At 41.4% G+C, this 72,089-nt stretch overlaps 1 protein-coding gene across 1 annotated transcript; it reads right to left on the reverse strand.

Annotated features, from left to right (window-relative positions):
* Nucleotides 1–11,134: 11,134 nt before the first annotated feature.
* On the reverse strand, nucleotides 11,135–55,875 carry WNT10A (Wnt family member 10A). Its single transcript, XM_032211884.1, has 4 exons — nucleotides 55,700–55,875; nucleotides 50,923–51,233; nucleotides 31,902–32,278; nucleotides 11,135–11,602 (listed from the first exon to the last, which is right to left on the reverse strand). Exons 1-4 carry the CDS (start codon nucleotides 55,873–55,875, stop codon nucleotides 11,135–11,137), a joined length of 1,332 nt encoding a protein of 443 aa, XP_032067775.1.
* Between the last annotated feature and the right edge of the window lie 16,214 nt (nucleotides 55,876–72,089).

A 72,089-nucleotide genomic window follows, 5' to 3' on the forward strand; every position in this document is an offset into this window, starting at 1 on the left:
TGGTTTTTGGAGAGTGGTTTTTCCATGAGGGGAAGGGTGGGATCGTGGCTTCACACACAGGTACGGATGGGGCTTCTGTTCTTTGCATGGCCCGGTGCTGGTCCACATTCTGGGGGTTGGGGGACACCTGAGATAAATGACCCTGAAAGCGGGTGGGGTCAACCAGTCCTTTCAACTACCAGTTCAGCGAACCAGATTAAAATTAACATTCAGTTCACCCGAACCGGTCCAAACCGGCTGAATCCCACCCCTGAATATAAATCCTTCCCCTCTGTTCCATTCAGTTAGAACTGAAGAGGCTTCTTGGATGAAAAGCGAAAAGTTTTTCAAGAAAAAAAGAAAGTCCAGTTGCCTTTTTGGAAAAACACCTTTGGGATGAGTTGAAGTGGTTACCAATAGACGTCTAGATACCATTCAAGGTTGTAGTTATCACCTATAAAGCCCTGCATGAAAAAAGACCCAGTTATCTGAGTGACTTTTCCTTAGTTTCTGCCTATCCTGCATAATCATGTTGAGATATTAAAACCCAATTTTTATGCTCACAATTCAAAAGACAAGTCTAGTTCACAATTCGCATTTCAAGAGGACAGCATGACTTTTCCTGCAGACCCCTTTATCTTACCTGTGTCACTTTATTATTTCATTCTAGGCAGCGGATATTGTCATTTCACCAATTGGTGCAGAATTCCTCAGACTCTCTCCAAAACTAAATTCATACTATCAAAGCCAGGATGAGCTGCACTGAGTTTATTTTATTTCAGATTGTTAAACTGCAATCATCCTGGCTCCTTTTTTTCCACTCCCTCCCTCCTTAGAATGCCACAAGGCAAAATTAAAATATTTTTGCAAAGTGGAAAAAAAAGAAGAAGGAAGGAAATATTTGCCCCAGTAGCAATTGTTCTGTCTAGAACTGTTGGATACATCATTCTCAATTATGAAATTGTTTCTTCCACACTACAAAGGAGAGGAGGAATCACCTGGTGTCCTATGTGCCATCTCTGTTCTTCTTCTGTTATATTTGTTCAATATAACAGTATTTATGCTATTTACCACAGTTTCTAGTGGTTCTGGAAAGTTCTTCCCCTTTTGATAGATACAGATAAGGTATACCCATGTCTGTTACTTATAGCTTTCTCTCTTCTTCACCTTTCCTTTTGCCAGTTAAATGTTTTGATGTCTGTTTAACAAATAAATGTCAAATTATCCCTAGTGCCGTATAACAGAGTAAACTCCTGTTACTTGTCCCAGCTTCTGCCAACCTAGCAGTTTGAAAGCATGTAAAAATACAAGTAGAAAAATAAGAACCAATTTGGTAGGAAGGTAACAGCGTTACATGCGCCTTCGCTGTTTAGTCATGCTGGCCACATGACCACAGAGACGTCTTCAGATAGAGCTGGCTCTTTGGCTTTGAAATGGAGATGAGCACCGCCCCCTAGAGTTGGGAACAACTAGCATATGTGGGGGGAATCTTTACATTTATAGTTTTGATAAGTGGTGTAGTAGGTGGTGTGTATATTTTTGTTCTGGATATAGGGATTGACTGGTAATGTACTGGGTGTAAACTAAACTGAAAATTAGCCTCAGTAATTTTCCAACAAGAACAATTCCAGAATTATACCAAATATGTCTCTGTGTAATCCCTCCCATCTCCTACTCCTGCCCCACTCCTGCAAGCCATGCTTGCAGTGGGACAGAGCACATATAGATGTTCAAAATGCAAAATAGGGCTAATATATTTGTGGGGAAATGCAAAGTTATAGTAAATTTTGATTGTAGAAGGCATCCCTGATAGGAAGAAACCAGAGGTGGGATTGAAAAAAGTTAGCAACCAGTTCTCTGCCAGGTTGCTGGGTGGGCAGGGCCACGTTGGGCATGGCCTACTCAGCTTCCTGCAGCACAATGGGGGAGTGGTTTTGCCCTCCCTAGGCTCTGGAGGCTTTCTTCGAGCCTCCGGGAGGGTGAAAACCGCCTCCCCTGGGCCCTCCGTAGGCTGGAAATAGGCCCATTTCTGGACTCCTGGGAAGCCCATTTTTTGCCCTCCCAGAGCCTCCGTACGGTTCCTGAACTTACCTGGCATGATGAACGGGCCATGTGGAGACTCCTGGGAGGGAAGGGGGAGGGGTTGGGCAAGGCCAGCTGATCCTTGCAACAACCAGTTCGGCGAACCGGCTGAATTTCACTCCTGGAAGAAACAATATTTATAAAGGGGTGTTTTCAAAGGATGCTAACAAAATGTATTAAAGCAGCCGTCTCTTTCTGGAAACTTATCTGGCCATTTAGAAGGCTGTGTGTGCATGCAGACAATTCTTCTGCTGGGATCACATTTTTGAAGTGATGCTCTCATTACTTTTGCAGCTTTCAAATCCTTTGCACAGACTTTCATTTCTTGGAACAATAAGAGAAATGCAGGTAATCTTCAATTTTCCACTACAGCTTGAACTGGAAATTCAGTTGTAAGTTCATGTGGTCTCAAGTTAAGTCATTGTGTGAACCGGACTGGATTTTACAAGTATTTTACTGTGCTTGTAAAATGAATCACCACCATCGTTACACAAATCATGCGGTCATTAAGCAAATCCGATGGATATGTTTCTCTGAAAACCAGCAAGAAAGGTTGCAAATAAATAGTGATCCTGTGACCACAGAATACTATAGCCAGTCATAAGGATGATCCAATCCAAATTGTGATCACATAATTGTGCATGTGTGTGTAGGGTGGGATGGGGTGTAACACATCATAAGCGTGAGGATAGATGGTAAAGAGCTTTTTCCTTGAGGGTGTCGGACCAATTGAACCAATGTTAAACTAACAATTGTAAGTCGAGGGCCACCTGTATTGTAATTGCAGTAAAGCTGAATTGGATTACGTAAGTGAGGAAATAACCAACTAAGTGGAATTGAAGATTGATTTCCAGAAGAATTCCACTCCAGGAAAGAAAGGGCCCTTCCACTGTGGGGTGATATGGTAAGATTAGAATATGCTAAGAAGTTATGGCAATTGGCAACTGTGGAGAGCTCCTGCTCAAACTATCAAAAGCTTGGAGGGATTTTGAAGGCCACTATTCGGTGCTGGAATCCAACATGAAGCACCTCTAGCGGGTGTCTCTGCTGGGCTTATACATATCCAGCACAGGAGTCCCTCACCATACAATTTTTTCTTTTACTGGATTTCCCCCCCCCCCCCAAAAAAAAAACCAGTATCTAACCAGAATCTGCCTGCCTGTAACTTAACTCCACAATCCCATGTTCTGCATTCTGAGAGGAGAGGGAAAGATTCTCAAGGCCTTCTTTTGAAAAACTTGATGAGTTCTCTCATATACAAACCCCTCAGCCTTTGCTCCAGGCTAAATTTACTCCCTTCCTTATGTCTCGCCTGCCTTGTAAGAAGGTTTATCCGCTGTAGGGGAAACAATACTGGGGGAGAAGTATGCTAGCCAATGCAGAAGGGAGAAAAATTATTACTTCTTGCCACTGGGAAACCATACTTTTGTTGTTGTAGGCTAAGAGGAAATCTTTGTCTTTTTAGCACTGATATACTGTAGTTAAATATTTACAAAATGTAAGGGGGTGCATTCCCTTCTGTGATATACTGTAATCAGTGTCTTTTTACATGTGCTCCCAACATTTAAAGACTTCCTGACTCTCTGCCTGAACTTTTGATTGCTTTTTCCTAAAATAATAACTTATAAGCAAGTAATATATTCCCAATGACCTAATCCAGGGGTCGGCAAATTTAAACACTTAAAGAATCATTTGGACCCGTTTCCCACAGAAGAAAAAACACCGGGAGCCACAAAGGTCCTAACCGGAAGCCCCCTGTTCAATTCTGCAGCTGACCAGAAGTTCAGTTCCCCCACCATAGAGTCTCCTCCTAGTGTGACGTACTTTTTCCTCTACCTGTCATAACTGAAAGCCCTATCAATTGTGGAGACAACTGGAAAACCCTCTCCTTGCCATAGAGTCTTCTCCTGGCGGGCTGTGCTTCTCTCCCCCCCCCCCCACACCACCGGAAGCTCCTCTCAAAATTGTAGCACCGACTGGTGACAGAGCGGCAGCAGAGGAAGGAAAGAGCCACATGTGGCTCCAGAGCCGCAGATTGCTGATCCCTGACCTAATCAAAGGCACATCAACTCACAATCACACCAGTGGTGGGATTCAAAATTTTTACTGCTGGTTCTGTGGGTGTAGCTTGTTGGGTGTGGCTTGGTGGGCATGGTGGGGGAAGGTTACTGCAAAATTCCCATTCCCTCCTGATCACCTGGGAATTGGGAGGCAGAGAGGGCAGGGCCAGTTGGAGGTGGCATTTACCGGTTCTCCAAATTACACAAAATTTCCACTATCAGTTCTGATCATCCTTTCCCTCTCAGAAAAACAGTATTTCCCCCAATGGAAGGATTCCGAACAAATGATTTGCTGATCTTTGTGGGGACTTTAGAAAGAAACAAAGATTCCACCAAGTCAAGCTGAGTTTCTAATGAGTACATATGTACACCCATGTAGATTTCTTTGTAAAAATGTGGCTGTGGCTTCTTCTAATATCATTTTCCAATAGGCTAGCCATCTAGAATACAACCTTTGAGATATCCTAGTGGTGTCCCATCCCATTTAATGTTCCTGAGATCAAACCAGTGAACTAGATGCTGCAATTTGCTAGAATATCTAGCTAGTTTTTAAGAAACTGAAAAGAATTGGGAACTAGGGAACTCTGGAACAATGGTGGATTCAAATATTTTTTTCTCCAGAATGCTGCCCAAAGTTTGTTTACTATATAGAATGATAAAATGATTTGAAACAAGCATATTTACTTCTGGCAAAAAAAACCCGATTTGCTATCAACATTTCTGGAAAGAAATTATTCTTGGTGTTGGCCTTGCTTAATTCAATACAGAAATAAGATTGAATATAGAAGGTTCAGAGTATAAAGGTAAAAGTAAAGGTCCCCCTTGCACATATGTGCTAGTCGTTTCCAACTTTAGGGGGTGATGCTCATCTCCGTTACAAAGCTGAAGAGACAGAGCTGTCTGAAGACATCTCCATGGTTTGGAGTATAGAATATATCAAACGTGGTTGAAAAATTGAATTCAATAGGGAACTGGACAAGAGGAAAACAACAAAGGACAGGTAGTCCTCGATTTAAGACCACAATGGAACCCAAAATTTCTGTTGTTAAGTGAGACATTTGTTAAGGGAGTTTTGCCCTATTTTACTATCTTTCTTGCCTCATTTGTTAAGTGAATCACTGCAGTTGATAAGTTAATAACCTGGTTATTCAGTGAATCTGGCTTCCCCATTGACTTTGTTTGTCAGAAGGTCGCAAAAGGGGATCACATGACCTTGGGACACAGCAACGATCATAAGTATGAACCAGTTGCCAAGTAACTGAATTTTGATCAGATGATCATGGGGATGCAGCAAAGGCCGTAACTGTGAAAAACGGTCATAAGTCACTTTTTTCAGTACCATTGTAATTTTGAATGGTCATTAAGTGAACTGCTGTAAGTCGAGGACTACCTGTAATTGGATTCTGCACCATTGTTAAGTTTTTCTAAAACAAGTGGGATAAGGAGCTTTTATTGCATCTCTGCAGGGAGAGTCCTCCTTGACAGATGTGGGTCCTTATGGGGACAAGCACGTTGGACTTTAGGTAGCTTTTGCTGCTCCTTCTTCTCATACATGTCGAGCAGGTGTGTTCGTGGTGAATAGTTGTCACAAAAGGGCACCACAGTGGGATTTTAAAGCTACAGCTTGGAATAGGGCTGTTTTGGCTACTTACGTTATCGTCTTTGGCAGGCTGAGATCACAGAGTCTCAGCCAATCCCCCTTTGCTTTGAGCTTGCTAACGGATGCAGAGTTCAAAAGGCAGAGGCATGATTGATGTGTCTGGATAATCTGCTGCTCCCTGCCCCCCCCCTATGCCTGTTGCTTTCTCCCTCCCCTTCTTATGAAGGAGTGGTTGAGCGTGGCGAATGCAGATGGAACGAAGGTGGTTTTGGGAAGGAAGTTGAAAGAATCCTGACTATTAAGGATGGGACAAGCAGGTGCTGAAATTTGTGAGCATGCCGAGATTAGACCGGACCACCAAGTAACTCTAGAAGGGCATTTGGAACAGTGGGTGATAGCACATTTGCTTCAAGGGGGGGGGGGGCTTACCTCTGAAAATCAGTGGGGGGGGTGGGTTCCCTGATATTCCCTGATATTCCTCGGTTGCAAGAAATGAAGAATGACAGTAGCCTGGTTGAAAGTGGCTGCGTTGAATAACCATGAGGTTTAGCTCTTTGTATAAAGTGCAGTAGGGGAGCAGCCACGGGTTCAGACTGCTGAAAGTAAGAAGGATGTCAGGCTATTAGGAGAGATAATAACTGTTGGCAGAAGATATTTTCCCCCTATCTTCTGCCAACAGTTATTTCTCCTAATAGCCTGGCATTCCCTTCTTTCCGTGCTTTTCAAGAGACTGGAGTGTGTTGCGCCAGAGAAGAATGAAGCTTGTGAGTATCAAACTACACAGGATGGGTGGGAGATGCAAGAACCCCAGAGGATTAGATTCATGGAGGGAAGATCTCATCATAGTGCCTCCCTTTGGGGCATATTATCTCAAAAATTGCAGAAGGCACCCTGCGCTTTGTGAATGCTCCGGTTTTTTTTAATTAAATACCAACGGAAATAAACAAGTAGACAAAGGAAATAGACATGCCACACTCTCCTATTTAAAAAAAGAGAGAGAGAGGATACCAGAATGAAAGGATGCTTTTTTCCCTGTCAATGGCACAATATAGTCCTCATTTAGGAACAATTAGGATCAGCAATTTGGTTGTTCAGCGAAGTGGTCCTTAAGTGCTTATAGTCTTACTTTAGCTTTCTTTTGCTTTGTAGGCCTGCGAAGGGCAGAAATGTGATGATTGATCACTAAGTCCTTATTTTATCACCTTTGTAACTGAATGGGTCACTGTTTGAGACAGATACTAAATGAAGACTACCTGTAGTCTGTAGTACCTGTTACCTTCTTTCGATATTTGAAAATCTATTCCATTGTCTCAGCTATTTTAGACCTTTTCTCTGCTCATCTGCTTAACTGGTCCACTTCTAAGATTAGGCAAACTGATTTATGTACATGCAAATTGCAATTTGATAACTTGAAATGTAATATATATATATATTACATTTCAAGTTATCAAATATATATATATATATACAACCCCTGGTAAGCCCCAATTATGGGAGGAAGCTAACTGCTTCCATCATCTGTCAATCGGCTCGTCACAAGAGTCCATCACGACAGAAACCCAATATTTTTACTGTTGCCTAAGATGCAATACAGCACAGGTTCAAATCCCAGTAAAGGTATGGCTAGCTGATGAGAGCTAAATAGCTTGAAATAGATCTATACTAGTCTCCCTTTATTTATTTATCAGCACAAATAAAACACAAATATAACAAAAGCACAAATAAAACATATATATATGTGTGTGTGTGTGTGTGTGTGTGTGTGTGTGTGTGTGTGTGTGTGTCTAGTTGTTCGGGTTTTCTCCCGCGTAGAATTGGAGATGTCTTGGCGACGTTTCGACGAAGTCACATTCGTCATCTTCAGGCTGCTGCTGACTACTTCAGGTTTGGTGTTTCCAGGAGTAGTGGAACTCCAGGTACTCCTGGAAACACCAAACCTGAAGTAGTCAGCAGCAGCCTGAAGATGACGAATGTGACTTCGTCGAAACGTCGCCAAGACATCTCCAATTCTACCCGGGAGAAAACCCGAACAACTAGAGACCTACATACTAACACCCGCGAAAACCTCAGAAAACATATATATATATATATATATATATATATATATATTATATATATACTTTAAAGTCACAACCCCTGGTATGCCCAAGTATGGGAGGAAGGTCACACTTCCACTCTCTGTCATTAGGCTCGTCACAAGAGACCATCCAGACAGAAACCCAATATTTTTTACTGTTGCCTTTTTTGTTACATTGTTACATTTATCATTTATCATTGTTACATTTATCAGCATAAATATAACATATATATATATATATATATATATATATATATATATATATATATATATATATATATATATATATATATATATATATATATATATATATATATTAAAGGAGTGGGACACAGATTAAATTTAATATTTTGCTTAACAGATCGAATGCTTAATATTGCTCCTGGTTCTCACATCATAGAATAAATGTAATAAATAAAAATAGAATAATGGTGATGGAAGAAAATAAGTCAAATTCTCTTCCAATCAAGCTTTAATTGCAATATAATTCCAACAGTCAACACATTTTTGCAAGGTCCACCCCCTGCCCCACTGTCATCCTGAAACAATGCTGCCCTATTAACTTTGACATGTCTAAAAAGGGACTGAGCATTTGGTAGAGCCTCCTCCTCCACCTCCATAAAACCACCTTTATGGGCCATTTAAAAATGAGATCCAAGTGAGATACTGCTGGAATGAGAGACATCCTGCATATCATTGAGAAACCCTGGGGGCACACTGCAGTCAAAACTACCTTGGCTAGAGGCAAGGAAAATCAAAGATCACCATACCTGGAGGTTATGTGTTCAGTTACATATGTACATACATATAGGTTTCCTCTATCCAATACACTCAGTTCAGAAGGCAATCTCCATTTTCAAGATTCACTTTTCCTGACCTAATGTTTGCCTGGCAAGTCAAAATCCTACTGGTGCAACTTATCTCCACCAGTCTAAAAAAAGTAGTGATAACTAAAGTCTTCGCCAGAATTGCAAGCTATCACAGGTGGTGCTAGAAGCAAACTATACTATATTGCCAAAATATTCACTCACAACTGATTCTGATTATGTGAATGGGTGAGCGTATGTTTTGCTACCTACATATGAAGAAAGAAAGGCCTTCAACAGGACTTGGGCTTGGGCTCTAGCTGTATTATTATATCTTCTTGTTCTTCCAAAGGTACCAAAGCTAAAATGAAGGGCTTGCCCTTACAGAGGCCCCAAAGTAGAATCAGAGTCTGCCTTTCCCAGGGGAAGATGACTGCCCTCTCCTCCAATTCCTTGGCTGCCTGCAAACCCACTGCCAACCTTGAAGCGCCTCCACGCCTTGTGAAATGCAGCTGCAGAAAGTTCCCCGCTGGCTAGGCCAATGCAGCCTTGCCCACTCTTCCCTCTCCTTCCTGTCTCCTATTCCTGCTGCATAGCCTCTGGGCTGACATTACAGGCAGGGTGGGGATTTATCAGACAGTGCACAATACCAATCAGGTGATTCATCACCATCTAGCCCAGGAAGAGCAAAGCAGGCAGCTGGCGTTGCATAGAACAGTTACGTATTTCCCACTCCATGTTCATCATTTATATATCAACCCCAAAGCCCACTCACCCATTCTATAAGAACACTTTCTAAGCAGTTGAGAGAAGCACTCTTTTTAAAACATTGGCAGCCCAATATTTTATTGCTAAGTTCTAGAGAGGAACATGCTCTTTCAACGGCAGTCTTGCAAACCTGTGCTACTGCTTTACTTATCCGTGGAAGGAAGGTCTCTTCCAACATAAATGGCCATCTTGTTGTCCCGACTTCTCACCTCCTGCTTATCTTTAAAAGGAGGTTTTTGTCAGTGTCATCGTAGTCCCTAGTCTCCTTCTGGAGCACAATGCATTCCTGGCCAGAATTAGAGATACCCTGACACGTTAAATCTTCCCGGGTTGCAGTAATAATCTTCAGAATGTGCAACAAAAACAAGAGGCTTCCAGCAGGATAATTGTGTTAGAAAAATCAGTGAGTTCTGTAGCACCTTAAAAACCAAGGATTCTAGCATATATTTTCAGGGTCCAGACCGGTCATCAAATGCATTCGGTCCCAAAATGCACAATCCTATGTATATAGGCACAGTGCCAAGGGCATTATTATAGAAAATACATAAAGAAACAGGAGCTTTTTTGAACCATGCAATTGCCATTGTCTTATTTTAGTCTGCATAGACTTTACAGATGACAATCTTTGCCATGTGGGTCTGTAAGTGAAGATAATATTTCATGAATCTGGCATTGTGGTCTGTTATCTAGAACATTAGTGGCATTTTAAAGTCTCATAGTATTTTTCCTGCAGCAGGTTAAACTAAGGTGTTTACTCCCCTGAAAAACAATTTACAAACATCATGACTAACTCCACACGCCAATCAGATCACAAGTCTCTGCATGTGGGAATCATAAGTGTAACATCCCAGCTGGGAAAGGCTCATTTGAATTCTCATCAAACATTTGTGGCTCTTCCAATGGAGCTCAACCCAGAGAGAGATTACAGGCCTAGATTTCTTTCAAAACAGAATCTTTCGGTCCAGTCCATTCTGCAATGACAACATCTCAAAGGTGCACAAAGGAGAAATGATGACATAAAGATCTGAAGGAAACTCCTCACAAATCACCCCATAGTTCTACTTCAGATATACACATGCACATTACTGTCTTGGATTTGTGTTTATTTGCACAATAATAAAATAAGTTATCAACCACAGTATTTGCACTCAGTGCCTGTGGCTCTTGTTCCAGAGATAGCTGCATACCCCCAACTCGTCAATCTCGTTTTAGAAACATTTCTTTCAACGAACGTTGCATTTTATTTCATTGTTCTCCCCCAAACAACAAAGGTGTGCTCGTGGCACTTCAACTGGAATGGAACAAATTTGGCCTAGGCTAACAGGTATTTGATAGTATTCCCTTACCCCTTAAATGTTCTCAGTGTTGGATTTAAAGGGCATTAAACTGAAAGGGGATGGGGTGGGAATGAGAGCTGCTATTTGAGGAACTGCAGCTCATAGACTTGAGAAGCGTGACTGAAGGTGTCAATCCTTAGAAACAGCCAGAGACAACCTCAGGGTCTCCAGCAAGATTATATTACCTTATATTATAGGTCTTGGTGTTTTGGAAATGTCAGGCCAATGCTCAAGTCTGTACAATAGGAGCTTGTGGAATCAAGGGCTCATGTATCAGGCCAGAAAGGAAATGATGGGAGATGTGAAATATTAGCATGTACCACCAATTCCCTCAAACTCTGCCTTGTGTTAATGCAAGGCTCCATCCTTAAATGTTGCAAAGGCAAACAATGGAACTTTTTGCTGGATCTATAAGGACACAGCTATCATTTACAGACACTGACCCACTCTGTGAGTCGACACTCCTCACAAGCTACAAAACAACACCAATGGAATTTACAGTTGCATCGCTCGCTGCGTGTTTGCCGCAGGATATTATGTCCTCGTCCACAACACAAGCTTTCACAGTTGTCCATGCCTGGGCTGGTTTTGTTGCACAAACGCCCTTGGGTGCCCACAGAGTCCAACTTTGGTTCCCTCTCACAGAAGTCAGGTGATTTCTCAAAGTAGATCAGGTCACTGATGCCACCACGACGCCGGTGGCGGGCCTGCCCCACGTCCATCTGCCCAGTGTTCCTGTTGTGGGGCCGGATTAGCGTTGCCACATGGAAGCGATCCTTGAGCACTGAACCCACCAGCCGGAAATCAGGAGTCACCTGCCAACATGTCTTCAGCTGGCAGCTTCCGGACGTTCCGTGACACTTGCATTTCCGCTTCATGTTCTCCATCACCACCTGTCAGGAGCACAAGAACACAGCAGTCAGAAGAACTCAAGCACCATGCAGAGGGACTCAGCTCCATCCGGTCCAATTCTCTGTCTAGCTGGCTTTGGAACGTGATCCCCATCCCTTGGAGACAACTTGTGCTACTGGCACAAGAGCACCAGTTTGGTGTAGTGGTTAGGGTACCAGGCTAGAAACGGGAAGACTGTGAATTCTAGTTCCACCTTAGGCCCAAAGGTATCTGGGTCACCTTGGGCCAATCTCTCTCTCTCTCTCTCTCCCTCTCTCTCTCTCTTTCTCTCCCTCCCTCTTTCTCTCTCTCCCTCCCTCTCTCTCTCTCTCTCTCTCTCTCTCCCTCCCTCCCTCCCTCCCTCTCTCCCCCCTCCCTCCCTCTCTTTACTTGATAGTAAACCACTTCTGAAATATTGACAGGAAAATTACAAAGACTTGTCCAGGTGTCACCAGGGATCAAGTCTGACTTGAAAGAACAGTCACAACTCCTCTGTGTACGGTTTATGCAACTCAGTCAACCACTTACATAAGAGATGGGTTGTAGTGACTGTGTTCACACGATCAATTTAACTATCTTTCTAGATGTGCCTAACATCTTGAACCAAAGGCTAACCATGGTGGCTATAGGTTCACAGAGCATACTAGATAAAGGCGAGCCCTCCAGATAGCCATGGGGAGCATTAAGAGGTGAAGAGAGTTTATGCAATGCTCCCAACTACATGTAACAACATGTGTTGAGAGATTCCAAGACTGCAGATCGTTTGGGGTTATCGTTTACAGACTTGCAGGATGAGGTGAAGTTATTATTTCAACAAGAATGTGTCATCACCTTATATTTAGAACGAAATTCAAAGAATGGGATTTTAAATGGCTTTAAATAAGCTAAAGACAACATTATTCTCCTCCATCTCCTTATCGTGGAGTCTGGCAACAGTGCAGGTAAAAAGTGCAAACATTGGCTTGCAGGATTTCTCCGGAGGAGAGCCAATTTAACAGACATTAAACTGTCTGAATAACTTTATCCCATGTCCCCCACCCCACCCCTTCCCATCCCATCCCATCTAGAAAAGTACAGGTAGTCCTCAACTTGCAAGAGTTCATTTAGTGGCCATTCCAAGTTACAATGGCACAGAAAAAAGTAACATGATCATTTTTCACACTTATGACCATTGCAGCATTTGGTCACATAATCAAAATTCAGATGCTTGGCAACTGAGTCATATTTAGACAGTTGTAGTGTCTCAGGATGATGTGATAGCAACAGCAATAGCACTTAGACTATTATACCGCTTCACAGTGCTTTCACAGCCCTCTCTAAGTGGTTTACAGAGTCAGCATATTGACCCCAACAATCTGGGTCCTCATTTTACCCACCTCGGAAGGATGGAAGGATGAGTCAACCTTGAGCCTGGTGAGATTCAAACTGCCAAACTGCAGTTAGCAGTCAGTTGAAGTGGCCTGTAAGTGCTGCACTCTAACCACTGTGCCAATTCGGCTCAGGATCATCTTTTGCGACATTCTGACAAGCGATGCCAATGGAGAAGCCAGATTCACTTAATGCTCATGGTTTCCTTTACAACTACAGAGACTGACCAGGTCTAAGCCAGTTTCATGAAGCTAAAGGGAGCAGGACTTTAATGTTAGAGGGAGCGGGACCTCATTTCCCCTGCCCATTGCAGTGCCAGCTTGGTGACTAAAACACTATGCTATAATGCAGGGTTGTCAAGCTCACGGCCCGCGGGCCGGATGCATCACGTGCTGGCCACGTCCACGCCCAGTTTACCGAAGGGGGGGAAAGTCACGATATGTCACATAATTCCGCTGTGATGACGTGAGTTTTATACTCCTGCTATAGTGGTTTCAACCTAGAGAGACACAGCTGCCTCCCATCTTCATAAAAGGTAGGGAAAGGACTTGGTCTCCATTCCCAGCAGCAGCAGCAGCAGCCCAGACACTACCCTGTGAGAGGACACATCTGCAGTCTTGGGCAAACAGGGAGCACAGTGCAGTTTCCTTGAAAAGTCACCATTTCTCAGCATAGTGCAGCAGCCAGACTACATAAACACAGTAAGTATTGTAAATTACTACTTATGCAAGGTACTTGCCATAGGTCTGTACTTATGACAGCCTTTTCTGCTCTCTTCACAAGAGAGTTGCTAGTTTCAGTGTATGGTAGAAAAGCAGGGGTGGGATTCAGCCAGTTCAGACCAGTTTTGGTGAACCGGTAGCTCTGACGATCAGCTGGGGAGAGAACCGGTTTGCTCTGATGATCAGCTGGGCCCACCTGTCTGTCTCTGTACTTTACTTACCTATATCCTCTCAGCTGATTCATGCGGCAGAGCGGATTGCCGTGCCTCAGCTATGTTACTCCCCAGAAGTAATGTGGAAGTTAAGTTTTGTTAAAACTACGCACATGTGCAAAGCACGCCTCAGGCACAAGCACACGATCACCAAACCGGTTGTTAAACTGGAAGGATTCCACCACTGGAGAAAAGATTTAAGGCACTGTGGATTCTGCCACAGGGTCACAGAAAACATGCGATTAGAACATTGATAGAACTTCCTGAACCTAAAACTTTAGGTATCAGGTTAGAACAACTTGGAGCCACTCAGCTGAACTGAACCCATCAGCCAGATACTAATTTATCCACCAGCTGTTGGATAATCTGTTTGTGAAACCTCAGATGGCTAGAAAATAAGGCCTATCAAGCCGATCATAATTCTTTGGTTACAAGCTCTGCAAACTTGTTCTGCTTATCTATAATAGGTTCTTCATGAATGAGGGTTTGCTGCTATGCAAGTAGCCCTTGACTTACAAAGTTCATTCAATGACTGTTCGAAGTTACGATGGTGTTCTGACCACCCCCCCCCCCCGGCCTGTGAATACACCAGAACACAGGCTTGGCTTTTTCCACTGGTCAATTACTGAGATAACAAATCCTTTGGCTGAGGGCCCAGGCAACTCACGTTCAATACAGTAGCTCTGCAGCAACCCAGATAATGCAAATGAAGCAACGCAGATAGTCCAAACGAACAGACACGGCTAGAATACACGGATAGAGTTTATTAACTACTAATTCGAACGGTTGTTTCCTGCAAATGTCCCCTCCCAACGCCTCACCTATAATCTCTCTTGGGGGGGGGCAATCACCAACCACCTGTGCTTAATCACCTTCTGTGAGTCTGCCTACGGAGTTGCTGCTTCCGTTTCTCAGCCCTTCTCAATCTAGCATCAGGGACAAACTGCCTTTGATCCTCCCCACTGCTCCATGAGTCAGGCGCCTCCTGGGCCAACCAGCCTCTCTGGTTCCTGCTCTGAGTCTGAACCCTGCCCAGGGTCCTCCACATCTTCCATGGCAGACTCATATGGTTCCTCGCTATCCGAGTCCATCAGCAGCTCAACCGGATCCTGCTGGGCCACAACACAACGGCATGGATAAAAGTGACTTATGGCTGCTTTTCACAGTTAGAACCATTGCAGCTTCCCCATGGTCACACATGATCAGAATTCAGACACTTGGCAACTGACTCACTTTTATGACCATTGCAATGTCCCGGGATCATGTCATCCCCTTTTGCGACTTTCTGACAAGCAAAGTCAATGGGGAAGCCAGATTCGCTTAACAACCAGGTTATTAACTTAATGACTGCCCTGATTCACTTAACAACTGTGGCAAGAAAGGTCATAAAATGGGGCAAGACTCACTTAACAAATGCCTCACTTAGCGATATAAATTTTGGGCTCAATTGCGGTCGTAAGTTGAAGACTACCTGTACTGTGAGAGAAAAGCATATTTTGAGACAAAAAGTCACATGTTCCTAGGATGGAACTTTCAATGCAGTAGAAACAGCTAACTTGATTTTGTTTGGCAAAGTCCATATTCTTTGCCTCTGAGGCCGGATTTCACCAAAGGGACTTCTCATTGCTTTCCCTGGCTATATAGTAGCGTTAGTGGTTGGATTTAAAAAAAAAATTGCTATCAGTTCTGTGTCCCTTGGCTTTATGGACATGGTGTGACTTTGTGGGTGTGGCTTTGTGGGCGTGGCAGGGGAAGAATACTGCAAAATCCCCATTCTGTCCCCACCCCATTAACTTGCTTTCCAGCTCCGTTCTCCTATTCAGGGCCAGAAAAGAAGATCAGCTGGGAGGCAGCGGGGGCAAGGCCAGCCTATTTGCCGGTTCTTCAAAATCCTCAAAATTTCCGCTACCGGTTCTCCAGAACCGGTCAGAACTGGCTAAATACAATCTCTGCGTAGCATTGAATAGAATGTGTCTGCCAGACAAAGCTAAGCAGGGTCCTGCATCCAAGTTAGTACTTGATGGGAGCCCACACAATGCTGAAGGCTAAAGTGGGAAGCTAGCCAGTAAAACTACTGCTTACATGTACATATGTAGAAGCAGCTTGCAATGCACACCTTTTTAGATTAGGGAAAGGAATAGCACATTCAAACACTCTCTCATGTCAAAGCAAATCGTGACACTCCTCTCCTATACACAAAGTTCAGCAGCAGCAAGTCTGCAGTGAAGATGTCCTCCACTTAGGCAGCAGAACTATGCATATCACACAGCCAAGCTGGTCTTCCTCTGATTGAAATGTGACAGAGGATACTTTGCTGGTACTGGTATAGAAATACAGTCCCTTCTCTCCCACTCATGCACCCTTTGAAACAAGAGACCATAAGAATTTCTTTGTCTAACCTGAGTTTGGCTAAAATTAGGAGCTAAACTGGAGGAGCTGTTGCTTACTATTGGAATGGAGGATCACTTGTGAATTCTAAGGCTGTTGGTTAGACCAGTGTTTCTGAACTTTAACCACTGTAAGATGTATGGGCTCTAACTCCCATAATTCCCCAGCCACCATGCTAATTGGAGTATTATGGGAGTTTAGAAGTCCACACGTCTAAAAAAGGCCAAGTTTGAGAAACACTGAGCTAGAGTGAAAAGTCAAGCATTTTGGAAAAAGGCAAACTATTCTCATGAATAGCAATAGCATTTAGACTTGTACACCGCCTCACAGTGCTTTACAGAACTCTCTAAGCAGTTTACAGAGTCAGCATATTGCCCCCAACAAGCTGGGTCCTCATAAAAAGTGGTATCAATGCCATTACCAGGAATGAAGCTCAACTCAAGGACACATTTACCTTTAAACCATTTCTTCCATTAGCATATATGCCTTCATCACCACAGCACTTTGTGGTTTTTTGTTTTTTTTTCATCAGCAAGCTTTCAGGGCTTTTCCATTAATACCTGGTGTGGGAGTTACTTATGATGAACTTCAGTTGGAGGTGGGTTCAAATCTGAAAGGCATACATGTGGACTGTACCCTTCACCTCTTATGGCTAAGACTTCCAAGGCTTTCAAACCAATAGCAAACAGAAATCCACCAGAACTACTATGGTTAGAAACTACACACCCTTAATGATATATACATGTGCTGTATTGGTAAAAGCAAATTGGATACAAGCTTTAAATAGTGAGTTGGGGAAAAAAAGAGGGGGATGCTTAGATATCTTATTAATTGATTTTTTTTTCAGAATACGTTATAAGGGTGTAATGTTATTGGAGGTTTATTGAAATTGCGAATGAATGCCAGTAGGTGGTTGTGTCTTTAAATACAAATGATTCCAGATAAAAGCATGTTTAAATAATTGTAACTAAATGAGAATTGTGGTACATTGATAGTAAAATACATAAAGATTTTTGATTTAAAATGTACAATTCAATATGAATGAAGTATAAGTAATGATTGTGGAAGAAACGCATGAAATGTATTTGTAACCAATCGACACGCTATCTACAAGATGTAATGAAGGATGATTCTTTTTTTGTGTTTCTGTTCAATTAAAACAATAAAAAACTTTTTTAAAAAAAGAAACCACACATCCCAACTTATTCAATATTTCAAGCAAAGGGTAATAGCCACACAACCATTTATAACTTGCCAGAAAGTTCAAGCAAGTTTAAGAGGGCAGTCCCAGCATGTCAGCTGAGTGCTAGATTAGACTGGAACCAGTGGGATTCAATTTTTTTTACTACTGGTTCTGTGGGCATGGCTTGGTGGGCATGGCAGGGATCAGCCGGGACTTGGGAGCCAGAGAATGGATGGGGGTGGGGCCAGTCGGAGGTGGTATTTACTAGTTCTACAAGCTACTCAAAATTTCCACTACCGGTTCTCCAGAACTGGTCAGAACCTGCTGAATACCACCTCTGACTGGAACACACTCTGATTTAGTCAAGTAAGGGAGGGTGTCATGTGTCGACAGTTGTGGGCATGTCCTATGGCATCACATGAAGGCCACAGTTGCATTCCTTGACTTCATCATGATTTGCATGTCCCTTGGGGGGCAAAAGAGCCAAGAAACCAGCCTGCAAAGCACTCTGATGCCACCTCTCTGCCCATCAGTGGCTGTGATGTCTCTACACTCTGCAACAAGATCCAGCCCTCACTCTCCCTCCCTCCAACCCCCACCCAAGCAGCAAGACAGGACCATCCCCTGCAGTGCGAGAACACTGTAATAAGGGAAATTAGCACCAAATTACAGAGCACTAATAGGCTGGAGCCATTATCCCCTTTGCATCCCACCTAGTGGTTTCTAAACCATTTCCTGTGTGTGTTCCAAGGGGACTGCCTGCCTGCAAAGGGTCCAGTCCTGTGGAGGCAGAACTCTTCAGGAAAAAGCTTCTCCAAGGAGAAAGTAGGCCAATGTCATTCATCCAGGAGGATTTCCTAAATTTTAGGTAAAGGATAGTGTACAAGCCAAAAAAACAACACCCCAACCCTGGATGGTTATAAAAGGAGGGAGAGAACCAAAGTCGCCCACCTCAAGCTCTTCTCCTTCCAAATCTGCCTCCACTCACCGCCCCACCCCATCCCATCATGTGCTCCTCATTATGCCCTCTTTAAAGTTGAGCTGTTCAAAGGGCATCTAATCCCAAAGAACAGCTGTTCGAGTCAAATCCTCCTCTGTGTTTACTTGGATGAAAAGCCTACCAAGTTCAATGGAACTTACTTCCAAGTAAGTGGATATACAGAAGGGCAGCTGTAATGAAAGCAAAGCAAAGCAAAACAAAACAATCTTTCAGCTCCACCATAATTCTATCAGTCAGAGAGAATCACCCATAGGGAAGCCCTTTAAAAACTGGGTCCCTGAAGGGGCCAGAGCTTATAGTCTTTTCCGCTTTAGGTAGCATGGGAGGCATATGTCCTGAGGAAAGGAAACCCACTCTTCTGGGATGGAGGGGTAGGGTGGGAGTGTGAAGCCTAAAAGCCAAGCCTAGAATTAAAGTAGCAAGAAGTGACTGATTTCAAATCTGTTATAAGAAATGTCTTTTTTCATGTTGTTCATTTGTAACACAATTACCGGTTTATTTAGTTTGCCTTTGATATAAATGGGCATCACACTTTCTTTCTCTAATATACAGGAGCCTCTACTCATGTTCAAGAAGGCCATCCACAGAACATCTTCCTTGTGAAACTCCTTCATGCCTAGGGCTACTTGTGAAAGCTGTGACTCTGAAATGCTGCCACTGAACATCTGGATAAGAGCAGGGGTGAAATCCTCTCGGTTGGGCCCGGTTTGACTGAACCGGCCCACAGCTCAGCTGCAAGCCACACGATCATTGGAAGCTTTCCCACCACTTTTTAAAGCATTTTTTCCCCTGCTGGTTCGGAAAATAGGCAGGAAAAAATGCTTTTAAAAGTGGGGGAGGGGGGAAGCTATGCCAAAAACAGGGGGGAGGGGGTGCTGAGAAAGAAAGAAAGAAAGAAAGAAAGAAAGAAAGAAAGAAAGAAAGAAAGAAAAGAGAGAGGGGGATGGAGGGAAAAAGGAGAGGGAGGAAGGACCACAAACCTGGCACTAGACGCAGCTTCAGAGGATACCTTGAAAGAGCACAGCAGTCCAGGACTGGAAGGAACCTGGAAGTCATCTAGTCCAACCCCCTGCTCCAGCAGGACATTGTTAAAGTGAGTTTCTGCCTTTTGACCCCAGTCACATGACTACATAGCCATGCCCACCCAGTCACATGACACCCCCCCCCCCCAAGCCACAGCCACAGAACCGGTAGGAAAGGTTTTTAGATTTCACCATTGGATAGGAGCTGCCATTTTAATTCCCACAATGTTCCACTGACACATTCTCTCAGGGCATTGTGCAATTCAGCAATTCCAACCACTCAATCCAAAATCATAGTGAAGGGGTGTCACGGCCCACAGGCTGGATGTGCCACATGCTGGCCAATGCCCAACCCCGGTTAAGCAAAAGAGGGGGAAAGTCCCGATATGTTATGTGACAACATGAGTTTGACACCCCTGTCATAGTGGGTCATGGCACAATGCCAAGAATGGGGCAGTTGATCAAACAGGCCACATGGTGATCTCTTTGAAAAGAGTTTTTTAGGCAACAGCCTTATACAACCAGGCTCTTTTTCTTCTGATAGCAGGCTAAGCTTACAGGCTTCCTATCATATATATACATACACATACCAATACAGGTACTCATGTGCTTAGACCCACCTTTGCCAAAGTGACCTCTTTGAGAGCTTGAAATCTAAGATCCACTTACACAATGATGCCACCAGTTTTGGAGAAGGCTGGCGTATGCAAAGCTGCAATTCCGTTGCCTTCCTTTTGTAATATGCAGAGATCCAGTGGCCTGTAAAAGCCATCTCTTTTGTCTGAGGTTCTGGCCACTTCAACCCATTTAAGACCCTTCTGTTTCCCGCTTCATGGAGGCAAAATGAGCACGGTCCCTTTATTTTGTAAATCAAAGTGGTGAGAAGAGTCCCTACATCTTTTGACTACAATGCGGTTTACCCACTTATTCCTCTGAGCGGTACCCTTCCATGGTTCCCTATTAGAAAAATAAACTGCCATTATAAATGAGCAAATGTTCACCATCAGCAGGAAAAACCAATTTGTCACTGGTAATTATATTTATAATCCTTTGCATATCTATTGAATCACCACCTACCTCCTCTGAGATAACCATCCTGATCATTCATCTATCCAATTTACATGCTACAGTTTGATTTTACATTTGAATGATTTATAAAACAATCTGCTGACAAGTATTCTGAAGGACTATGCATTCTTCCTTTTATAAAGGCAATCTGCAACCCTTCTAGGGATCTTATGCGGTGCATCCAGGGATGCACCTTCACTACCGGTTTGCAAATGTGAGCGCAAGACCTTCTGCGCATGCACAGAGCATCAAAAACGGGACATGATGACATCTAGACGGGTGGGCAGAGCCTCCCACTGCCACCGCTACCAGTTCACCCGAAGCAGATAGAACCAGTTTTATTGTACCACTGGGTCCATCATTGTCTATTTCAAAAGCACTGATTCTTATACTAACCATGTTGGATTAGGTGGAACAAAGGCTCCTTTTAATAGCTACTACCCAGATGCAAAGCAGTGCCAGAGCTGTCTGATTCCGATGAATCAGGCAGAGAGCAGAAGGCAGCCTTCTTTCTCAGTTAAGGAGGCCAGGAGGTCAGGTTTAGGGCAATCTTGTTTACAAGAGGAAGGCTTAACCTGTACTGCAGTCATTAACCTGGATTATGTCGCCTACATCAATACTCTAAAGGCATTTAAGTGTTAATTTCACCTTTCCAACTCAAATGAATGACATAGAGGCAAAAAAGGGGGGGATACATGCATCGTCTGTAATTGCTAGTTAATAAATTAATGAAGTGGGAATTGAGTGAATTTGGGCTTCTGCTGTCAAAAGCCATAGACTCTAGATTTAGCCACCTCTTCAATTCAAAATAAAAAAGGCCCCAGAATCTAGTTGTCTAAAAGAAGAATCCAAAACACAACCTGCTACCAGCTAAACTTCTTTCTCTTAAGAGGTTCATGTGCAAATGCTTTATTGTTGCTTCCACCAGAAGTTCTTTGTTGTGCAGCTAATGGAGGGTTCTGGTGCCCTTTCATCTTTCTATCTCTCTGATCTGGCAAAGACCAGGGCCACCATTCCAACCTCCACAGTCGGCAGACTGGTGAAACAGACCGTCTATTAAGGGTTTGGCCATGATGTGCTTTGAAGGTACACTTAATCTGAAAGCTACGATGAGCTTTTCCTACTGTTCCTTTAACATGTTTGAAGAGCAGACAGAATCTGTTCTTCAAATGTGGTAAATAATCCTTTTGTGTGTCTCACTGGTAAGGCTAGTAAGGAAACAACCCAGCAAAGAAATTAATGTTGGCTGGGGATGCTGGGAGCTGTAGTTCAGTTATACTGGATGGCTTTAGCTTCCCTACTCCTCTTTTAAGATTAAAGAGAAAATATGTTACTATACACGATATTTAATTGTTTGTTTGTTTTTCACATTTCTGAGCTGCCCATCTCCCTCAAAGAACCTTTGACAGAAAGGTTGCATAAATTTACAGCTATAGGAGATATCTTGTAATCAGGACAATCCTAATTCCTTTAATTTGTTTATTCTTTTAACAACATATGATTCTATCATATTCTGCATTAGGTAATCCAGGATGGTTATTATTCATGAGCTTCTCTCTGTGGAACTCCCTCTAACGCAACGCAGTGCACAGCAAGAGTCAAAACAGACTGGAGCCAGCTTTATATTAAGCAGTAATAACAATTAATCCAAAATAAAATTCCATTTACCACACAAATATTTCCATCACTTTCAAGCACCTTTAATAAAATAAACTAATCGGCTAAAGGTTGTTTTGCTTCCCAAGAATCCAATATCTGTGCCAAGTATCTTTTGAGTTTAGCAAAGTTGTGAATTTTAATGTTTAGGCGCACCCTTTGAAGGATTTTCTTTGGGCATCTTATTTGAATTGTTGATGGATTTTTAAAAAATATGTTTGGCAAGAAGATCAACAGGATGAAAACTTCATAATGTAACAAGCTGTTTTGCTTTACTTATTTCTTTGCATCATTTAATTTGTTCAGGTTAAATATTAAATACTATCCCGAGAATATCCTGGGAATATTGTGGACAGCTCAGAAAACACAACCGGTAAATCATCAAACAAATCAACTCAATCAAAGCTCAAATGGCCAAGCGCAAGTTATCCTACTTTCAACAAATTACGTGAAGACCTAACTCTTTGGAAAAGGCTCTAATTCTTGGAAAGGTAAAAGGAAGAGGACATCCAGCAGGAAAGTGGATGGAGTCACTCACAATGGCAATGAGTACCCCACTTGGAAACACAAAAGAATAGTTAGGGATAGATCCCTGTTGTGGCCCAGCAGGTGCCGTTGGAGCTGCCACCAGACTCCGACAGCGAGGGACCCTCTGAGTCGGCTCTGGAGGATGTGGAGGACCCTGGACAGGGTTCTGACTCTGAGCAGGGCGCAGAGAGGCTGGTTGGCCACCAGGAGGCACCTGAGCCTTGGACCAGTGGGGAGGAGACAAGGGAGAGTGAGCCGGAGGCCAGTAGTGAGTTGTTCCTGGATGCACGCCATCGAAGAGCTACTAGGCGTCAGGAACAATTACGCAATTACAGGAGGTGATTGCACTCAGCTGATGGTCATTAGGTTCCTCTCCAGACTATAAAAAGTTACTTGTGCAAACGGCCCTCTTTGCAGAAGTCAATGCAGGATTGAATGTCGGAGAACATTACTGTGAACTTGGCAGGCTGGATTGCTGCCAAGCCTTATCTGTGTTTATTGCTGCCTGAGTTTGTCTGAGTTGCTGCCAAGGTCCTTATCTGTTTGTTGTCAGGCCTGCATTTATATTCCTTTTAGAATTTTGGCCTGCCACACTTTCTCTTATTTAATTATGCTGTTTCTTTAAGTATAGTCAGTGGGAGGGGGGATTAGAAGGAATAGGATTTTGGAATATGCTGTTTTTCATTCTTTGCTAGAAGTCAAGGTCATCCTTTGTCTCTGCACTTTCACACCTGACCGGAAGAAGCTGGGCATGGACGCCAGCGTGAAAGGAGAAGATTGGCCCATGTGATGGACTATGGGTGTGGGGACAAGATCATGAACTTTTAGCTGGGTGGGATTCTGATGTAGCTTCCAGAGTTGGGATCCCCACAGCTATGTGCCAACATGCCTGCTTTATTAAATTGGAACTTTAAGCATAGTTTTGCCTTCAATTCTGATTTGATTCTACATGGTATTTGGAACGCTAACATTTGTTCTGCTTGGCTTTCAGCCACCGAGGTTTTGGTGTCTTGCTATTAAAGTACATTCCAGTTAAGCTTGTCTCGGCATTCGTTACTGGACGGAGGAGGGGGTCAGAATAGATCCCCGTGGAGAAAATCTATTCATGGGGTAAATAGGAATTGAAAATGTCTTTATGACACACAACAATCTTTATCAAAGACAGTGCAGGTAGTTCTTGACTTATAACTATAATTGACCCTGTAAGTATGGTCATAAATTGTTGCAGTCATATAAGTTGAGGCATCACATGATTGGAATTGATTTTTAAATGTTTTTTGTGGTGATCATTAAGTGAATGCCAAGTTTATTAAATGAATTTTCCCCAAAGGACACTTTTGGCCAAGAACTGTAAGCAAATGCCAGTAATAAGCAAAAAAGAAAAAGAAAGAAAGAAAAAAGAAAGGCAAATCACAGTTACATGATCATGGGATGCTACAAATGGCTGTGAAGGTGAGCCAGTTGCCAATGAAATCATGTGACCACACAAGGTGGTGGCTATCCTAAATTTGAGAATGAGTTATAAGTAGCCTTTGGGAGGTATGTTGTAACTTTGAACAACTAATGTTGTCATTAAGCAACTAGTCATAAGTTGAGGACTACCTGTACCATCAATTTTCAAAATCATAATGATCAAAATGAATGTCTTTTTATGTCTCTCTGTAACTAGAATACGAGTAGTCCTCGAATTACGACTACAATTGAGTCCAAACATTCTGCTGTTAAGTGAGACATTTGTTCAGTGAATTTTACCCCATTGTATGATCTTTCTTGCCTCAGTTGTTTAGTGAATCACTACAGTTGATAAGTTAAGTTGTTAAGTGAATCTAGCATCCCCATTGACTTTGCTTGTCAGAAAGTCACAGAAGGGGATCGTACAACCCTGGGATGCAGCAACAGTCATAAATATGAACCAGTTTCCAAGCAGCTGAATTTTGATTACATGATCATGGGAACGCTGGAAAAGTTGTAAGAGAGGTGGGTTCCGGCCAGTACGCACCACTATGGGGCGTTGTAACTGTGAAAAAACGGTCATAAGTCACTTTTTTCAGTGCTGTTGTAATTTTGAATGGTCACTAAATGAACTCTTGTAAATTGAGGACTATCTGTACAATTTCCTTAAATTATTAAAAATATTTTGCATTATTAAGTAATCCTGCTCCATGCAGTTAATTAAGTAAAGGAACTGCAAAATTCCAGATACCATTCAAATGCTAACTATCCCCTAAAAATGAAATCAAAGATGATTGGAAAGAAAAAGCTTTTTTTGCCTTTGCATGAAGGAGACAAAAAACATCCACAACACTTGTGTTTTTTCCTTTGCCAAACTCAGCAGCTCTACTCACACCCATTTTTGCTGCAGGATATCTTTATCCACTTATTTACTGAAGAGTTATCTTTGACTAGAAGGCTGGCAGTAGCCTTAAAAAGCTCTTGATGTAATCCATCTACTCAGGGTAAATCCATATAAATAAATGCAGCCAAACACTTGGTTTAGCTTCTTCTCAGCTGTTCACTGATGGAGATGCCATCTTTCTCATATGCTAGTCCTTAACTCTACACCACCAATTTAGGGATTATGAAAATGCTTTCTAATGCCCAACAGAAATGGTTGAGGCTGTTGCTTAAATGTGTTATTCTTTGTCCCTGTTAAACAGAAAGAGCAACTGATTCTTACTTATTTCACAATGGCCATTTAAGAGTTGGATTTAGCAAAGTTGGCTGAATGGGGAAGTGAGTTCTGAACCATTGGCTGTGATTTGCCTCCAAAACAGTTTGGAAATGCTTCAGGTCTATGAAGTGGAATAGGGATACTCCTGTCTTTGCAACAAAGCTCCCAATGGAAGCCTGCATATTTGAAGGCCATTATCAAACCTTTTTCCACTTTCATACATACAAGATAGGTAGGTCCAGAGAGAAAGCTTTTAGAACAAGTGGCCTCCTTGGGTGGGTGGCAATCAAAATCAGCAATATGGAGGATGGAGGATTGAAATGCAAGCTCCATCCCTTTTAAAGATGCGTGCAACAATGCACTTACAAAAGACTGGGGCTCGTATTGCAATACTCCATCAGCCATCTTGCCGAACATTGCTGTTTAGAACTGTGTAAGTGGTTCTAGTTTTTCTTCTTCAGTGGATTATTTCTGGAAAGAAAGAAAGAATGGATTATTTCTGGAAAGAAAAAAAGAAAGAAAGAAAGGCAGAAGAAATGATGAACAAAGAACAGTTTACAAATGGTGAAATTCTGCAAATGCAGCCCTGATGGTTCACACAAATGGCTCCCATTTGGCTCTTTTATCTACACATCAGTATTATTGTGGAAGATTTAGGGCTTTTTGTAGATGCTCATGTTATTTTGAACTGCATACAAGTGGTATGAAAACTAAGAAGGAAACAAAGGAAATAGATAATGTATATTTTTTAATTGCAGGAGAAGACTCCTGCGAGTCCCTTGGACTGCAAGGCGATCAAACCGGTCAGCCCTAGAGGAGATCAACCCAGACTGCTCTTTAGAAGGCCAAATCCTGAAGGTGAAACTCAAATGCTTTGATTAGGCCACCTAATGAGAAGGAAGGACTCACTGGAGAAGAGCCTAATGCTGGGAAATATTGAGGGCAAAAGGAGAAGAGGACGATAGGTGGCTGGATGGAGTCACCAAAGAGTAGGCATGAGTTTAATGGACTCCAGAGAATGGTAGAGAATAGGAGGGCCTGGAGAAATGTTGTCCATGGGGTCGCAATGGATCGGACATGACTTCACAACTAACAACAACAAATATTTTTAAGATTGTAAAAAGTATTTCACAGTGATCACAGGATACGATGCTACACTTCTAAAGGTTGTTCTCAATTTGCAACCATTTATTCAGTCACCCCAGGCCTCTTCCATCCCCTGAGGCATCCCATGCTCCAGAATGGGGAGAGCAGTGGGGAGAGCTGGGATTGCAAGGGTGCTTTGCTTAACAAGAACAACTTAATGACTGTAATTCTGGGTTCAATTGTGGTTGTAAGTCAAGAACTATCTGTATACTCAAATCTGACTGGTTGACCAGAGGTGGTCTACGGAGCCGTGAACAACTTTAAGCAGCTAAATAAACCAATAAACAAAATGGATATTCATCAACTACCTCAAACTCTTCTGTACAAGGATTATGTTGTGATCTTTCTTCTAGATCCATTAACACAACTGACATTCCTCTTCCAATGTTAAATCCACATTAAAGGAATTTATACCAACAAATGTCTATTTTGTGGTTTCACAGCTGTAAAAGTACTTAAATTCAGCTGTTATAATTAAGTAAGTTAGATATTATGTCCTAATTTTATCTGATTGCTGGGATTTGCACTCTGCAAGACTTTGCATATGTGCCTGGACCTCGCCCTGTTTAACTGCCATGGAGGACAGGTACCTATAAGTATCAAGCAACTATTGTGGATGGAGTAAACATTAATGTCTCTGAGACCAATTCATCTCACAGATGTTCTCTTGCTCGCAATTCTACTGAAAGCATCGTTATGTCTGAGAAGGCTGCCCTTCATTTCTTCCATGCTTTAAGTAATATAGCTTAAACAAAATACACTGCATTAATCTAGTTTTTCTATTTATCTTCTGTACAGTGATGGGCCTATAATCTTCTGCGGTGTAATAAATGGCTTGCAAAATGTTAACATAATATGATGAGAAATCCAAGAGTGTAAGTTGTCTTATTCAATCACAGAATTACTACAGAAGCAATATTAAAGGGGTAGAGCATGTTTTTCACATCCTGCACTGTCCAGGCTGACAACTTCTCATATTTTATCTAAAATAAGAAAGTTGATGGCTATATAATCGCTTGAGATGTTCCTTCCTTTGTTTCGTCCCACTATACTTAATGCAACACATTCCAATTTGGACTTAGTGTCACGGAATACTCTGAAGGATAATACAACATAATTTCAAATGATAAGGCAAAGGCAAGCAACCTAATCCAGTGACACTTTAGAGATACTTTATTTTCATGCATTTTCTCTGGCTTAGGGGAATTCCCCATTCTTTTTAAGACAGTGACAAGTCTGTGCACCCACACCCACTTTCAGGCTGCAAGTTGCTAAAAATAAGTGTATCAGATATGCATCAAGTAGACACTGAGCAATTTTTTGCCAGTCTTTCACTGAAAATCTTCAATGGCATATTTCCCCTAAGCAAATAACTTCTTATCCATCTTTTGCTATTATAAAACCACATTCCTGTTACAGATGATGAGTGAAGAATTGTAACTCTCCCTAAATTTTCCTGTGTCATTAATTGTGCAGGATTAACAAGGTTTAAATTTCCCTCAGATATCAGCAGTCATACCCTCAACATTTTCAACAACGCTAAACAATAAAAAACAATTGAATGATGCATTTGATTGAATTATACTCCCCCCCCCCAAATGATAACTTTCTTTAGCTAAAAAATCATTGCATGAACGGAGACATTCATTAACAGTTATGTGCAATGCAACTGAGGGTGGCACTTTAGAGTCTTGTGGTAATTTTGAAATGAATTACATAGTGTGGCACGAAGTTTTGTGTGCAGAATTCACAAGGTACACTTGCATTTGCAGAATATCTGCAATTTGATTGTACGTACTGGTATATCCCAAACATTGCAAAATCTCAAAGATGTTGATTATGAACAATTCTTGTATAGTCACAAGCTGTTTTGGTGTTCATAACGCTACCATAAAGGACAGAGTCTATGGCAGTGGGCAGCTTTGATAAATTTAAATTGATTACTAGATAATCTTTGACACATTGGTCTTAGCAGATTCCTCAATGCCTTCAACCATGACAGATCTTATAATATACTGCCTTCACTGGAAAAGTTGGTATACGTTCACAATGCTGTGAAAATAGCCCATATTGAACTGTACAGTGCATTCAAACATCTGCGCAGATAAAGTTTTTATGTGATTTTATGTCACAGTTTCATGATAATTTCTATATCATAAAATATTTTATGCCAACTTTCAATTCCACATGAGTCAAGAGTCTCCAATTTTGATCACACTCTGTAAGCTAGCTCATTTGAAGGTATCTTGATTCAAAAACTGTTGCCTTATGAGGCACAGTTTTTCCCAATTAAACATGAGATCTAGGAGTATATAGATTGTTATATTATTACATATAACAATGCGGAATCAGAGCTACCAGTTCTAGCTGTATATAATGTGAATGTATAGTCACTTCGATTTCGTGGTACTGCATTGTTTTAAATGTAAAAATAATAAAAATATATTTTAAAAAAAGAGCTACCGGTTCTTTAGTTGATGTTAGCCTTCATGTGCACTGAGTTCTTTCCAAGAATCGAAGATGTTGTACTGCAATGGCACCCATCCTTTTGGGCACCAGGGACCGGTTCCACGGAGAGGGGTTTTCCTGTGGACCGGAGGGGATGTGGTTTTGCATGCTGCCTGCATCCCATGGGTGGGGCTTCACTTATTTAAGCAGCCTGGTTTCTGGCATGCTGCAGACTGGTACTGATCCATAGTCAGGGGATTGGGGATGCCTATTGCACCCCTTATGGCATCATATTATGTGCTGATCCAAGCAATGCAACCTTTTGTAATGGATAGATGGAAATTTTTGTCCATGCACAGATTTTTTAAGTACTGTCTAAGATTTTTCAATATTTCATTAGCAATTTTACATTATAGCCTATTATCAGTAGGTACTCTGGGGAGTGGAATAGTACATCACAGTAAATATATGTTGTAAAGTGCTTATTCTTAACACCTTGAGAAACATGCCATAGCATTGTCTATAGTTACAGTTGCTATTTTTAATAAATATTTTTATCTATTATCTATTTTTAGATAATGCATTTTGGAATATTAGTCAGCTGTGCTGGGGAAAAAATTGTTTGTAGGCAAGATATTTATTTTCAAATAAACAAGTGTGGGCATTACCAGCTCCATATCACAATGTTGAGCAGCCTCTTATCAAGGGCTTCTTCAACTCAAGTAAACCTGTCATCAGGCTTAAAATTACAAAATGATTTGTTTTGTCTGTGAGTAAAGTTGTTAGATACTAAAACAATTACCCTACCTGCTCTTTTAGGCCGGTGGGCACATTTGTACAGCAATCATGAGATCATCTCATAGTCACTCACCCAAAATGGTGCCAGTGCAAAATCTCTTTTGTCGGGAGGCAAACAAGTAGGGCTGTTCCCCATCAACACGTCTAGGCTCCCAAGCTATCTTCTACCACTTTTTCCTTCTATCCCTTTTCCAGGTGCTGAGTCACGTTTCCAAACAGAGCTCTGAGTTATAGCCTCCTGTTAAACCCTCTGGAATACATGCAGGACTCTATAGCTCTTGGATATGAAGATTACAGTAACGACTGTCACTTTACTTTAAACTGGCTAGATTTTCCATTTTTTTCTTTCAAATTGAAAAAAAGTCCAGGGGGAAAAAACCTAAGATGTAGCATGAAGGCTGTCAGGGAACATGAGAAGTCTCTGCAGCAGTAGTGGGTTCCTACTGGTTCGGACTGGTTTGGCTGAATCGGTAGTGGTTTGGCTGCCTGGGTCACTGGAACTGGCAGAACGCAGGCCTGCCATGCCCCCGAACCTGTTCTTTGGGTGGTGCCAGAAGCACTGCCATCTTGTTTTTCACTTCTGCACATGCACAGAACAATTTTTATTGCACTGGGCATGCGCACACAGCATGTATCAAGCATGTGAGTGCACCATGCGTCCACATGCAAACTGGCAGTAGTGCCTCCTGGAACCCACTCATGCTGTACAGGGCAGGTTCACTGGCTCTCACAAGCTCCCAGTTGATGCTGCAGGTTCCCAGCAATTTTTTTTCTTAGATGAGATCATTTCCCAAAATATTTCTGCGGAATAGATCTGATTATTTACTCCTTTTCACTTGGTAGCAAAGAAGAACATCCAGAACTGGAGATTAGGTTAGGACTGGAGCCACTGCTGGTGAAAAATCAGCACAATGCATCTTCTTGTATGCCTTAAAACAGCATCCGCTTGCGCTTGCGTATCTACAATATCGTGGCCACTGCATTTCTTTGGAAATCAACTCAGTACAAACTGGATGAGCAGGAACGTCTCTTTTGCCTCCAGAGCACCATGATCTGCTGCTTTTCTTTCCCTCTTTCAGAAACCTTTAAGCAGCCTTTTCATTGATATGGTGTCCAGATGTTTTAGACCAGGGTGTTTTTCAAACTTGCCAAGTATAAAATGTTGGACTTCAACTTCCAGAATTCCACGGCAAGCCATGTTCCAGGTGTTTCATTCCAGATCATTTGTCCCCAAAACACCTTATACTGTATTATGATCGTCATAACTGAGCTGGGAATTCTAGGAAATACAGCCCAATGTACCGTCTGTAGGGGGATTCAGGAGGATTTTGTGCAAAAGTTGGCTTGAAACTCAACATTAACAAAACTGAGAACATGGCATCCAGCCCTCTCAGTTCCTGGCAAATAGATGGGGGAGAAATTGAGGTAGTGACAGATTTTATTTTCTTGGGCTCCAAGATCCCCACAGATGGGGACTGCAACCAAAAAATTAAAAGACATTTGCTCCTGGGGAGGAAAGCTATGGCAAATCTAGACAGCATACTAAAAAGCAGAAACATCACTGCCAACAAAAGTGTATATAGTCAAGGCTATGGTTTTTCCAGTTACAATGTATGGCTGTGAAAGTTGGATCATAAGAAAGGATGGGTGCCAAAGAAATGAGGCCTTTGAACTATGGTGCTGGAGAAGACTCCTACGAGTCCCTTGGTCTGCAAGACGATCAAACTGGTCAGTCCTAGAGGAGATCAACCCTGACTGCTCTTTAGAAGGCCAGATCCTGAAGATGAAACTCAAGTACTTTGGCCACCTAATGAGAAGGAAGGACTCACCGGAGAAGAGCCTAATGCTGGGAAAGATTGAGGGCAAAAGAAGGGAATGACAGAGATTGAGGTGGCTGGGTGGAAACACTGAAGCAGTAGGTGTGAGCTTAAATGGACTCCAGAGGATGGTAGAGGACAGAGAGGCCTGGAAGAATGTTGTCCATGTGGTCGCAATGGTTCGGATACAACTTTGCAACTAACAATGACAGGAGGATTTTGACAAACTGAAAGCCTTGTCTCCTTATTATATCAATATGCTTTTTTTACTCACCTGCCGGCCAACACGGTTGTTGTGAAGCCTCATGCGGGATGGGAGGTCACGATGGCTTTCCCGGGAATCTAGGAATTCCTTTGAAAATTTCTCCCCAAAGTCTACGTCAGGGCTGCAACCCCCCCACTCCCAGGAGTCTTGTAGGCCAGGGGGCTCAGCTGGCAGGTGCTCCAAGTGGACTCCATGCATCATTCCCTTGCCACGGTTCATGGCGTCCAGTTGGAGGCGGTTAAGTTTGAGACGGAAAGCCTCTTCATCCCCTCGACGCTTCTGGTCACAGCCACAGGCTTGCAGTTTGCCCAAGGAGCAGGCGTTGGAGACCGCATGTACCACTCCTGCAGCCGCAATTGCATAGACAAAAGCACTTTCGCGGAAACCTGAAAGCAAGCAACATAAACCATGTTATTCAATCTCCACCCCAAAGCTCAAAAGTTCCAGCCTCACTGCCGTTTTACCACATGGGTATTTTAAAAACAGCATAATCCATGCATAAACACCTCCTCTCTTACCCATGGGCTCACTTCACTTATCTCAACACCACAAGAGAGCCAGGCTGGCCTGGTGATGAAGATGTTGGTGCAGCACTGGGGAGACTAGATTCTACTCCACTATCGGTCACAGAAAGTCACTGGGGAATTTATAGCTAACTGCTTTATCTCAGCCAAACTGAGATTATGAGGGAAGAGCATTGCACATTTTTCCTTCAGCTCCTCTACAAAGGCAAGATACAAAATTTTGGAATAAAATGAACATCTGAGGATCTAGTGAGTCTTCCTGCTATCAGTCATTGAAGAACCAAATACGTTTTCCAGATTATAGGATTTTGCAACATTGCTCATTCTTCAGTACTTCATAAGACAGGCATGGTGCTGCTGTGCCTCTTCCTCTTTCTCCTCCTGTCCCATCATGTTAATTTCTGCTTTTCATTGTGAACTGGCTAATAGTTAGAAGAATGAAATGCAGGAAAGAAAGCATTTTCAATGTACAGAGAAACACACATTCTCTCTCTCTCTCTCATATATATATAGCTAGCTGATGAGAGCTAAATAGCTTGAAATAGATCTATACTAGTCTCCCTTTATTTATTTATCAGCACAAATACAACACAAAATGTAACAAAGGCAACAGTAAAAATATTGGGTTTCTGTCTGGATGGTCACTTGTGACGAGCCGATGGACAGAGAATGGAAGTAGTGAACTTCCTCCCATATTTGGGCATACCGGGGGTTGTAACTATATATATATATGTATGTATGTATGTATGTATGTATGTATGTATGTATGTATGTATTCATGTATAATATTAGATATTATATAATATAATATCTAATAGCACTAGCACTTAGACTTATATACAGCTTCACAGTGCTTTACAGCTCCCTCTAAGCGGTTTATAGAGTCCACCTATTGCCCCCAACAATCTGGGTCCTCATTTTACCCACCTTGGAAGGATGGAGTGAACCTTGAGCCTGGTGAGAATCAAACTAATATATCAGGTTTGTTAGCATCTTGGGGGAAACCAAATAATACTATGGGATTTTAATGTAAGTGGGCTGCAAAAATATGGAACTGTAGTTTGGGCCCAGAGTCCACTCATCTAATTCCTGGGTCTTCATCTCTCACCTCCCTCAAAGGCACACTCAGATAGGAAGGTCAAAACAGTGACAAGAATATCTAGGGTAGAGTATGCTTGGCTTTCCCCACATACTTCCCAGAGTGGAATCCCATTATTTCCTGCTTTCTGTTCTAATTCCGATTCACAACAGTCACTGTTCCAATTGTGGAACAATTTTCATTAGCCTGCTTGTCCAAACACATTCATTTTCAAAGAAAAAAAAGAAACAAGTCTCTTCAAATTTCTGAAAAGAAAAGGAGCACTAAGCTTGTTCCCATTTATAATTTCATTATTGCTTAATTATTTTTGGAGACAATTTCTCTCTATATCCTGATAGATTGAATTGGAAAGCTTACCCTGTCTTGCATTCAGCATTATTTTACATAGGGATCAACTGAGTACTTTATCCCTCCTATTATTTATATTACAAAACCATAGCTTTTTTTATTCCAACATGCATAGAAAGATACATGAGCCTGCCCAAGCCTGCAGCTGATCTCAAACTGCCCCCCCCCCCCAAAAGAGCTTCTGTGATCACACCTAAGGGCTAAGGGGGACTGAGGGTTTTAAGCAACAAAGACTTGGCTTCCTCCAATACTATACTATTTTTCCAGTCCATTTTCCCCTATGGTCATCCTTCATTTAACTGGGGAGGAGATTCCAGGGGTGAAATACTACCCGTTCGCCCAAACTGGTAGTAAAAAAAATGCTACCGGTTCAGGCGAACTGGTTTTTCTGACGATCAACTGTGAGGCACAATTTATATTAAATCTAAATCACATGGCACAGTGGATCCCCCCCCCCCCTCGCTGTTTGCTTACCTTTCAACGCGTGCTCCTGTTGCTACAAAACTGGTAGCAAAGGTAAGCGGATTTCACCCATGGTTAATGCAATCACAATTTTGCTCGAAGATGATCATTTAGAACCGGAGAAAATTCTTATTTAAAAAAGGATATTCAACTGATCTTCATTTCATCCTGTCACTTTAGTAACCAGCATGTTATATTACGTTTTAGATTCTCTGTATTAGCTGACTTTCATCCAGCCTGCAAAGATACACCAGCAGATTCTGACCCAGCTAGTATGTTCCTGCAGTGTCTGTGGGCTACGACTTTCAAAACCACCAGGCGGTATTCTTAGCCTAGATCTATCATTCCCTTTACAACTGTCTATTGAGGGGAGCTTACATGCTGTTTATCAAGAAAGCATACCTGCCCTTAATACCCCCACTGAAAAACCGCACACAGTTCTACAGAAATCAGAAAATCCCTTTGCCACAGAGCAAAGTATGTATAAGCAGTAAAAGTTTAAAAAAAAAACTGCACAGAGACCTCAAAATTAATTCTTTCTTTGGTCTTGAGCTCTAGTAATGTCCCAGTGATCAGGATTCTTCTTCATTAAGAAAGTGAGTCATAGATAAAACACTGCCAAGGGCTTCAAAAACCTCTAAAATGCAATGGTGACAGGCAGGAAAATTCTTTGAGCAAGATTGCAGCTTGGAAGAAGAATCTGATGCTCCAAGTAATGTCATGTATGAAGCTCCAAAGTACCATGAAAATAATGTGTGGACTTGCTACGTCTCCTGGGGAAAAGGTAAATTATGCATTCGTGTTGATTCATTTCACAGAAGAATATGCAATATCTTTGAAATAGTGGTGAAATGCAAAGTTTTTTGCTGGCGGTTCTGTGGGCGTGGCTTGGTGGGCGTGGCAGGGGAAGTATATTGCAAAATCCGCATTCCCTCCCCACTCCTGGGGGAAGGATATTTCCAAATCTCCATTCCCACCCCACTCTGGGGCCAGCCAGAGGTGGCATTTGCCGGTTCTCTGAACTACTCAAAATTTCCGCTACTGGTTGTCCAGAACCTGCTGAATTTCACCCCTGCTTTGAAAGCAATTTTTAGTTGGAAGACTAAAGCTCCTTCAGCCCAGTTTCTGGGATTTGTATCATCAGTGAGGAGACCAGGATGCTGGAGAACACAGCTCCTTGAAACCAAGTTGTGGAGACAAGTTAATGGCGATGTCTGCATTGGTACAAGCAGCAATGACAGCCTGAAAGGACAGTTAAGGACAAGGAATCTTGGGCACCTTGGAGTCTCATACTGCAAAGCTCGCCAACCTTAATTAGAGCACATTTCAAGTTTTGGCTTTGTTTATGCCCTATAAGATACATTGGAGTCACACAAGAAGAAGCTACAGGCTGCAGTCTCCAAAGCCAAGCATTATTTCAATGTACAAAGAGGGGATTTCCAATGGAGCAGTGATCAATAGAAGAGAACAATCCCTGCTCCAAATTCTTCCGCTGGGGGATGTTTCAAGTTTCAGGCTCAAACACACACACGCACACACACACCTCATGACAGTCTATCTTACACATACAGTATGAACTAGTTCATGAAATACACAGCATGGATAGATAAGACTTAATGAAAGAGAGGCTGTCTGCATATTTACAGGAAGGTTTTGTGGCTCCCATTTATAATATGAACTTTTCAACTAATTGTTGATTTTTAATGACCAAGAAAAGTAGAACTGTTCCTCTTTGCCCAAGACTTCATTTTGGTTGAATTAAGCATTCATGCAAGGCTGGACATTATAACTCATACACCTTTAATTTAAGTCATATACTGCATGAGCAATGGCCAACTTCACATCATCTGTCAGAAGGGACAAGCTATAAAATACCAATCCTGAGCAACACTGGAACAAATAGATCAGGGGCATCCAACCTTTGGCTACTTTAAGACTTGTGGACTTTGACTCTCAGAATTTCTCTCATTTTATTTACTTGCCTTTTACTAGGGGATCATAGAATGCTCTCATTCATTTGCAATCCGTGGTCTTTTCCTAGAACTGCTTCAATCTTTACGGCAGAAAACCCAACCTTCTTCAGAAGAAGGGAAGACAAACAGCAGCTCAGCAGATGTAGCTTTCAGGTGGGCAACAATGCAAGGCAGCATTCAGACTTGAGCACAGAGTCACTAGGATATTTGCAGTGAACTCCATTTATCAGCTGTGTTGATGTTGTTTGCAACTGTTTTAATTTGTGCCAAAATGTGTTTCTGGATGTAGTTTTAAACATTTCACAGGCACCAATGTGCAAGCATGGAGTTATAGCAAAGGAAACGATCTGTGTTGTATCTCATTTGTAATTTGTAGTCAAAATGGATATTGAGGAAACTGGGGAGGGAGTTTCACTTTGCTTTTCTTTCTCTCTTTCATCATTATCCACCTTAAAAAAATAATGTCTCTAAATTATTACAAGGAGATTATATTACCTAATGCCATTTTCTCTATGCAGAAGTGGGGGAATGCTGCACTCAGCCGTTTTTCTGCCAAACTCTACAATAAAGTCACCCATGCTTTCTTGAGCGTGAGTGTTTCAGAAAGCAGCAGGAGGGGGATCCCAAAACGCAAGCCTTCTGGCAGTTGTTGTGCCCTCTGCCAATTGCAAATTCAATGCTATCCAAACATTCCTGGCTCTGCACTACCACCTTAATTCAAGATGAAAGATAAATCCTTGTTGGGTTTTTCAATTGCTGTTTCTGGCTACAGCTCCCTCAGTGTCTGAGGTCTACACTTATTGAAGCATTCACAAAGTGAGATTTCAACATCTATTGTTCCATCTGTTTCACAGCCTTTAAAATCTCAACTTTTTTTTTTTTGGTTGCTTTTCTTTATTGTTAACTGAGTGATTTCAAGGCACATGACACAGTTGTTCCCTGCTAAAGCTAAGCAGGTCTGGTCCTGCAGGCTGCTTAGATGGAGACTCAACCTGCCTGAACCACCGTAAGCTTCTTTAAGAATTCGGGCTGGATGGAAAGCAGAATGAAGAAAAGATATTAATGTTATTATTATTTTTTATTATATTATTATTATGGATGCCCATTCCAGAAGACTCTGGGCAACTTATGGTATCCAAATATTCAGTTTAAAAACAGTTTAAAAAAACCACCAGGCAAGACGTTGCAACCCAGATTGAAAACAATCACACCAATAAAATATTTAAAGTGGCCCGACATGTAGCAATAGCACTTAGACTTATATACCACTTCATAGTGCTTTTACTGCCCTCTCTAAGCAGTTTACAGCCTAGTGCCCCAACAATCAAGGTCCGCATTTAACCCACCTCAGAAGGATGAAAGGCTGAACCAACCTTGAGCTAGTGAGATTTGAACTACTGAACTGCAGCTAGCAGTCAGCTGAAGTAGCCTGCAGTACTGCACTCTAACCACTGTGCCACTTCGACTTATTACATTGCCCCCAGGCTGGGAGCAGAGCCAAATCTTAGGGGCCTTCCAGAATTCTAGGAGAATCTATGCTTTCTCAGACCCATAAGCTGGCAATGAATGGGACCTGAACAGTGGTGGGATTCAGCCAGTTCGCACCTATTCGGGAGAACCGGTTCTTAACTTTCTAAGCAGTTTGGAGAACCCGTTGTTGGAAGAAATCTCATTTTGTTTTTTGTTTTTTTGTTTTCTTCCACTTTGCAGGGCTAATCCTGTAAGGAAGGCAGGAAGGAAACATTCTAGTGTTGTTTCTAGCCTAATCTTTATTACCCTGCCTCTCCAGTTAACTCTTGTTACATTGTAACAGCTAAGGCGAAGCGCCCATCAACCTGAGTGACGTTGAGTTGACCACGCCCACCCAATCACATGACCACTGATCCCCGCCTACCTAGCTGGTCATCAGGGCAGAGAACCGGTTGTTAAATTATTTGAATCCTACCACTGGACTTGAAGTGCACCCAGTCTCCAGCAACATCTGGAGAGAGGTTGCCACTAAGATAACCAGGCCCTATGCCACGTAGGGCTTTGTAGGTAACAACCAGCACTTGAATTGCACACAGAAGCCAATTAGCAGCCAACGCAGCATGCAAAGCAGCAGTGATACACGGGCATGATAAATATCTGTTATTGCTGCTTGAGCTGCTGGGTTTTCAACCGGCTACAGCTACCATGTAGAGCATATTGTAATAGTCCAGTTGTGAGATAAAGGCTCAGTATTTGCCTGAAGCCCACCCCATATTGAATGATAACCATTTAGAAGAACCTACTAAATTCCAGAAGTCCAAAATAATGATATTTATTTAACCAGATTTCGTCCTGTCAAGAGCAAAGAGTGAGAGGTGTCATTGGGTGACTGATGTTTCAACTATCACAAACTGCTTGAATGATGGGACTAAGTCAAATAGGACTTAGGGGTGGGAGATTCAATACAAAACTTAACAAAAAAAGGCTGTGGGGTTTGCATTCTCTTAGTGGAGAGGAGGTGAAAACCACTTAAGCTGAAAGCTTAGGTAAGTTAATGGGACGGTGATGAACTTTATTAGCTCTTGAAGAAATATCATATTTGCAAGGTATTCAAGATTCAGAATCCTTCTTCAAAAGTATAGCAAGCATTCTGCTATTGCTGTTCAATCAATACTGGCAAAGCAACATGATACAAGCAGGATTTTCTACCACTAAACTGTATTAAACAACTTCAACTTGAGAACAAAGTAAAATAACATAGTAAGATCAGGAAAAGTTTAAGATTTTATCCTGTCCAATTTAATCTGTTCTATACCTTATCCCTGTGTTGCCTAAAGTAACTACAGTCCAGGACTAGAAAGGAAACATATTACCAATAGTTGAACTTTGACTAAAAAAAAAATCCTCTAGGTATTCAATGGTAGTTCTTGTTTATTTTGTCCCTCAACCACTAAGCCAACAAAGGAAGATGAATTAACCAATCTCTCCATCTCATTATCTTCTTGCTAGGCATTTTAATAATATTGTTATTCATTAGCCTCCAAATGGTGAGACTAAACATGTTTTCCTACAATATGCACAAGTAATCAAGTAATATGCTCTGAATCATATCTAATGTACAGACTGTTTTTTAATAATATCCCACAGGGAGTCAAAGGTTGCTCAAGCAAGGGGAATCCTTTTTAGATTGAAATGGCATAACAGCCTTGGAAACAAACAAACATACAAACTATCAGAACCACAGATGAAAATCAGATTAGAATATCAAGGACAAATACACTACAGAGTATAAATTTGAGTTTGCTTTTCATGAATTAGAAACGTCCAAAGATTGATTTCAGTCTAAAGAACGTGTCTTCTGGTATGGCTTCAAAGTATTGTTAAGTTGGCCGTAAATGCCCAGAGTTAATCAGAATAATGTTAATTTGCTACACAAAATGCTTTGGCAATTTTGAAAGCGTGGCACTGTTGCAGCACTGTTGTGACTTGACAGAACATAGTTAAATTCTCCCCCTCAACCCAATGCGTGTTCAAACTGTCAAGAAGAACTCGTGGTAACTTTTGTGTCAGAATCCATAAGAAATCCAATAATAAAGGAAAGCAACTGACATTATTATCTAAAAGTTCCAATGCCTCTTTAACAACCAGGTGTGAACCTTTTGGAAGCCTACAAAAAGGTCTTCTGACAAGAAAACAGCGAGGATCACAGGAAGAAAACATTCTAGCCACAAAAACAGCCTTAATGTATAGCCCAGTGGGTTGAAAACCAATAATCTATCTCTGTCTCTTTCCCCCTCTCTCCCTCCTTCTCACTCCCTCTCTCCCTCCCCCCTCTCTTTCACACACAAAACGCACACACACGCGCGCACACACCCACACACACCCACACATATACCACTGTAGGGTAATCCTTGGGACAGGGCTCCCAAGTCCACTGTTGTGCTAAAAATCTACACCGTGCACTTACCCATTCACAGTACACTTAACTTTCAATGTGACAGAAGCAAATCTTCTATCAGAAAGAGAAATAGACAGGAATACAGGGAAGAAAACCACTTTACAGTAGCAAGCCTACAAGAGGTTATATGGAAACTGGCATCCAACTCAAGAAGAAAAAACAATGCAGCAGGAAAATAGAAGAGGGCAAAGTGGGTCCATGTCACAGAAGATGTATATGCAGCCCCATTGCATGGCAACATTATGCTCAGATGGAAAGGAGGACAGGCTAGAATATGCTGATGGTGGAGTATGTACAGTAGGACATACTTCATCTTCCTATTCAGTTGTCCCATCATGAAGACATTTAAGATACATTACAGTTGAGGTAACAGTTTCCCTATCTGCTTAACATCAGGAAAAGAAGGGAGCTAATTGAGATAGTGGCCACTTATATTGAACAATATCACAGTAGACTTTTGATAGCATGTCATAAACATCATTTGTTTTTGCTTTTTGTAAAGATCTATGCTTCCAAACGGCATGGGACAACTTGCAGAGTAAGAGGGATAGCTTCTCCTTTGCTGTGCTCAATTTCTGAGAGGTGCATATGGCAACCTCCAATAAAACAGATTCTTCGGCTTGTGGCCTATATAACAATGGAAAGTGACACGAGTGGGATGGGGGGCCTTACATCTTTGAATGTGAATCCACTGGCGATTTGCCTGTGGAGAAGATCGGAAACTAAAGCAAAATACAGCAGCAGCAATAAAATAAATGATTGCGTGGTGAAAAAGGTTTGCTTGATACAAGTTGCAGAAAATCTAGAGGAGGAACTTTCTGACAGTGAGACCAATCAACCAATGGAACAGCTTGCCTTCAGAAATCGTGGGGGCTTCACTTGAGGCTTTCAAGAAGAGATTGGACTGTCATTTGTCAGAAATGGTATAGGGCTGCTGCTTCAGCGGGGTGTGGGGCAGGTTTTTTTTGGAGTAGATGACCTATAAGGTCCCTTCCAACTCTGTTAATCTGTCATCTATAAAATGTGCCACTAACAGTGTCTCCTCTAACTTTATCTTCCTTCCATATACCATGCTTGCCTGATATCAGTATTTGGATATTCGCCTACAAAGTTAGAATACTTATCTAATCTATGTCAAAACTATAGTAAATCTCTTACTCCACTTCTCAAACCCCCATTTACGACTCTGCAGAAAACAAATCATTAAACTCCGTATGTGTGTGTGATGTTCATCAACCAAAAAGGCTGTGTGCTTGTGTTGGTTTCTTTTTTTTATTTTTTTATTTCCATTTCATTCTATACAATCACATGTTTACTGTGCAACCGAGGCATATAACATTGAGTAATAAACACAGCCCTCACTTTTACAGAAAATGCCCCCTACAATACAAACCCAATATACCGCCTTAGCCCACCATACACCCTCTTTCATCCCCCTCCAACTTTCATTCTTCCTTCTCTCATACCCCTCTACACCTACTCCCCCTCCCCCTCTATCTAACCCTAACCCTATCACTCCCTCTCTTAATCCATTCCCTCCCTTCCTTCTCCTCCTCCTCTCTCTCACTCTCTCTACTCTCCTTCTTCTTTCATTCAGCTCCTCCCTTCGGTATCTATTACTTTCCAATATATTCAGTTTGTTCTGTTTTGACACTAACATTAAAAAAACCACAGTATACATTTTTTTAAAAAAAATTTTTTAAAGCATGAGTGTTGGTTTCTTTTGTGTGTGGTGAGAATTCACATGCTGTGGGGAAGGATGATAACTTCCCATTCCACCCATGCTCTGTGCCCCCTCTGCGAGAAAGGGCATCATAGGAAGTTTAAGCCACAACAGTTTTGCCAAACAAAAACAAAAGGGGAGGAAGTAAGGTGGTCAGAAATCGTAGCTCTTCTGGAAGTCTTGGGATGTTTAAGGAGACAGAATGTTTGAAATCTGACAAGGTTGCTTACTCTGCTTTGCTCCTGAAAAGACCCAGCTACTGCAGCAGAGTAGAGTTTCTAGAACTTCACAAGTTCTACAAAAAACTTGTGAAGAGTTCTGAGCAAAGACATTATTATTATTATTATTCATTTTTAATATGTATTTGTTGTCAGCTCTTCGCTGGTTTCAAAAAGCGTCTTCTTTCACCAAACGTCCCATCACCAGAGTTCTTTCTGTGAACTCAAGGCTTGAGCCCGAATAAAAGAGATCCATTGCATTTTCTTGCAGGATCTTGCATGCTCTCTAGGAGTTTAGTTCCCAAGCTAATCATCATCTAGTCTTCCATACTGGGGACAGAGAAGGACAACAGGCAAGGTACCATTGTGACCAGTCATTTGGCCATTTTCTTTTCCTGCAATAATATTGTACAATTACCACATTGGGGAAACATATTTTTTTTGAGTGAGCAGATAACTTTTTCCATCCAAGTTTCAACCCCTTTCCCACCATGCCTGCTTTACCAATGTTTGCACTTCCAACTGTGTTTTGTATTGAAAATGTAAAAATAAAGGAACACTACCGTAGGTGGGATTTGCAAGGCATTCTATCAATGGTGAAGTTTAATCCAGTCCAGTAGCCATTTCTCAAATACAGATAGTTCTCAACTTATGGCCACAACTGAGCTGAAAATTTCTGATGCTAAGTGTGACATTAGTTTAGTGTGTTTTGCCTCATTTTACGACCTTTCTTGATTCACTATAGCTATGTTAGTTAACATAGTTGTTAAGTGAATCTGACTTTGCCATTGACTTTGCTTATCGCAAAAGTTGATCACATGACCCCTGGATACTGCAACCATCATAAACAAGAGTCAGTTGCCAAGCGTATGAATTTTGATCATGTGACCAGGAGGAATGCTGCAACAGTCATTAGTGTGAAAAGCAGTTGTGAGTTACTTTTTTCAGTGCTGCTGCAACTTCAAATGGTCACTAAACAAAGGTGTTGTAAATCATGGATTAACTGTATGGAATCAAACAGTAGCATTGATGTAATCCCAGGTAGCACAAATAATTGGTAATCCAAACTGTTCCTAGTCTCAATTCTCATAGGTGTTTACATCATGATAAATTTGATAAAGAGCAGCATAAACTAGAATCATCTGCAAGCAGATAGGCTACAGGAGGCTCTGCAAATCTGTTTTATCCAGCCACTATCTAAGCTAGAAAAATGTACACCACGAATCCTTGTTTGGTTAATCAACGAACTTATTTTCATTGTTAACAAAAGGGAATCCATGACATGGCAGTAGGGTCTCCAAAATCCCCTTTTATGAACTGTCTTCTCCTGAACAGAGTTGTCCATGCGGTGGTGTAACTCCCCAAATTCCCAATCAGCATCATTCTGGTTTCTGGGAGCTGGAATGCTAACATATCTGACATATCAGTCTTTCCCAATAAACATAGCAGTCTATCGGGAAAGACTTTGCTATGTATCCAAGCTGCAGAAATCCTGGAAGCCCTCCAGCTTTGACTGTACCAACAACATAACTTTGTTTGGCACGCTAAGATGAAATTCTTAAACAACCAATTAAGATCCATTGGGTGACACCTGTCCAACATGAACATTTGCTGGATGTGCCCTAGCAGTCTATTCCCCAGTTAGTTCAAGGCTGCTATTAATAATGTCAAAAAGGAGGTGACTTCACTCCGAGGGTGCTGGAAAGCTTGCTATACCTTGAATGCCGTTGCCTACTCCTTCTCCTTCCCTACTCCTCCAAAGGCTATGCATCCAGCCAGTTGAAACATGCCTCCTGCTCCTCTCCTCTGTCCCTCCTCCCTCTTTCCCTAATTAAACTGCAGGTGAACCCGCCAGGGACTGGCAAGTTGCCAGACCTTCAGCTTTCCGTGGCAGATAGTAACTTGCTTCCCTCCATCTTCCCAAAGGAGCCCCTGAGACCTTCATCACCCGAGGTGCATTTTGGAGTGTGTCATCTTTGTGCACTCCAGATCCCCGTTATTAGCTATGTAAATGCCAGTTCATCTTTACTAGCATTCGGCTTGGGGCTTTTTTGTGTGCGTTTCTCAGTCACAACAGCCTTGGAATATAGGGCATCACTGCCCCCGTTTTGCAGAAGAAGAGTTGAGGCTAAGGCCCAGCGCGAAACAGCATTTCAAGTCACGTCTGGTAGTGGGATCCGTGGCTAGGCGGAGGTGTAAACATTCCAGACTGAAAGGAGCTGAAACCAAAGTCAGATTAAAGGAGGAGCCTTAGGCCAAATTGGATTCAAGGTATCTCTCCTCTTGCTATGTCAGCACCGCCCTCTGCTCTGATACCTCTACACAACGTAGCCCTGGGGAAATCACAACAGAAGATGTATGTGCCTAACAGGGTCACGGGGTCAGTGTCTGGGGCTAAAATAACAGGCAAAGTCACAACGATGGCTCAGTGGTTCTGCCCTTCCAGCCAGGCAGCTCTACCAATGGGAGAGCCTTCCAAAAAGTCTATACTACAAATGAGGAAAATTCTCAGATCCAGGTAGTCCTTGATTTGCAACCATTTGGTTAGTGACTGTTGGAAGTTATAAGAGCACTGAAGAGAGTTATGACTGGTTTCACACTTTTGACCATTGCAGCATCCCCGTAGCCATGTGATCAGAATTCAGGCGCTTGGCAACAGGCATGTATTTATGACACTTGCACTGTCCCAAGGTCACGTGATCACCTTTTGTAACCTTTCCAGCAGCTTCCGACAAGCAAAGTGAAAATGATTCACTCATCTTTCTGATTTCCATACATACTGTATGTATTTAGGAATCCATACCATTTATAGCTTGTGTTGCAGAATATATCAAGAGACTGCATTTTTAAAAGGCATAACATAAAAACACAATACATTGCCAGAGTCATCTAATTGTGCTTCTTTTGGCAGGGAAATTCTGATTAGATTTCTTTGAGATCCCCTTGCTGGGGGATCTCAGCATCTGAGGTCAAAGTGACCATAAATTAGATCTCAAGAGAACTAATCATATGTTACATTAAAATATATGACTCTTTCAAACCATTGAAGGACACTTTGTTATTGTTATGGTTGGTCACACAATAAGCCAGATGTTTAGCTTGGATTTGGCATTTTTGTTTACCTATGGAATTCTTCCTAAGAACCTGAGACAAGCAGATGTTGCTATAAAATAATATTAAAGGTATCATCACAGGATGTCACCTGTTCCAAATAATAATAATTATTTACTATTATTACTAGGGATGCAATGGCTCAGTGGCTAAGGTGCTGAGCTTGTCGATCAGAAAGGTCAGCAGTTTGGTGGTTCGAATCCCTAGCACCGCATAACCGAGTGAGCTGCCGTTACTTGTCCCAGCTTCTGCCAACCTAGCAGTTTGAAAGCATGTAAAAATGCAAGTAGAAAAATAAGAACCATCTTTGGTAAGAAGGTAACAGCGTTCCATGCACCTTCAGCTTTAGTCATGCTGGCTACATGACCACAGAGACGTCTTCGGACAGTGCTGACTCTTTGGCTTTGAAACAGAGATGAGCACTGCCTGCTAGAGTCAGGAACGACTAGCACATGTGTGTGAGGGGAACCTTTACCTTTACCTTACTATTATTGCAATTACTACTATTGTTATTTCATCATCATCAGGTTCAATAATATGTTTAAGCTAGCATTTTTATTCTCCAATCCCTGCAAAGTAGTTCTGAAGCAAGGCTGCTAAATCTAAAACTCTGAGAGCAAGTGTGGAATCCCATCATGAGCCAATCAGTGCTTCCATCAATCCATGGAAAAAATGTAGCCTTGTGTTACAGCAGCACCTGGAGTAACAAAAGTCCTTTCAGTTCTCTACTCCCCCAAGTTTAACCAAAAGAGGCAAAATAAATTGCGGGGTTCCCATTCTGTAGAGATTCTCGGTCATCCCGGTCATGGTTGTCCTAAAGGTGCTTTTTCAGGAGGCAAATGGTCTTTCTGAGAATCTCCAGAGACTTTTACGTATACAATTTGGAATGAACACCCTTTGAATGGTATGGGAGTAAGAATGGATTTCCACAGGAAACAAATTGCAGACTACAGGAACCAGGAGCACTACTCAGGTAGACTAGGGATGGGTTTCACATTTTGCTACCACTGGTTTGCCCCGCATGTGCCCGCTCACTTCATATGCACCCAGCCTTCCGTGCATGTGCTTTCTCATGCACACGCCTTCCATGCATGCGCCAGGTCTCAAAAACATGCCTAAATGGGACGGCATGGAGCCCGGGCGGGTGGGTGCACCCACCCACGATTTCTGCTAGTGAACCGGCCTGAACCAGTTGAATACCACCTCTGCAGGTGACCCTGAGGACACAGATAAACCTTCAAGTGCTTCAAGGACCCTCTAAAAGGATATCTGCAAGGAGTATAAATCCTTCCATTCCACACTAACCTGTCAGAGCTGAAGAAGCTTCTTGGATGAGAGGCGAAACATCTTCAAAAGAAAAAAATAAGAAAGTCCAGTTGCCTTCTGAAAAAGCACCTTTGGGATAGTTTCCCACTCTCATCTTTTGCTAGATATGGTGCCATGAGCAAAATGCTGATAAAGAGTCTCAAGATGACCTTCTTCCTAATATAAATTCCAGCTGAATGCTGCAGTGATGCATGGCATTTTCACATGTCATTCTTCCTAAAAAGTGACAATCATGGTTGTAAGTTCAGGATATGTATGGGTGGTAAAGCAGAGTGGTTTGCTTGCGCCAAAGACTGGGAGGCAGGTTGAGGCAAGAATTGGAGGTAGACTGCTTATATAAACAGGGAAAATTAAACTGTGTGTGTGTGTGTGTGTGTGTGTGTGTGTGTGTGTGTGTGTGTATGTGTGTATCTGTGTGTGTATATTTATATATATATATACACATACACACATACATACATACATATACATACATACACACACACACACACACCCGTGTGCGCACACACACACACACACACATACACACACACACACACACATAGTAAAACTTTGCAGAAGGATTAAAAACAGGTTTGCTGGTAAGGCTACCTGTGAAATCTACTAGAGAGCTTCAAGGGAGGCTTCCCTCAAATGGGAAAACAGCCTGTTCCAAGATTTGTGGGGGTCTGAGCACTGAAAATAATAGAAATGTGCCACAACTGGGCACCAAAAAAATCAAGTTAGCTGCCCTAGGGAATGATATCTTGGATGAGAGTGTGATGGTGCAGGAATGGCATACAAGCCAACACAGTTCCAGGCTGCATAAACAGAGGGATAGAATAAAGACCACATGAAGTGTTAATATCACTTTACAATGCCTTGGTAAGGCCACACTTGGAATACTGTATCTAGTTTTGGTTGCCATGATGTAAAAAGGATGTGGAGACTCTAGTAAGAGTGCAGAGAAGAGAAACAAAGATGATTAGAGGACTGGAGACTAAAACATATGAAGAACGGTTGCAGGAACTGAGTATGTCTAGTTTAATGAAAAGAAGGATTAGGGGAGACATGTTAGCAGTGTTCCAATATCTCAGGGGTTGCCACAAAGAAGAGGGAGCTATTCTCCAAAGCACCCGAGGGCAGGACAAGAAGCAATGGGTGGAAACTAATCAAGGAGAGAAGCATCCTAGAACTAAGGAGAAATTTCCTGACAGTTAGAATAATTAGTGGAATACTTTGCCTCCAGAAGTTGTGAATGCTCCAACCCTGAAAGTGTTTAAGAAGATGTTGGATATCCATTTCTCTGAAGTGATATATGGTTTCCTGCCTAAGCAGGGGGTTTGACTAGAAGACCTCCAAGGTCCCTTCCAATTCTGTTATTCTAAGCCGTGCACAGAAGTGCAATTTTAAAAAAAGCAGTGGGACAGCACCACTTTTTGTCTAAGCATGCAAAATAAGGGATTATGTGGACATCTTGCGTTTTGTCAAAAAGGCAATTATGCAGAAACCTAGTCCAGAAATCCTCCAATGCATCCATGTTGAAACTGCAGAGTGTGCACACACAACTCTTGTCATGATTCTCTATAATATTGCAAATTATCAGCAAAATAGTATTAGTCAGTGTGTACCTTTCTTCTGAGGAATCCAGCACGAAAGAAAATCCATTGCTGCTTTGTTTGAAAGCCAAACGGTCGTTTCACATCTACCTGCAGTTTCCCCATTACATTAGCCAGAAGCAGATTTCTGGAGTCCAACCAATTCAAGCCATCCAGATAAACCAAGATTGGAAGGAGAAGAACAACAGGCTCCTGAACTTTGAGTGTTGGATAGGGTAATGGATGAGACAGGACTCAGGCTTCAGTGACAACAAACAGCTCTTTATTAGATAACTATGTATAAATCCAGCACTAGTCTGTGTGACAGCTAGCCCTTTTATAGGGAGTGTCAGATGGTTCAGCCAATCGGCTTTGAGTATTTTCCCGCCGGAATGGAGGACCTTGGTGGAACCTATTGCTCCAGTCTCAATATGTAACATTGAGAGATGGTGGTTTCTTTCCTCATGTGATTGGAAGGGGAAATGTTGGTGTGTAAAAGATCAGAAACAAATAAATAGAAATGCAAACTGTATATTATACAACATGAATGGAAAAATGATGGAGCTAATGTCAGTAGTAAAGGCATGAATAATTCAAAGGATCTTCCCACTTTAGATTACTAAGAACAAGACTTATAAGCAACCCAAATCTTGAGACACCGTGAGATGCAAATCATCTCTACATTAAAAAATAAGTACATGTCTTTTTTCTGTTGGTGCCAATAAGAGTTGTCGATGAAGCTGTCAGTCTCTAATGTGCACATATATTCCAAAATAGATGGCCTCAGCCAACCTTGGCAAAGTTTTCATATTCAATCAAGTGGGGAGCTAGTTTGCTCCCCAAGAATCACACAATGTGTCTGCAAAGAAGCAACAACTGGCACTAAGCACCACAAAGCTAAGCGTACAAGAAGCTATGTAGAAGACTTGCTATTCTATCACCCGCAGACATCCGATTCCTTTTCATCTTAAGTTCTCAGGCTATGAAATATATCCTGTGGCAATGAGTTCCAGCAATTAACAAAGCCCTGTGGAAGGGCATTGTTTCTTCCAATTAGCAGTCAAACATCTTCCTTAGGAATTTTTCATGATAAGCATCTGAAGTTCCTGCCTTGTTTACTATCTCAACATGTTATTACCTAAACATATCTGACATGGCTTTCCAACTGGGAAGGAATTTGATACATCCTGATTCCTGAAGAAGAGCTACTGTACTACATTAGCTGTTGCAATACATCTCACCCACCCACCCTTCAAGTATCTCTGATCAACCTCAGGAAGAGATTATCACATGCAAATACATAACAAAATCCCAAAGCAGCCAGAACTCCCCAAAACTGGCACCAACAGATTTCCGCCTAGTGAGACAATAGGGTTTTAAATTACAGACAGACTGCTAGTGGATCCCAGAGCCAGGAATCCTGAAAAGCACATTGGACTATCTAGCAGGCTCTTGTGCAATGTTCCAATCAATTCATACTGTCTTTATTTTAAATGTTGACAGATCTTCCCTGAGTTTATATTTCTCTTTTTGTCACAGCAGTAACAGGACCTGGCTCATCTCGGCTGGGTGGTATTGACAGATTGAGCCTGCGTAATATATGGAGGGGAAGCCTCCAGGGAGTTCCATGCCAGAGGAAAAACTGGGAAACTGGAAAAATATCCCAGAAGAAGAAAATAGCACATCTTTTCTATATTGTTGCCAGGAAAACTAAATAGAAAAAAATCATGAAGCACCAGGAACTGAGGTGAGTGTGAAGGAGCCTTTACTTTTTTATATAAATTTAAAACACAATGATTGGACATTGGATTTTCCCTTAAAAAGCAAACCAGAGTTTGGTATAAGACAGCCAGCTATATACAAATGTGTTCAAAACCCAAATAAAATTATAATAACCAACACCAGCAAGACAAAAAATATTAGTCTACCAGCAGATCCAAGTTACATTGGCTGAAACTTTCATTTCTTCTTAACTGCATTTTTAAAAAACTAAATAAGTTGATCTTTAGAATCTGCTCTTATTTTGGTACCGCCTTATGGTAAATTGTTTATTCTGATGTGGATATTTTCATTATTTCTGGGAGGGGGGGTTGAGACATTTTTAATATGGCTTTTTGGATCTTCCTATTCCTTTGGGTATTTTTTCTGGAAGGGCAGAAATAAATGCACCAAATACAGGCAGTCCTCAACTTGCGCCCACAATTGAGCCCAACATTTCTGTTGTTAAGTGAGATATTTGTTAAGGGAATTTTGACCCATTTCATGACCTTTCTTGCCACGGTTGTTAAGTGAATCTGGCTTCCCTATTGACTTTGCTTGTCAGAAGGTCACAAAAGCGGATTACACGACCCCAGGACATTGCAACCGTCATAAATATGAACCAATTGCCAAGCATCTGAATTTTGATCATGTGATCATGGGGATGCTACAAAGGTCATAACTGTGAAAAACAGTCATAAGTCACTTTTTTTCAGTGCCAATGTAACTTTGAACGGTCACTAAACGAACTGTTGTAAGTTGAGGACTACCTTTATACAATAGGTGATCTGGGAGAGGGGAACTCTTAAGACAATTACATCGCCTGATAATTCTGAGAAGCTGCTGAATTCTAGAACAAATCCTAATATCACAACTTCTTAAGTGAATTGACTGCTTGATCTGTAAAGCAACTTAACATCTTCCCAAACATTACCAACTTTCGCATTGCTGGAAATTTTATAGGTAGGGAGGCAAATCCTCACCTTTGCTGAAGATGATGCTTTCATAGGGGATTTTGTTTTTTGTCTCCAGACTAGAGCAGTTCCAACGCTGATCACGGAACTGGTGCTGGCACTCGTGGATGGCAATCTGGATGCCCTGAATGGCAGACGCCGTCACATCAGGGTTCCGGATGCAAACCTCCAATTGCCGCCGTGTCAGACCAGGCAGGTTCATGCAGACGGTATTGGCATTAAGCACAGGCTCCAGAGGCAGTTTCAGTCCCAGGATTTCGTTAGAAAAGGAGCTGGAAAAGAAACAGACCATGAGCAATTGCATTCTAAGAGCACTTTTCCTGTAAACACCTCATCTGTCCGTCCATCCATATCTATCTATCTGTCTGTCTGTCTGTCTGTCTGTCTGTCTATCCACCCACACCTTTATCTATCTATCCACCCACACCTCTATCTATCTATCTATCTATCTATCTATCTATCTATCTATCTATCTATCTATCTATCTATCTATCTATCCATCCATCCATCCACCCACCCACCCACCCACCCACCCACCCACCCACCCCTTTATCTATCCTATCTGTCTGTCCATCTGTCCGTCCATCCATCCATCCATCCATCCATCCATCCATCCACTCATTTATTTAAGATTTTAAAAAGTGATATTTGCTGGAGCTAACTTTATAAGAGATGAGGGTCACTCACACACTTTTGACATCCTGTCATCATCAAGAGTAGATCGTCCCTTTTCTTTTCCTAATACAAGAGGACTTTATGAAAATTCTGGATTCTGATCTACATATAAATGTGTGTAACCATTACAGTTTTCCCAGGCAACGGAGAAATTAAATTGCCTTCTGCCTCATGATCCTTCCAGCAGTTTTCACCTTGCTTACTTCAAGAATATTTCTATTTTGGCCTCCTGAGGCCAAACTTGCTGCAGCTTCAATGGCATCAAAAGCAGCAAAGTGGCTAAAGAAGGTGGTTCTTGTGAAACACTACATCTGGCTGTTCTCTTAGTGACTGGAATCTCTAACCTGTAAAATTAGATCTTCTAGATTTAGAAACAGAGAGACAACTGGAACATCTGAAGATTAAGCAAACTTTATAAATCTTTTTGCTCTCTAACTCTCTAACTCTCTAACTCTCTAACTTCACTGGGAGCTGAAAGGCACGGAACAGCTGGGAAACAACCCTTTCTCTCTAAGGTACGAACATCTGGCTGTTGTGGCAGGCATTATTTCTTTTCTTCCATGGCCAAGAGATTCAGAAACAGAGTGCAGCTGAAGTATCAGGAGGTATTTCCTAACCCTAATTCAAAACATGCTCTTGCACAGCAGAAGATTGCTATAGTCTACTCAGTCTGGTCTCTGTCCAGACACAATGCTGATGTAATCAGAGTTGACAACACAGCTTACTAGTTCGTAAATACCCACAGAGAGAAAGTATGTCATGCCTCTCAGCAGCACTGTGTTTTTCTGTTCGGATAGAAATCAGGGGGGGAGGATCTATTATGCAAATAGGTCTACTGGCACACAAATCTTCTATAATTGAATATAACACCTGAACTATTTATTTATGTATTTATTTTATTCAATTTCTCCAGCTGCCCAACTCAATTGATGTTGGGCAGCTTACAATCCTAAAATTATAGAACAATTAAGCAATTTCAAATAGTAAAAAGAACCACAAAATAAATTACTGTTGTTGTTTTTTCAGTTCTAAAGGTCCATTGATAGGCTTCTATTAGGAGCTAGAGGAAAGCTCACGGATTCAATACTCTAGTAAGTACAACATTTATTTGTCTAATACTTAAATGACAATATGCCACGTGTAGTAAAATAAAGTTTACTATAAAGAAAGTTATCTTGTATGAAGAATCTATTGCCTTAAATTCTCAATTACTGGACTTTAATTTGGATACAATGAACACATTCTTCAGTAATTTATACATTCAATTTCTACACTGTTTAAGAGATTTCTATCAGCTAAAAGAGGAATATGTGCATTAAATTGATTCATTCAAAAATGATTCCTTTTTGTCTTTTACATAATTACACAAATCATGTAAACTTACACAAATGGTGTAAATTTGGATTTAATGGGCATCCCTCCTCCAAAATGGTCTGCTAAATCAAGATTTGTAGCACAATGGCTTAATAAGAGCCAGTCATCACAATTCACAAAACTCCACATCGCACAGAAACAATGAAAAGCTATTTTGGAACACGTTAAATTCAGAACCCAAAAGAAACTTTCCTCAGTCTGACATTTCTCAACTGCGAACTGTTTTGTTCAGCAATATTTTGCAGAGATAAAAAAAAGTGGGGGGGGGGACATCATTTGGGACTAGAACCTGCTTGGCAAATGATGCACTCCCAGGTACTTTCGCCTAAAGCAGCACGGTCAGTTTTGAAACCTCATTTGAAAAAAAGGGAAGGAGAAGAAAAAGGCATGGAAAGGAGATGATCAGAAACTAACGTCATATGAAGAAGCATTCAAGAAAACGTGAACGTTCAGCCTCGATAAACTATGGGAGAATACCACACCGTTCTTCAAATACTTGAAAGCATCTCACACCAGAAAGTACTCAAGATGTTTTCCATTGTTCCAGAGAGCAGAACATAGAACAATAGAGTTAAATTGCAGGAAGGCAAATTCCAATTGTAGGAGGGTCAAATCTTTCTAATGGTGAATGTAATATGACAGTAGATCTAAGTCTTCAGAGAAGTGATGGACTCCCCCCCCCCCACTGGAATTGACCAGAGGCTAGATAACAATCTGATGGGAATGCTTTCATTTGCCTTCCTGCATAAATTTAAATTTGTACCCAGTTGCTTAAATGACCTTTTCAATTTATAATATACGGTAGGAGAAAATATATTCTGCCGTAGCCCTCTTCTCATGTTAGAACTGATATACCCGTGGAAGCCACCAAAAACATGAAAAATTTCCACCACCTTTAAAAAACATCATCACACAACAATCAGTGTTGTAGTTCCTGTCTGTGTTTGCTGAATAGAAAGGCCAATCCATCCTTTTTTGTCTAAATATCACCAGATTTCTCACAATCACGCCATCTGTAAATTGACTAGACCAGGTGAACAGAGAGAGAAAAATCAGAGAGACACAGGTTGATAGTCAAGAAGGCTCTAATTATACAGTACAGTGTTTCCTTTGGCAGTTTTAAAAATCAGAGTTCCAAGCCTCTAATAGCTCAATTTTAAGAGACATAAAGATGGTTGTAACTCCTTAATACCAGTGCTCCATCAAAGGCAGAGGCGCGAAACAGTGTCTCCTCTCCCACAGGATCATAGTTTGCCACCTTTTGATATGAACTGCTCTGTCCATCCAACCACTTCTTTGAAAATGCCCGTCATTCTATATTTGATTATTACAAGCTTTGTATTTTAGCAGTGTGACCAGCTATGGATTGCTGCCCAAATGGGATTTATTAAGGGGAGGAGGGATTTTTATTATTATTTTGCATGAAGCCAAGTTGCAAACAGAGGCTGCAAAAGAGAGATAAAATGCAGAAGACTCAACACATAACTACTGTCTGTCTGTCTATCTCTATCATCTATCTAGCAGTCTATCACATATCTATTATGTGTCTAGCAGTCTGTCTGATTCTCTCTCTCTCTCTCTCTCTCTCTCTCTCTCTCATCTCTCATCTATCTATCTATCTATCTATCTATCTATCTATCTATCTATCTATCTATCTATCTATCTACTTACCTATTAAATTTCTATAGCACTTACCCACCTGCATGACTCTGAGCACTTTACAAATAAAACCATAAGATCATATAAAAACCATAGTTAACTCAAGATTTAAAAATGGAATTAAAACAAAATTAAAAAGAACAATTGATAAAGTTAAAAGACAAAGGAAGCACCACCACCTACCAACCACTCTAGACATTTCATTACCTAGTTTGGTAATGAAACATCTGCAAGAAATAACCAAGCTCAGACAGAAACAAGGATCTCACAGTTCAACCTGAGCTGCAAATGTTCTCTTCTTTTGGTCTTATCACTCTTAAACTCCCATGTGAGTTGGCAAAGCCAACTTAAGGAAACTAAGCCTACATTAAGTAGGAATTGCATTGCGATATTCCCACTTGGTAAATAAAGACGGTTACATTATTATTTCTATCAACATACCACAAAAATGAGCTAGTAAATATTAGCATGAGATGGTGATATTTGTGTCTGCAAGACAGCATTGACTCTCAGTCTGAAGATTAAAATATGAACATGCTATATAAATATGCTGGTTTAATTCTGATGGCTTTTTCTCCAAGCAGGACTTTTTGTTTCACAGGGAAATTAGGGAATTCTCCAATAGAATTCTCAAACTATTCAGAAGGCTACATAGAATCCATTGTTAGAATTGAAACTATCTGAAAACCAGTTTTCATCTGAAAGTAGCACCTTCTAGCAAGCCTGTGCTAATAGCTAATTTGAAATAGATAGGTAATGTTGTATATTCCTAGGAAGAGGCTAACCAAACGAGCTACTGTATATACCAATTATACTGTCCAAAGAGAAGAGATGATGCAGGTAAATGGCAGCAAAGATATTCACAAAACTATTATCATTTGTGGTTGTCTAGAGTTTTGTACCTCAGATCTAGTATTCTATCCTAGGCCTGGTCAATCCAGTGAGGTAGATAAAAATACACAATGCAAAAATTAGTAGTGTACCACTGGGGTACCTGCATTGGTTCATCGACAAACTTTTATATTTCCACTGTAGTCAGTTTGCACATGTCAAAGGTGGCTCATATACACCTTCAGACCAGTCAATCAGCTCCAGCAGAGTGGATGCTCTGGCATTGATTAAAGGTGTTTTTCTTGCATGTATATAAAAATCTCCCAGCATGTCATCATCGGCATCCCACAAGTCAATGGTCTTCTGCACACCAGCTCTCCTCTCTTGAATGTCATCTGAACACAAGAGTGTCTGGATTATCATGTCACTGAAACTGTATTTTAACTTATTTTAAGAAATAACAGATGGAAAACTATCAAAGAGAGATCCAACCTAGAATTAAGGAGAAATTTCCTGACCGTGAGAACAATTAATCACTGCAACAGTTTGCCATTGTAAGTTTTGGATGCTCCAATACTGGATGTTTTTAAGAAGAGATTGGACAGGCATTTGTCTGGAATGTTGTAGGCTCTCCTGCTTGGGCGGGAGGTTGGACTACTCTGTTATTCTGTTACTCAACTTTTAACATCCCCACACTGAACAATTTTCTTCTCCTCACACCTCAACTGATTTCCAAACAAAGTAAAAGAAAATGTGACCTTTCCCAACTGTCCATATTATGTATAATGTGAACAGGAGAAAATGACAGATGCAAGATGGTCATATGGAAGCTTATTGCTACAAGACCAAAAGTGAGTGTATAATTCCGTGATGGCTAACCTTTTTTCTAAATGTGTGCCAAAATTGTGTGTGTGTGCTATTGCGCATGCACACATGCACACACAACTCACCTGTGCATGCATGATAACCTCCCCCCATGCATGCGCGCATGATTCCCCGCATTGGGGGGGAGTTTTCACCTTCCCCAGATTCTGGAGGTTTTCCTTAAGCCTGGGGAGAATGAAAAACGGCCCAACAATCCAACCAGAAGTTCAGAGATGAACTTCCAGTTTGCCCATTGGACCATTTTTTGCCCTCCCCAGGCTTCAGGAAAGCCTATGGAGCCTGGGAAGGGTGAAAAACAGCCAAAGGACCCAACTGGAAGTTTGGGAACAAACTTCCAGTTGACCAATTGGCTCTGTTTTTCACCCTCCCCAGGCTCCGGAGGCTTTCCTGACACTGGGGAGGGTGAAAACAGCCTCCCCTGGCCCTCTGGAAGGCCGAAAATCAGCTGGCCAGCGTGCACATGCACATTGGAGGTGAGGGCTGCTGTGCCAGCAAATATGGCTCCACGTGCCATAGGTTCGCCATCACGGGTATAATTCATATGTTGTAAGCTGCCCAGAATCACCTTGCAGCAAGATGATCCAGCAAACAAATTGAATAAGAAATAAATAATATGCAGCTCCTGGGCCATGGTTTCTGCTGTACATCATTACTTTAGGCTATCAGAAATTAATTTCAGTTTGCCACACCCTTAGAATCAACATGCATAACAAACCATACTTTTATTAACACGGAGAAGATTATGAAAGTAAGGAGAAAACAAACGTGGAAAAGCTTGTAATGGGCGAGCAGCCCGTTTAGAGCAAATGTATTGGCAATCTACCAGGAGATCAATTGAAAGCATCCTATTCCTTACTGGGATTCATGAGGCACACTTCCATCTGGAACCTGTCTGATCTTAGGCTGTAAGAGAGAATTCTGTGAAAGTAAAGGAAGAGTTGGATAGAGTCAATCTTCTAGATACTGGAAAAGAAAAAAAAAGGGGGTTATCACCTGAATGTTCTTCCAATACTTGTGCTGTAGCTTTAGTCTCCAATTGCACACAGTGTGGCAGTGGGGAGGCTGCCAGGTCTATACCAAGACAGACCCTTTTTCCTAGGTAGACAGTGGAATTATATGTGTGTGTAATGATAATTTGCTCTGCTCCATAAAATGAGTGTGGGATTCTTTGAACAGAAAGTTTGCACAAGTACTGTATTTTTCGAAGTATAAGACACACTGGAGTATAAGACTCACCAAGGTTTTGAAGAGGCAAGTTAAAAAAATTTTTTTTGCACTTTGCAAACCTCCCAAAAACAGCCCGTTTTTCGCAAAAACGGCCCTGTTTTTTTTCCAAAAAAGGGGGGGCATTAATAGCCCTTAGGAGGCTTGTAGAGTGCTCCTGGGCAGTTGGGAGGCCAAAAACAAGCAAAACACAGCCCGTTTTTCATGAAAATGGCCCCATTTATGCCCCCCAAAAGGGCATGGATAGCCTTTAGGAAGCTTAGAGTGCTCCTGGGGGCTGGGGGGGGGGCAAAATTGAGCAAAAAATGGCCCGTTTTTCACTCATTTCTGTCCTCCCCAGTCCCTAGGAGCTCTCTGAAAGCCTCCTACAAGCTATGACGACCATTTTTGTGACGGGGTGGGATGGCAAAAAATGTATTCAGTGTATAAGATGCACCCAGATTTTCAGTCTCTTTTTTGAGGGAAAAAGGTGTGTCTTATACTCTGAAAAATACTTCTTCAGCAATGACTATGGTTGAGATAAAACAAGGTGGCCAGACACGCTTTTCAGATGTGTATTAAAAATGTTTGTACTTTAAATAGCTATAGGGAAAAAACCCAATTTTTGCGGGACGGACAAGTAAAGATGCTGAAGTACTCTCATCCGCGCTGGTGCATCCATCCAAACCTTGTGTGCAGCGGCTGATCTTTCACCTAAGAGGGATCTATCTTACCTGGGAGAACTTTCCCGTATTAGATCAAATCCTTTCATTTAATGTAGCACTTATTGTTCCTGGGCTGTAAAGGAGCATATGAGCTGATTCATTCATGAGGAAGTCAGAGCATCATCATTTGCCTTTGTACGTTTATATCAATCAAGTCACTGTGGTTTCTAAAACATGGTTAATACATGAACCCAGCCAAATGGGATCTACTCAACAAATCATGTTTAAACAAGGTATGCCACAATGCAGAATACGAATCAAACAAAGGGGAACTGTTTTACTTAAATATTCCTATTTCAGCAATGCATTCCTGTGCTTTGGTTTTGTCCTCTGGCATGACTTCTAACTTATACAATATTCTGACTCTGTCTCTTGGTTAGTCCTTCAATGTCCTGCTACTGGAGTTCCACTGTATAGCCCACTCAGATTGCACCCCATAACTCAGCTCTGATCAGGAAGCACTGGAGACAAAAAAACAACAACAGAGTTGGCAACAAGCGAGGTCTCTCTTGCTTGCCTACTGATGTGGTATGCTCTGTCCTGACATTTCCAGTTTAAGAATAAATTAGACATTTGTGTCTAGAGTTCCAAAGTGAAATACACAAAAGATTCTGGGTAGAGAAACCCTTTCGTGAATTCTGGAGATACTTTGCTACCTGCAAAGACGCCTCTCATTAAAGTTATTTTCAATCTTCTCTTGCCACTAGTTTCAGGCATTCTGTTTCTGTATCTTTCATGCTAATGACTTCCTTGTATAACAGGGCTTCTGCCAAGCTTTATGAGCCATCAGCCCCATAACCAATATATAGGATTGCTCTAGAATCTGCCCCTACATGTAGAGTGGTATGAAATAACATGCCACGGGGTATTTTTGCCCCTCTGTTCCATTTCTTGACTGATTTTTCAATGCTCTCTTGGTTATGTGGATAGAGATAGAGAGATATTCCCTATGCTGTTGGATTTGTCAATTGATCATAGCAGTAATTATTCCACTGTTTAGGAAACATCAAAGCTGAAAGGTTCTCTCCCCTAATCTCACCCTCCTCCGACTCAAGAGTCCTGATCTTCCTGAGACTGTATCTCAGGAAGGAGAAGGGTCATCCATAGGGACCTCAGCCACCACTGGAGCTGGAGGTGGCAGTGCCTGAGGCGGCTGAACCTGCTTTTGCTGCAGCCCAGCAGTGATGCCCTGTTGAATTGCATTGGCAATAATGTCTTGAAAGTGGGGCAATAGCACGAGGACCATCTGTTCAGGTTGGAACCCAATTGAAGTGGAGGGCAGAGCAGGATTGGCCAACTGAAAAGCTGGGCATGGAGCAGCCAAGCCCTGGTGTGGAGGAGATTATCATCCCTGACTGGAACCCCAGAGCCCTGAAATATCCGTGGGGATACTAAGGTTCAGGAAGATATCCCCATCCTCCCTGTCCCCAGGCAATGAAGCTGAAGCTTGCCTCCCCCTCTGAGTGTCTCTTATCAGTAGTGGGGACAGAAGCTGCCTTTTTGCCACTGGCTTTCTTGTAACCATTTGAGATTGGTGAATTCAAATGAATTAAAAGTTTCATCAAGTTTTGTTTTCTTTTACATGGAGATAAAATAAGTCTGCTGCCATCCTGTAGACCAGGGCTATCAAACTCCTGGCCTACAGGCTAGATGACTCATGCACTGGTTACGCCCACGTCCAGTTAAGCAAAGGGAAAAAAGTTCCGATACATCACACAATGCTGCTAGTTTGACACCCCTGGAGTAGACTCGCCATATACTTAGTTGCTACAGGATAACTTAAGAAGAACATGGACTGACCACCCAAAACTGAAATGAACATTGAAATGGATGCATTCATGCATCTCCTGGCATACCTTACCTGTATGCCCACTTTATGGCATACATCAATAGAATGCGATCGCAAATCTGCAAAATGCTACCCAATGCACCCAAATAAAACTGCTAAATTCTCATCATCAAGCATCAGACACCATGTACAGAAGTCTGCATCCTTGTTAACTAACAAGCAAATACACATATGCAATCAGGCAGGCATTAATGCAGATTGGAACTTTCCTGCATCCATTAGAAAAAGCAACTTCTTCACATAGAAATTGTGAAAAGGGTAGCCTAACTGGCAAACCCAAACTCCAGCATATTTAAATCATTCTTTTATTTCAATAGCCTTCATTTGGACCTAAATAAGCTTAAAAAAATAAGGTTTCCGTATGACATGTGCACCTCAAAACACCTCTGCCTGGGTTCCATTAACCTCAAACTATCCAGCCACATTGCAGCCCAGCATATTGTATGAATTCTGTCCTTGGTTAATTAATGGGTCAGAATATTATGAAAAAAAACCCAAAAATGGGATTACTTGAATAATCCACAATTCAGTTATCTAAAGATGAGAGGGTTATGAAGGCAGATACAGGAACCTATCCCAGCTCCACAAGCTACAACTCCCAGTTGGTTGTGATTATCTAGCTTTTAAGAAATTATCTCCATGTTAATGACTCAGGGCGGACAATGTAAACATTGTAATGACATCCTGGTGTCTACAATCCCCAAATCAGAAAAGAGCTTTTCCAATTCTGCTAGATCTTCAAAATAAGGAGTGGTCCAAACTTTGAAAATCAGCAACATCACCGTCAGTAGCTGCAGCCATGTCCAAGAACAGAGCATCACTCTGAAAGGGTGAGCAATTACTTGATAAAATTATAGCAATAACACTTAGACTTATATACCGCTTCACAGTGCTCTACAGCCCACTCTAAGCAGTTTACAGAGTCAGCATATTGCCTCCAACAATCTGGGTCCTCCTTTTACCCACCTCGGAAGGATGGAAGGCTGAGTCAACCTTGAGCCTGGTGAGATTTGAACTACCAAATTGCAGGCAGCCAGCAGGCAGCAGAAATAGCCTGCAGTACTGCACTCTAACCACTGCGCCACCATGGCTCAGTATGAAGCATTTTTTTTCTATAGTAAATGATAGAATTCAGTTATAGATCCATAATGTTGGTAGTTTATCCCATATCTGTAAAGCAATATTTTTCAACCTCAGAAACTTTGAGATAAGTAGAACTTCATTTCCCAGAATTCAATTGAAGTACATGCTTCTTCAAATTACTGTGGTTGAGAATACTGTCCAGTATGTAGTGCAAGTAACACTGGTGCTAACATTTACTTACTGTTACAAACATAATAAAAATCAGAAAGTAATGTTACCTGCAAAATTATACCAGGGTGGTAAAGTGACAGCTAATCATTCATATTGGATTAACACATTGTGACGTGCCACTATCAGGCTGGTTTGTTTTAGCTAATCATGGTGTACTAAGCCACTGTGGCATATTGTACAAGCCATAATTAAAACAAATCATGGCTCAGCATGAAAGTCCAATTTATTACTTACTCCACATAGTCAAATGAGTCTGCAGTTAATTGTCTACATACATATGCAGATTTTCATATGCTCCAATAATAAACCTACACTAAATTCTTATTCAGTTCTACCACAATGTCTCTCCATGCTATCCATACAACTATGCAATCTGCTATGAATTAGAACACACATTGTTATGTATCTAAAGCCAAACACCTGTACAATCCTGTATAATCCTAAAATAAGCAATGTGGGTCTCTGTCAGGCTCAGATTTAAGGGGAGAGGAGTTGAAGAAATATGAACTTAAGGCTTATTGGAACCAACATTTTAACAGACATTTTAGCCCAGCTGAGTAGATTCACCTTTTAGTCGCTTTCATTATTGTATCTAGTTGCCATTTTATACATCATATGTTGGGTATCTTTTAAAGTCACATGATTATCCTGGTTATTGCTTGTTTGTTGCATGCTATACAGTTTGAGTTGAGTAACCCACAAACTGTCTAGAATGAACAGATATTTCTCCTTCTTTCCTCTCCTTTGGATTTTCAGTGCTGCCCAGGACAAGATTTTAAAAAGTTTCATCTTCTCCTTAATTAGGGAATGGGTCCCATATAAAATACACACACCCAGTAGGGCAAAAATAAAACTAAATCTTTGTGTCTGCAGCCTGTACCAGCAAAATTAAAAGCATCTTATACATTTAGTTTTTTTTAACACTGCCTGACATCTAACTGTAATTGGGGCCAAAGCAGCTCTCAAAAAGGTCAATGCATTTGATAAAATTATTTTCATAAATCATTTACAGACTACCTATTTGTCTTCAACTAAGAAGCTGAATCATGAGCAGCTAACTGTCTTTTAACATAGCATGTTAAGCAAGCCCTAGAATATTGACATGATTTTATGTGTTAGACAAGCTAATAAAATTGGATTTAATTAAATTGCTTACATCAGCTATGGATGCAACATGAGCATAGTTATGGTAGACTTCCCAGAAATGGTCATACTTGTTGGGGCATTCTCAAAATTAGTCCACGCATCTGGAAAATGTCGCAGTTGGTGAAACTTAATGCTATTCCATATATTTCTCAACTATGTTTTCTTAGGCCTTCAAGAAGGACAGTGATAATACACATATCAGAGTGGCACCCAGAAAGAGCCTAGGTGAGACACAGGGTAATGCACTGAAATGATAATTAAGGGAAACACAATACGTTGTGCACAATCTAGTGCCTTCTGTACAGTAGCAGAAAACCTGCATAAGTGCGACAGTAAAAGTTACATAGGTTCTTTAACAGAGGCGGCTACAGGGACTGCACAGTGTGAATGCTTGCGAATCACTCAGACTTTCACCCCTTGTTTATGCAGCATGACCCTTTCCCAGGAAAAAAAAATAGGATGAAATTTGTCAAAAGAGGCAGTGTTTATTATCCATTAAAGAAAACCTATTATAGTTACCTAGGATGCAGTAATGATGGCCAAGTGAGGCTGAGTTAAATTCCGACAGCTGGTCTAACCAAATAGACAGTGTTTAAGGACAAAGAGCAAGTTTTAAGAAATAAGCCTAGATTCCTTTTTTCACTTACCCTATTTTGCAGACAAACCTCATTGGTCACCCAGTTTGACCAAAATGGCTGTTTTCTTTACCATTGAAGGAACCCACAAAAGTTGTAAAGTTGCACCCCAACTTTACAACTCTCTAGGGAAGTCGGGGTCTGCACCATAAAAAAAGATTTCATCACCACCCAGCCACAGGACCATCAAGTTCCATGTACAAATGGTTTTTTTTTCTGACCTGAGAAGACTAAGCAAGAAAGGTCCGAACCCCAAAGCACTGGGGAAGAAAACCAAAGGGCTCCAAGAATGGGCATATTCTCTCTGCAGGACCTGCCTTCCTGCTCCTCCCCACTCCATAGCTCTACATGAGTTGAAACACGATTTCACCAGGAATGGCCGCAGGTCACGAGCAGTGGTGGTTGCTGCTGCTTTAATTAATGCAAGTTCCAACGATAATATATTAAGGAGGGGAGAGAGAAAAGCGACTCAGAAACAGAACTGTTAAAACTCCCGGCAACTTAGGAAAGAGAGAAAGATCCCTTATTAACCCTTCCCCTTCCTTGGTTTCAGTGCTGACTTTTTTTTTTTTAGGAAGGAAACTACAGCCAAGAAACAAAGTGCTGGCCATGATGACAAGTCAAAACAAGGTGCATCTCATCCCTTCTGATGATTGCTATTCCAACAATTATCTCCCTCCAATTCCCACACCATCAAATTAATTCGATTAATTAAACTTCTTATAGTAGCAGACATGCAAGTAGCTTCCTCTATACCCTCTTAGCAAACCATTCTTGCTTTATTTAGCACCTACATTTTACATGGAATGAGTGCTGAACTGACTTTTCAGCCTCCATAGGCTTTAGTGGAAAGTTTATGTATCTCTGTTAAAATCTTGGCAATTTCTCCAGTCAACGGACGCTCCCAAAAAAGTGTTTCATTTCCTAACCAGCTAGGCAGATTTGGGTCTTACTGGAGCATAAACTGAGTTTTGAATATCATGATTTGTTAGCCCCATGCAAAAACTCTACTATAAAGATAGATGGTAAAAAGTTTTATTGGAAAGTATATGGCACAGTATGGAATAGCTTCTTTGAATCTGTAATGATTATTTTAAAGATGTTCACCAATTACAGACAGAATTAACTTTGCCTAATATGCAACAGTGGCAATATAATGAGTGAGCATGTTTTGATTTTTCCACAGATGCTGTCCTCTGTAATGTGGTTCCTACCAGAATGGCCTACTCTGCTAATATTTTGGAGCATCCTGAAGATCTGGCTGTGTAACTAGGTCTTTGACAAGAATGAGTGAAGCTCCATTTTGGACAATGCAGCTTTGCTTCACTTTTATTTATTTTATCCCAACTTTATTATTTTTTATAAATAACTCAAGGTAGGGAATATACCCTATGCTCTTCCCTCCTCCTATTTTCCCCACAGCAATTCTGTAGGTGGATTGGGCTGAGAGATTGCATGATTGTCATACAGCTGGCATAGAAAGACTAGAACTGCATACTAATCTTTTTTTCTATTCATTTGTTTCTGTACATTGTTTTCTCTGTATTTTTTTTGTAGTTGCAATCAATTTTTTTTTTTTACGCTGATAGAAAGGAATATGTGTTTCATCCAAATAGGATTATATGTCCATGCATTTTATGTAGGCATACTTTGCATATTTTCAAAACAGGATTTCATGCATTTGCAGAAGCGCACAATGTACAGTCAGGCTTAGTCTACTGCCGTGATGGCGAACCTATGCGCGTGTGTCACAGGTGGCGTGCAGAGCCCTCTCTGCAGGAACGCAAGCCGTCTCCCCAGCTCAGCTCCACCATGCATGCACGCGGGGCTCCCGCCAACCAGCTGGTTTTGAGGTCTCTGCCTCAGGGGCATGCAGGGCGCATGGGCACATGCACTGGGAGGCAGGTGCATGCACAAGAGTCATGCACGCATGCACAGGGTGAACATAGGGGTTGCGTATACATGAATTGGGGGTGTGCGGGAGCATGCAGGCATGTGTACATTGCATTATAGTATGTGCATATGCACTTTCGGCACTCCATGCTGAAAAGGTTAGCCATCACTGGTCTACTACATATAAAATTTGCTAAACTTGGGGATTATTTTGCCTATGACGAAAAAGAGCCCTATTCCTAAAGCTTTGAGTAAAATACTAGTATCTGGCAACATGTCCATCTCATGTAGAATGAGCACTGATCAAACCGAGGTCTCTCCAGGTAGCCCTCAACTTACAATCATTCATTTAGTGACCACTTGAAGTTATAACAGCACTGAAAAAAGTGACTTACAACTGTTTTTCATACTTAAAGACTGTTGCAGCATCCCCGTGGTCATGTGACCAAAATTTGGACACTTGGCAAGTGACTCATATTTATGACGGTTATGGTATCCCGGGGTCATGTGATCACTTTTTGCAACTTTCTGACAAGCAAAGTCAATGGGGGAGCCAGATTCACTTAACAACCATGTTACTAACTTAACAACTGCAGTGATTCACTTAACAACTATGGCAAGGAAGGTCATAAAATGGGGCAAAACTCCCTTAACAAGTCTCTCAGTAACAGAAAATTTGGATTCAATTGCCCTCATAGGTTGAGGACTGCCTGTACGCTGACAATTCAAAAATTTTATTAGTTTATCCAAATACAATATGAAATGAAAAAAATACAAAAGAAAATAAGGGAAAAATAAGGGAGGAAAGGGGGAAGAGAAGAGTGTGGGACAAAGAGAAAAAAAGAAAGAAAAAGTGTTGACTTCCGACTCCTTTTGGTGCAGTAGAATTAGAGAATAGTGTCAAATCTCAAGTTTTATATAATAGTTTTATATATTATTATACTTTTATATAATAATATACAGTGGCCATTTCTATAACAACAAAGCTACCTAATCGGCAAAACCCAAAATCAAAGTTTCATTTCTGGATTAAAATCAGTGGAAAAAGAAATAACAGCAATACCGTTACTGGATGTTCACTATTAACATCACCCAAATATAAGATATGCATCATACTTTCCAAAAACAAAGTGCAGGTTCTCCAAGGTGGCATAAAGTAGCAATGTTGACGAGGAGGTTCAATTATACTGATACTTCATTTAGAAAAGAAAGTCTGGATGCATGTTTTGAGAGGAAATTTCTGTCTGTTTTTACTTATAACGGTCTCTGAGAATGAAAGAAGGCACAAAGGAATCAACCATCCTTGATCTGATTATGATCAGTACAGGTGGGCAGACTGGAAGTTGTGGGGGAAATGATTGCGTAGTGCTGGATTTCTTCATTCGAAGACAAAAACAGGCAATCAATGATTGGCTAAGGGAGCTTTCCAATCATCTAGCAAAGCATAAGGAGCTATCCAGTGATGTCTTAAAGGTGCATGAATGAATGTTTTTCACCCGCTATTTGGGGAGGCTTTGGGAAGGAAGTGGAAGCAGATTATCTCTGAACACTCCTTAATACACCCCCCCCAAAAAAAAACCCATCACTTCTCTCCAGATTTCAGCTTACAGCCTACTCAACTACAGATGACTATTTATACCGGGGTAGTCAACCTTTTGACTCCCCACTTGAATTGGTGTGTTTGTTGAGACCTTTTAAACTGGTTCTGTATTGTTGTCTGTCTTTGTTCTTCCTTTTGTATTGTTCCCTTCCCCTTCCGGTTTTGTTAGCCGCCCTGAGTCCCTTCGGGAATAGGGTGGCATACAAGTTGAATAAAACCTCAAACCTCAAACCTTTATACCTACCACCCACTTTTGTATCTCTGATAGTAGTAAAATTTTCTAACCGCCCACTGGTTCCACAGTAATGGTGATTTATAAAGTACGGAAGTAACTTTATTTTATAAAGTTTATAAAGCAGAGTTACAGCAAATCCCTACCACCCACCATGAAAGCTTGAACGCCCACTAGTGGGCAGTAGGGACCAGATTGACTACCACTGATTTATACAGAAAACAGAGCTTAACAAATTCTGAACAGTGAGAAATAGGAAAAGAAGCTTTTCATAGCAGGAGTGGTGGGATTCAATTAACAACTGGTTCTCTGCCCTAATGACCAGCTGGGTAGGCATGGCTCAGTGGTCATGTGACCATGTGGGCGTGGCTAACTTAACATCACTCAGGAAAATGGGCACTTTGCCTTAGCTGATACAATGTAATAAGGGTTAACCAGAGAGGCACTTTCTGTAAGCAGGGCAACAAAGATTAGGCTAGAAACAACACCAGAATGTTTCCCTCCTGCCTTCCTTACAGGATACATATAGATATCCCAGAACTATAAAGATGGCATCAGGGAAGGAGGAAAAATCTCAAATCAAGCTACTGAAGTCAACATAGCAGAATGGTAACTGATAAGCAAGAACAAGTAGAACTCCTGTTTTGTCTCCGTCTTCTGCGGAGAAAGAAACACCTTCCATCCAGCACCTGTGAAGGCCTGGCGGGAACAGCAGGATTCCCATTCAACGCTGACAGAAATGAAGCCAGGGAATATTTACTGACCTTGAATGAGTTCAGATCTCCAGGCTGAAGGGATTCTGCCTTAGAATCTGAGGAGAAATTTGCTAATCACTTGGCCCACCTCTGTCTGTTATCTCTGAGAAATCCTGAAGAGTGGGTGAAATATCAAATAACTTGATATTAAATGTAAATGTTGTCCCAATCATCAAAATAGGGAAAAAGAAGAATCCAGGAAACTACTGGTCACATTTGCCAGACTGAGAACTATTATATTTTAATTGGGTAATTTTCTTAGCAGATTGTGGCGATGGGCTAGACATAACAACTTTGAAAATACTATCTGATAAAGTATCCCATGTCGTTTTGATTAGGAAACTAATTAAGCTGGGGCTAGATGATAGGTCTGCAGTTGGCCTGAAAACTATTAACTCAATAATAATTCCTAATTAAAGTGTAGGTAGGTATTGACTACCTAATTACATGGTACCACGGGTGTTGCTTCTGAATCTTCCATGTTTTAATTAATAACTTAGATAAGGAAGAATGCTTATCAAATTTGCTGGTGACAAACTAGGTTGTACAGCTGATTCCAGAAGACAGGCAAAATTCAGAAATGTTCTTCACATGTTAGAAAATGGAATCAATGTAGCAGATTGGAGTTTAATAGAAACATATGCAAAATTCTTTATTTAAGAAGTATCTGCAACCATAAGACAGGGATATCAGTCTTGCTAATACCCTGTTTCCCTAAAAATAAGACCTCCCCAGATAATAAGCCCAATCGGGCTTTTGAGCGCATGTGCTAAAATAAGGCCTTCCCAAAAATATTGCAGCACAGCAGCAGTCTTGAGATGACCACGCTCACCGCCTCTTGCACCTCAAAAATAATAAGACCTCCCCGAAAATAAGGTCAAGCACTTATTTTGGGGGTCAAAAGAAAATAAGACCCTGTCTTATTTCTGGGGAAACACGGTAATACATACTTAGGAATGGTAGTTGATGACAAAATGAAAGAGAAGTATGACATGGTTGTTGAAAAGGCATTTTTAGTGTTAAGTTGCTCCCACAGAAGTTTCTAAATCACAAGAAATAATAGTTCTACTACATTGGTCAGTCCCCCCATTAAATTATAGCTATCTTTCTAGAAGATATGGATTCCCTTGTCTGATTCTCTGTGCACAAAATAATATGAATGATCTACATATCATGATCTGAGGAAGAATATGTGGCTCAGAGTATCACAAAGTACAGGTAGTCCTTGACGCATGACCATAATTGAGCCCCAAATTTCCATTGCTAAGCAAGACAGTTGTTAAGTGAGTTTTGCCCCATTTTATGACCTTTCTTGGCATGGTCATTAAGTGAATCACTGCAGTTGTTAAGTTAGTACCATGTTGAATCTGGCTTCTCCATGGAATGGAATGGAATGGAATGGAATGGAATGGAATAGAATAGAATAGAATAGAATAGAATAGAATAGAATAGAATAGAATAGAATAGAATAGAATAGAATTCTTTATTGGCCAAGTGTGGGCACCCAAGGAATTTGCCTTTAATGCATATGCTCTTAGTGTACATAAAAAGGCAAGGTGAATTCGTCAAGAATCATAAAGTACAACACTTAATGATAGTCGTAGGGTACAAATAAACAATCAGGAAGCAATCAATATCAGTATAAATCGTAAGGATACAAGCAACAAAGTTACAAACAAAGCAACAAAGCCCTGCAGTCAAGTTGCAAGAGATGGATGATAGGAATGATGAGAAGACTAATAGTAAAAGTAATGCAGCCTTAGTGAATAGTTGACAGTGGGGAGGGAATTATTTGTTTAGCAAAGTGATGGCGTTCATTGACTTTGCTTGTCAGAAAGTCGCAAAAGGGGGCCGGGATACTGCAGCTGTCATATGCATGAGTCACCTGCCAAGCACCTGAAGTTTTGATCATGTAACCATGGGGACGCTGCAAAGGTCTTAAGTTTGAATAATGACCTTAAGTTACTTTTTTCATGGCCGTTAGAACGGTTACTAAATGAGCTGTTGTAAATTGAGGACTACGTGTACTCTTTCCCCCCTTAAACCCATTCAAAATCATGTCTGGTTTCTTGCACCCACCTCGAGGAACTAGAACAGAAAGGCGGTTTGCATTGCCTACTTATGAAAAGGGAAGGGCTCCCCTGATCCAGTCTGAAAATCCATGCCAAATCCAAAATTCACTTGAAGCCTGAAGTAAGTGGGCCCTGCTTAAGAGAGGCATGTCTGCTCTTGGAAGTGATCAGCTCCTAGCCCTCAAGCAAGGGACTTGCCCTTCGAAGAAATGATTATGAGTGTGTATGTGTGTATGTGTGTGAGTGTATTTGTGTGTTTTAAAATAAGGTGGCTTTGCTTGCTGTAATGAAAGCACTCCGCGTGGCATACTCCAGCCTTTTCCAAACATCACGCTGATTGATTCATTCATAAACATATCCTCTGCCCCATTAAAAAATAAATAAAATACCTCCAATCCGTTGCCTTTTGAGCAACATAAACAACTCCTGCCCATCCCTATTGTAAAAATGAGTCACAAAGATGAAAGAAAAGAAGTTAACTTACTAATTTGTATACAGAATAAGACAACCCCCCCCCACCGGACTCAGAACCAAGCACGCATCCCATTTCTCTATTTGACCTCCACCTTTCTCCCAAAATTGGAAAGGGTGCTGTTTCTCACCCCAGATGCTTTATTAATTATTTGTTAAGTTATGGCTGTGTTCTCAGGGTTTCATTGTGAAGAAACATCCTTTGATTCTTGGCAACTTTGACACATACATATTGGAGGGCTAAGATATGCTCTAAATTAACACCCCCAAACATTGAGCCTTCTTTATCCTTTTAAATCTCTCCCCATTTCTGTTATCAAATTTCTGAGACTTGATCAATCAGTACTGATCAGTCTGTATCAGTCTCTTATTTCCTTTTGTAATCCATTCTACATTACCTTCTTTTTTAAAAAGGTTGCAGGGAAAGCACTTTTGTATGAGATTGTGGCTCAAAGTTATCTGATAAGCTTCATGTCATAAATGGAATTTAGACCAGCTCTTCCTTTTCTAAATACTAAAACTATGTCTCAAAACTCCACCATAGTAAAGGAATTGGGTTCTGCAGTACTTTGACAGCAAACACACAACAAGGGTAGCTGTGTGCCATGAATGCCAGCTGAACATGAAGGCCAACAAAAAGACCACGCAAACCACAAATTTGGTATTTTTTGTTACCTTGTCTTAGAATAGAACAGGGTAAGCCCAGATAAGCCATGGCAAACAGTTCAATGCAGGAGATGTACCATGTTCAACAAAGTTAAAATAGTAAGTTTCCAATTAGGGACTGCATATGCTGTAGAAAAGATAACATGGTTTTAGGGAAGACCATCTTAGGTCCATGATCCTCTCAAATGAATGATGGCAGAGATCAAAAGAATCTTTACAATTTATCCATTAAAGGATCCCCCCCCCGGTGCCCCCGGCTACAAATAATGATCATCTTTCTTCAAATTTAAGAAGTGAATTGAACTGCTCCATACATGGATCAAGCAGGAATCAATCTTTCTACTGTCCCCAGCTTTGACGGTGTAGGAGAAATATGGCTAACAAGTTAGAACACAACCACTTGGGAGACTGATTTCTTCCTTTCCTCTAACCCCTTTTCCAGAAGATGTGAAGCAAATTCCTAACCCTAGATATTCAGAGATGAACTCCAAAATCGACACTGACAAATGAAGGCTCCCCCCCCCCCCCCGTGTCCGCTTTCATGTCAAAGCAAATGCCTCTTGGCGAGAATTTCAAGATTACCCACAGGGTGAGAATACGTTTGTAGAAGGAGATGACAGCCTGGATTATAATGTGCTGGGGGGGGGGGAGCGGGGGTGAAATAATCCTGATGACTAGAGCCACTCGTAAAAAAGACAAATCTGCTTCGACACTACATTCCTGGGAGAGCTGTAATTACAGAAACAGCTCCCAAGTGACATAGCCTCCAGGCCCTTGGGGGCTTACAAGAGCTGCATTAGCCTGGGATGTGTCATTAATCTCCCTTTAGTAAGGTGCATTGGCTGGCCCAGGGGTGAAAGAATTTGAAGAAGGACGCTGCCAAGACCTGGCTATGGGGTGAAGGTCTTGCCTACCAACCTGAAGAAACCGAATCTGGAAGAGGGAGGCTGCTAAGGAACTGCAAAATAAAAAGAGGAGGGGGGTTTCTTTCTTACCTTTGGCCCCAGAGGCTGAGGAGAAGCAGGGGGTAGAGCCAAAGAAGCAGCCAGGCTTGTCCCATCCTGGAGGTTGGAAGTCCGGTCTCCACCAGCTGGTTCCTCTCCTTTCAGCGCCAGCCCAAATAAGATGGGGCAGTAGGTCCTCCTCTCCTTTCCTTCTACTCTTTGACTCTTGCCTTGTCACTTCTGGCTA

The sequence above is a fragment of the Thamnophis elegans genome, chromosome 1, assembly GCF_009769535.1.
Source record: "Thamnophis elegans isolate rThaEle1 chromosome 1, rThaEle1.pri, whole genome shotgun sequence".
Classification (NCBI taxonomy): domain Eukaryota; kingdom Metazoa; phylum Chordata; class Lepidosauria; order Squamata; family Colubridae; genus Thamnophis; species Thamnophis elegans.

Coding starts and splice junctions, on each gene's coding strand:
- WNT10A (XM_032211884.1), bottom strand. CDS start 55,875: ATGATAATCCAGACACTCTTGTGTTCAGATGACATTCAAGAGAGGAGA. Junction 32,279..50,922: donor AAGCATCATCTTCAGCAAAG/GTGAGGATTTGC, acceptor GCTTGCTTTCAG/GTTTCCGCGAAAGTGCTTTT. Junction 11,603..31,901: donor ACAACCGTGTTGGCCGGCAG/GTGAGTAAAAAA, acceptor TGCTCCTGACAG/GTGGTGATGGAGAACATGAA.